Consider the following 72,089-nt stretch of genomic DNA (forward strand, 5'->3'; position numbering starts at 1 on the left):
CATATAAAATCTGTTAAAGGTTGAGCTACAATGGCAGCTATGGATTAAATTTTGATTATTGCTGACCAATTCCTAGAAAACTAAGTAAAGCTGTAGTATTTGTTGCTCTTGGAAAAATTTTTATTGCTTCAACTTTTTTGGTCAAAGGTTTTATTCCTCAGCTGAAATTTTATGACGAAATTTTTACTTCAACTTGATTGAATAAACATTTTTCTTAACTCGCACTTTGTCACAATGGTTTAACTAACTAATTGAACAGTTAATTAAAAAATGTTAGGCATGTATAAAGTTTCACACAAAGCCAAAAGAACTTTTGTTATCTCCTGTTGTTCCAACGTGACCATGACAAAAACTTGGAGCCGATTTGTTCCTATAGGCTAATAAAAACTATTTAATTACTGTTGATTACTCTAGCTTGTGAACTGCAGTATTTCTGCTTTCAAGTACAAGGTTAACATGTCAAATGAGGACATTTATAAAGGAATCGTAATACTCCAAAAAAATGTGGCTTCTCTCCAGCAGAATTGTTACATGGACGTCAACTGAGATAACAATTTACTCAGATTTCAAACTCAAAATATGGAACAATTGATAGAGTCAAGAGAAACGATCAAAGATAAAATTCAATCTAAAAAGTACCATAATAAATATTTTGTTCCTTTTGTACCACATGTCTTTAGAGAAGGTCAAATGTTGCAAATGTTGCAATTCAAACGATAGTAACTCGCGAATGGAGTCTAAAAGGTTAAAAAACTAAATACGTTGCATCTAGATTGTATTAAGTAAAACTGAATCACGATGGACCTATCCTTCATTGAAATCAGATTCATCTTAGAGAAAGTATGCTATACTTGCTCCATGTTTGACTTGGGATAATACGTTAATAATGCGCAGAAGACATGCTAATCTTTCAGCTGAAGAATACTATAGTGACTCAACGGTTTCACCTGAATTTGAGAGTGAGAATATGATAACTCTAAAAGAAAACAAACTAGTTGAAGATACAAATGAAGAATAAATGCAAGTATAAAGTCGTTGACGAATAATAAAGAATAAAAGGCCACTCGACTATGAGGTTTTGAATTATAAGTTTGACTGTAAATTTGCGATTACTAGGCTTCCAACAAATGTGTTATCTTTAATCTTTGCCTGAGATACCTTTGGAAACATCAGACAAGTTTCTTTAAAAAGGTTTTTCTTAAAAATCTGATGTCTATACAATCTGTAATACCAATCTTATCTTAACTTGAAATGGGGGTAAAAATTCTTTGAGGGAGTCTAGTCAAGGCTGTCTGGGACCAGTTTGCATTACTTTCTACAGTCTCACTAAAAGAAATTGAGTAAGCTTTGTATTGAGTATCTACTTGTATTGACTGAGCTTATGTATCAAGAAGCCTTTCTTGGAACGTAAGTTTTCTCACTATTGGCTGTCGTAACTTGCAGACTCTTTAAATGATATATCAAGAGCATCTTCCATCTGAAGAGAGAGAAATACCTAGACAACTTTAACCAAAGCATAATTAATAATGGTAATCAAAACATCCTTAGGAAAATAATTTCGAATTACATACTTAATGGTAAATTTAACTAAAATGAGAATTTTTACTTCTTCTAGTAGCTATCGTAAAAATAGTGGAACTGCATTTATTTAGTATTGGAATACATAATAGTTCTGAATATATCATGACGCATGATAATAAACATTTTTATATAATAAATCTCCTTTTAGAGTTTAACTATTATGATGTACGCGACATACCCTTAAAGTGGTTTAAACTATATCTTTTCAATCTTCGACAGTTCGTAGCTTAAAACGGCACCTACTCAGACATTAAAGGCATTTTTTTTGGTCTTCGTCTCATTCTTACCTATATCACATATCTTAATCTTTCCATCAAACATCCAACAGTGTATCATTTTGCTGATGATAATCTTCAATTATTAACAAACTTTCTAAAAAGAATAAATAAACATGTAAATCAGGGTTGGGTCTGTTTAATTCAAGCAAATAAAATCTCAATTAATTCTTAAAAAAACAGAAGTAGTAATATTTAAGACAGTGCACACTGACTTTATTTAGATAAGTAACAAGTTTCTTCCTGATAATATAGCTTATCTATGTGTTGTAATAGACGAGAAAAGTTCTTAAAAAACACAGATAAATGATCTTCCAGTCATATAAAGCGTTACATTAGCAAGTTAGTAAAAATAAGACATTAGTTTAACTTTAAAACGTTACTTTTAATATCACTCTTAATCTATTAAACTATCTCTATTACTCACTGTATTAAATCTTTTACATCACTCTGTTACATCTTTATTACTTACTCAATTTATATAGAATACACTCAATTTTAGGTTCACACTTACGCATGTCAACTTTTGGTACAATTTAAAATCGTCTGTTTTTCTAAAATCGATTCTTTTTAAAATAGAGCAATACGAATGACTCTTTTCTGCTTAAGAAAATTTCTTTCTTAAATCCTGCATCTCGCATTTAAAACTTTTAACATAAGTTAATCCAGTTTTTAAATTACTCATTTTATCTGGGTTAGCAAAAGAATCTCTTTCCAACTATTTTTTATGACTACTTTAGTAAAAGGGCAACGTATGGGCATAACTAAAAATCTGTCACATAACAAATTAACTCCCTCGCTAAAACAGACAACTAAACATGGAATTGATTCTATTATATAATTGTTTACCCTATTTTTGAGCACCTTACTAAACCCTCTAAATATAGTTTTATCCTTATGTCTGAGAATCTATTTTTAAAGTCAATCCTTCGATTCTCCCTATATTGCTACGTTCAGCTTTATTCATAACCTCTAAAACGTTTTTCTTTGTTTTATGTTTGTCTTACAACTTTGTTAGTGTATGGATGTATATTTAAATAAAAATATATGATTTATTTTACCTATATATATCTCTATTCTTTGTATTTTCTTTGTCTTTACTAGGTCGATGTGTTTTACTAAGTGACTGACTTTTTACAGTAATTTGTTTTTTTGTAATTACTTAAATAAGAAAAGTTAGTCTAAGACATGTACCAGAAAAAATCTGCGCGTGTTCTGATGTAGTGTTTACGGAAACCGTACATCATTTAAAATAGTTAATTGTTTTAAAATGCGATTTTACTAATTTTGATCAAAATTTAAACAACTCTGTTATTAAAACAATAAGCTTTAATTGAATTGTCATCAAATCAAGATAAGAAGCAAGAAAAAATTTTGCATTTTCTCGTTAAAAATCCTGGTGCATCAAACAAAACAATTTCTAAAGAGCTGCAGATTGTTTTGAGAACAGTGCAGAGCGTTGTGAAACGATTTAAGGACACTGGTACAATCATAAGAAAACCAAGAAGTGGAAGAAAAAAATGTTTCGTTAGACGAGATCTTGGTAAAAAGGTAAAAGATGCCTTAGAAAACCGGAGATTTCTGTTCGAACATTAGCGAATAAATATAAGACAAGTGCTTCCACTATACAAAGAGTAAAGAGAAATTGTGGTATAAATCTTATAAAAAGAAAAAAGTTTCTCGTCGTGAAGAAAAGCAAGAAAATGTCGCAATTCGATGTTCAAAGCTGCTCTATAAAAAATAATGTGCTAAAAAATTTTGTTTGATTATTGACGATGAAACTTATTGTGCTGCATATTTCCGATCTCTTCCAAGACACCAATATTATTCAGTGATTAATCGCAAGAAACTGAATTCCAAATATAAATGGATTGGAATGCAAAAATTTGCAAAAAAATTCTTAGTTTGGCAAGCAATTTGTGAATGTGGTGAAAGAAGCTCTTGTTTTGTGACTGCGGGAACAATTAACACCAAAATATACATAAAAGAATGCCTCAATAAACGTCTTTTGCCGTTTTTAAGAACACACACGGGTAACCCACTATTTTGGCCCGATTTAGCATCATGTCACTACTCTGGGACAACTTTAAACTGGCTTAGAGAACATAAAGTAAATTTCGTTGAAAAACACTGCAATCCACCAAATTGTCCCGAACTACGTCCTATCGAAAGATATTGGGCTCTTGTCAAAAGAAAACTAAGGTTCAATATAAAAGAAGCCAAAAACATTAAAGACTTCAAAAATAAATGGATGAGAGCTACCAAGAAAGTCCAGCCGAAGACTGTGCAAAAGCTGATGTCGAGTGTAAAATGCAAAGTGCGTGCGTTCTCAGGTACTAAACTTCACAAACTTTCTTAAGTGAAATTTAAAAATATTAATATATGTACTTTCAAAATATACATAACATTCAGTATCGAAATACAATAGTTAGATAAATATCCTTTTAAATGTCCGCGCAGATATTTTCTGATACATGTCTTACCAGTATTCTTATCGTTAGCTTTTGTCTCTGCTCTCGACTTGTTTGTTAAAATCATAAAATAGTTACACAACTGCCGAGTACCTTATTAATAAAACAGCCATCATTTTATCACTATAGCTACAATTGAATTTCTGGTCCTTGTCAGAATTCTAAATAAAACCATTATCTGAAGATCCCGTCTCTAAAAAGCAGTTTCTTAATGAAATTACAGTAAACAACCGCATTTAAAAGTATTTTTTTGTTAGGTAAAGTTTTCAATGAATGGAAGTGGTAACAAGTTTTGTTGGTTGGATCTAATACGAAAATCTTCTGATGTGAGTTTATAACTTATCGGTAAGGCGGTTGCCCCCTGATATAGTTTCCATCTGCAAGATTTTTTCCTTTAAAACTTAACTGTTCAAAACTGTTAGGGTATCGACTAAATTTTTCAATAACACCTTTACAGATTAGTATTTAAAAAAGCACAACATTCCATATCTTGATTGCAATTAATGTCTGATTCAGTTGAATAAAAATCATATACTTGAGCACGTTAGTTTTCTTTTTTGTTCATTTCTTTTGTTGTAGTTTTTAGTAATCCAGGTTTGACTTTATTGTAAATCTGTTACCTTTCAACTTTAAAACTTTTGTACTAACTCCATGGCTTAAGTTGTTAAAGCATCTTATTCATGGAGGGTAAAAAAATAATCCGTGTTTTAAAAGAAACAAACAATGTTTTTCGTTTCTTTTATTAACATGAAGTTGTATTGTTGATTTATCTCAATAAACTAATCCAAACTTATACTCGAGTGAAGCAATATTAGTGTAATTATAGATTTCATTTCAATTTCCTCGAAATATTGTTTGAGTGGTTTTTTTAAGAGCGTTTTGAGGTGACCTGTAGAGTATAAATTAAATGCAAAATTTTTGTAAAGGGAGGTTTTTAATGAGTAATGATCTAAAATTCCAACATTGCGTTCTCTACAAGCTAACCGGGCGCGTGATGGAGTCACTCCTGAAGTTTTCGGATATCTTCGAAAAATACGACGGTATGTCCGATGCCGTAACTTGGTTGCAGCAAACCAAAGTTATTGCGAAGATGCAAGACGTTGAGTTGACAGTGCTCTTTCCTGCTCTGTTGCAAAGTGATGCTTATGCAGTCTGCGACGACTTGGGAGTAGAAGACAAGAAAGATGCAAGCAAAATCGAGGATGTCTTGTTGAAAACTTTTTCTTTGGATGCTTACGCAACATACGAGCTGTTTACGAAGCGGAAAATGAGTGATGAGGAACGAGTGGATGTTCTTTTGGCGGATTTGAAACGCTTGGCGTGTCTGGCCAGGTTGCCAGACGAGGCGGTGCGACAGGCATTTGTTGCTGAATTGCCGGAAGCGGTTTCTTCGAGATTTAGAGCTGCAAAAGAGACAATTGACGTAATGTTGCCAAAATTGCCGCCTTGAATTGGAAGAGTGCAAATGATTTAAATATAACCGCTGCTCCCACCGGCCGGAACGTTGTGAGAACAAAGTCACCTGAGCCTGTAGTATGTTATAACTGTCGAGGGTTAAATTACGTCGCAAGTAATTGCGCAGCCCCCAAAAAATAATGTCCGGCGTTTCAAATACGGAGAGATGGGACACGTGGCAGTAAAAGCAACCAGTAAAAAAAAGAGGAGGAGAGCGAGCGGTATGCGCAAGCTTGCTCTTAAACACCTATGGGTTAAGCGCACTTGAGGTCATTCAAATAAAGGTGGATAGAAGAAACGCGAGAGCTTTTGTCGATACTGGATGTTCAACGGCGATTACTTTTCAAAAACTGGTTTCGACATATCTATTGGAACGATCGAGTGATGTAAAGGTTACAATATTCGAAGACGAAGTTCAAAAATGTGTTGCAACGGCAACGGTTTTCCTTGAGGTTGGCGATGCCTGCACGCGTGACCAGGTTTTAGTGTCGAGTTTTTGACCCTTAGGAGCAAATGTGATGCTTGGAATAAGTTCAATTCGGTTGCAAGGAGGGCTTACCATTCTTCCGTCAGGCAAAGCAAGCTATTGGGAAAATGAAGGTGCGATGGAAAAAAAAAATGAAGAAAAAATACAATTTGAAGAAAAGAAACGGGACCACGAAGCAGTGTTCGATGGAGTGGACTGGACAATTAAGTGGATATGCAAAAACGGAGATGATTTGAATTAGTAGCCGTGGTTTTGGCATACATGGCAGTGGTTTTACGCAATAAAAAAAAAGTACGCCTGGTGGTAGACTGGAGAGAAATCAATAGGTTCATCGAGACATTCACAGGAGACTCGGACATCTAAGCTAAGAAGTTGAGGCAGTGGAGACGATTGGGTAACTACCCAGCAATTATCGACTTGTGAAAAGCATATCTCCTGCTGAAAGTGGATGACACACTATGGCCATATCAAACGATGATGCTTAAGAGCAAACGGTATTGTTTGACGCGACTTGGCTTTGAACTTAATGTGGCACCGATGATCATGAAATCAGTAGTGAGCACCATCGTTGAACAAGATGACAAAGTGAAAAAAGGGACATCGACATACGTAGATGGTATTTTTGTTGATGAGAATTTGGTTAACATTGAATACGTTAGAAAACATATTTCTAAATATGGTTTAAAAAGTAAGAATGGCGAAAGGAACGATGGTAGTGGGGCAGGAGTGTTCATATAGGCCGTGAAGAAAGTTAGCGGTAAGCTAATGTGTTCAAGACGCAATCGGCTGGAGGAAGTCATCAAGAAGGTCGGTTTTCTCCATATATGGGCAGTTCTTTAGTCTTTTGCCGGAGTCCGGTTGGTTGTGTGTTGTTTGCAGCATTATTATGAGGAAGTTAGTTTCTTTGACAAATGAATGGGATGATAAGGTCCATGATATAGGGGTGATGTGTTTGAGGGAAGAAGTGTTAAAAGGAGTGGGAGAAAATGCTCGTGGAGAATGGGAAGTAAGTAGCGATGAGGGTAGAGTATGGGTTGATGCATTAGGAGCTCTTGTCCAATTCGGAAAAGTCACCGTTGAAGATGTAACATAGCTGCGTAAAGACAGATCTGAAGTTCACATAAACATGACAGAGCTGGACGCCATTCTACGCGGTATTAACATGGCTTTGGCATGGAAGCTCTACAAACTCCATTAGTTCACAGACTCCATAACGGTTTTTCACTAAATTTCTGATGCTGTAACCGGAAAATTCAGATTGTGATCAAAAACGTCAGCTGAGCGCTTATACGGTGAAGAGTGAACTTGTTCCGGGAGTTGGTTGATGACTATAACTGGGAGGTCAACGTAAATCTGAAATCGTCGAAGGACTACTCGGCCGACTAATTAACTAGAACACTCGGTCGGTGGATGAGAATGTTAAAGCTTTATGACATTGCGAATTGTGCCGGAACTACATTGAAGGATATAGAATCAACTTTGGTAATACACAAGCGGACTGGACATTTTGGACTCAAAAGAATTTTGCTCTTTGTTCGGAAGAAGTTCCCAACTTCAACAAAGGAAGATGTGCAAAAATTAATTCGGGAGTGCGAATTATCCCAATTGATAGATCCGGTACCCGTTGCAAGGACGTACGCGAAATTGGAAGTAAACGAAAATTGGAAAAGAAAAGGCATGGATATCAATCATTAAAAAGGGGAATATTATTTAAGTTTGATCGATTGTGGGCCTTCAAGATTCCCACTGTGGCGTCAGCTGCCACACTCGCAGGGTAGCATCGCAGTAAGTCGACACTTGCAGTCCATATTTTTCGTAAGAGGAGCACAAGGAGAAATATTGCAAAATGATGGCAAAAACACTGCATTTAAAAGTGAAGAGGCTAAAAAATGTCTTGAAAGCTGTGGGGTGCGTTTGAAGCTTAGAGCCGCTTACTGTCCTTCTGGGAATGGCATAATTGAGAGAAACCACCGAACTGTCAAGAGATTGGCGAAGCAATCAAACATTTCCAAATCGGAGGTTATTTATTGGTACAAAGTCTCAATTGACAAAGAAAGAGCGAGTCGGTTGAGTAAATTGCATAACTGTGCCTAAAGGGTCAAAGTATTGAACGGAAAGGCTGAGTTGTCAATGAATATTCCTGAAAACTGACGACTTAGCAAGAGTGTGTGGCTAAAGCCACCCAAGGCACAGTGTGTGACGAAATGGCGTCCATGCATCATTACTCGAGACTTATCGGAGAAAGTGGTCGAAAAGGGCGAGATGCCGCACCACGTAAAGCACATTAGACCGAGAAGCGGAAAGCAGGAAACTCGAAGAAACAATACGACAGATATGAAAACAGAGGCTGGCAATAATGGTTCAAGTTGCGGCGAAAACATAGAAACCACGCCGGCAAGCGAGGACGCAAATCATCTGGAGACTAACGATGAGGTTCAGGAAAATGAAGTGCCCCTGCGTAGAAGCAACTGAGAACAATGGATACTCCTTAGATAAGCGAGAACAATGGATACTCCTTAGATACTGAAGGTTGTTGCTCTTGATTGTGATCTCTACGGACCAAGAAGGAGTGTAATTGAATTGCGTGGAGGAAACTACGTAAAGCGGGTTTTATTGACGTAGTTTCCTTGAAATATTGTAAATATAGTTTGAGCGTTTTTTTAATGAGAATTTTTGAGGTGAACTGTGAAGTATAAGTTCAATGAGAAATTTTTGTAAAGGGAGTTTTTTTATGAGTAAAGAAGATCTCAAATTTCAACGTTATGTTCTCTGCGAGAAAACTACAATAAGCAATAGGAAAAAGTTTTTTCACTAGGATGAGGTTCTTAAAAGTAAAGCTCTTGTTAGCGTAAAAAATGCTGTGGGTCATGAGGTTAGTGTTGTCCTAATCAAATGGTGTTAAACGTATCGTGCTTTGATTGGTTAATATTACATAAACAATTAATGTTCCCAGTGGGAATATGTATAAATGTTATGCTTATGGGAGCATCTCTCTCTCTGTTGCAGTCAACAATCAAACAAAAACAGACTCGAGCACTTCATCTACTGTTAGCTGTGATCTACTATATCGTCTTTGTGTCTAACAATATTGTATATTAACATTTATGATAAATAATTAAACTCGTTTTACAAGTCCAGTGATATGTAAAACAATAGTTGAACTTCATGCAAATTATGTTACGTTTTTTTAAACATTTTTGCAATTTAAAGATCTTAGATTTTTGCAATTTAAATATTTTTAAATAAAAATAATGTAAGAAGGCATTAAAAGAAGCATAAAAAGGAATTCTTTCAGCAGAGGGCCATTAATTGAATAGAGAATAATTGATAAAACAAATATCTTTAGTTTAAAGCTCTTGTTAACCTAGTGAATGGTCAGTACTGATTATAGGTTCATTCAATCTGTTGGTCCGCAAGTTTTTTTTAAAGTTAACGCCTTCAGTATTAGGAGAGATAGTTTAGCTGCAATCGCTGCATATCTTTTCGCAAGTTCTCATAAAACTGCGGAAGTTTAAATCTGTAAAATGTTTACAGTGTTAATACTCAAATTTAAGAGATATTTGATAATTTACACCGACATTTATTGCACTAGTTTAATTTGATTGTAAAAAAAAAATGTTGCCAAGATAAAGTGGTGGCAGATTTGGTAATTATTAAACGGTAGATCTTTGCCTCCAAGAACTTCTTGAAGTCCAAGATTTCTGCAAAACGGAAGGAAAGGTTTCCGTTGTCATCAGAGTTGTGAAACTCATATCAAACTTGAGCTGAAATTTTTTAAATAATTTTACAGTGGTCCTATGTTATTTCTTTTGACTGCGCTGATTGTAACCATAGATGCTCATAGTAACCATGAAACTAGTAACCATAGATGTGAAAAGACTTAACTAATACCATTCATCTCAATTATTTAAAAATTTTAAGTCAGATGTCTTGTAATTTGAGTGATTTGTTATTTTGTTTGGAAAGTAGCAAGCTGGCCAACCAACTTCCATTTTAGAAATTATTTTTTCAAGATGGGAAACTCTTGGTCATCCACTCTTTCTTCATACTTTTCATTTTAGTCTCGAATGTCCTGTATCATCTGCCTCGTCTTTATCATGTTTCTGTTCTTGCTGGTCTAAGAGCACTACAGCTTCAGTTTGACGTTCAATATTGACATAGAAAGTGAGCTGAGAGGTGGACGATCGATTGCATGTTTTTTCATTTTGTTGAGCTTAGCAATAGCTCTAATAAAATTTACTTAAAGAGACCTGAAATTGTCTTTCCATCCTGGGTTTTTACCCGTTGTTATCGTTTCTTTGCCAAAATAACATTGTTGTACCTCCAAATTGCCTATAATAAACTGGTAGCTGATGTTAGGATCCAATAAGTACTGAATAACTTAGTAGAGAATGTTGACAGCCAATAACTAATTAAAGAATGTTGACAGCCGAAAAACTGAGGCTCGTTGATAATTCTTTTAAATCAAATTTAAAGTGGAATTCCTTTTCAGTGATAAGTGAAGAGGAATTCCGATTTTCAGTTGCTGCTTCGACTATGTCTGCATCCTTGATCATTCGACGCTAAATTCCCGATTGTGAGGGCGTGGGTACAAATAACCCTTTTTCAAAAAGTTTTGAACAGCAGTTGATATTTTCCTTGTTGACAAGGACACTTTTGATAATCTTTTTAACACCAAAATAATCAATTTTTTTTTTTTTTTTTTTTTTCCATTATTTTAAAGCTATTAATGTTTTTCGTCACTTATTATAAAATGTCATGACTAATTACAAGAAAAGATATTAAAGAGGTTATTCATAACTTTTAATAATGATAAGATAGTTAAACACATTTAATATTGTTTTATAATATACATTTTTATTTAAAAGTTGGTAATAAAGATAATAGCTGAATATTATTATCACTAGTGAGCTTTTTATTTTAGTTCTTTTTATTTCAAATTTTATTTGTAACCTTGTCGTATTTGTAATTAAAAGGTTAATCTTTTCGCATCTAAGCATTTTATTAATTTTTTTTTTTTGTTGTTGTGTTTTTATTTCGTTTTATTATTCATGCAGAATATTGACATTTGCTGTCAGATTATTGGTAGAATTTATCAGATTGCCTTCTTTTAGCCAATAAGATTTACAGTTTTAAATTTAACACAATGAGATTGCAGAAAACCTGGCTTCTTTTATGCCCTCCTTGAAAACTAACTGGTTATTTCTGCATATATTTTTTTTACCATTAATCTACCTTATATCAAAAAAACCTGGCAACCCTGACTATTGAAGCACGAAACCTGTTATCGTCTGATTAACATTATGCTCCGGAGTAACCTCCAGGTTAAGTTTCTCCCCACATCAATTTTTATTTTATGTATATTCATCTACATAAATTCATTTACAAATGTAAAAAGAAATATTTATGAATTAAATCTCCAACGGAGTAGAGAAATCAAAAAAATAAAAGATGAATTTTTATTTAAAAATACTCATCATTTTTTCTAAAAATGCATCAACTTCTCATTAACGTAGGTTTAGCATAAGTCACACAAATTTATCATTATTAATCTGACTAGTGCCTAGACCCAAATGTGGAAAAAAAAATCAAATGATGGTGGGGAAACGTGTGGCTGTGGCTTATGTTTCGGACTCTCATGATGATGTTTCTGGTGCTAAATTTTTTAAAATTCCAACAGAGTATAGTGTAAAATGAGTTTAAACGTGGGCATGAGTATCGTAATCAAAAAAAGGTTGACAAAAGAATAACTTGCGTTGTAAACTTGTGGACGAAGGAAAATGGTGCAATACTATAGCTACATCTAAATTAAACAACCTCAAGGAAACAGCAAATACATCTTCAATCTCTCGTTTGCCCTTCAGTTTCTCTAGTTTTAGGATATTTTTTATAAAAAATGTTTCTAATGGGTAATTTATCTGGGTTACAAACCGTTTGTAAAGAAGAAGTAAAGGTGGGTAAACTTTCAAGCGTATATCTAGAAGATGAAATAGGACAACCAAAAAACAAAATGTCAGATCATGAAGCCAAATGAAACACTTTTGATGAACTTGATTATAAAATGCATAGTTTCCAACCTTAGCACTTTAGAAGAAAATTGTAACCTATTAAATAGTTTTAATATAGGCTTGCAAACTAGTGGAACAAAAACACCTTAAAAGAAACACGGCATTCATTGCTAAAGTAGTTACTCTAGTAGAGCATTCAACTTAATGTCAGAAAAAATTACCTCGTTACAATTTTTTACAAATTCAAAGGTTATAAAAAGAGGTTGCACCAGATAAAAAAGATTTTGTCAAGTACAAAGTCAAAGTATGTTGTTGGAAATTTTTAGAGGAGAAAAACTTTTAAAAGTGACTTTTTCGGATTTTTCAGCCGTTAGGCTACAAGGTGCTGCAGTACATGATCATCAGGTTCTTATTCCGTTTTGGAATCTACCCGCCATTTGAATTTAATTTTGTTAACAATTAATACTAAATGGCACGTGGTCTTACGCACTTAATTGTATAAATTAATCGTGATTCGCTGAATAAAGATTAAATTGCTCATCATTGTACAAAATTCCTTCAGGTCAGAGGATCAAAAATCTATTCAAAAGAAGAACAAAGCGATTTTGATGCATTTAAAGAGATACTGTTTAATTAACGGGAAAATAAAAAAAAATCATTTAAAATGAAAAAACGAACTTAATATTAAACTAAATCACCTACTTGGCAAAAGTATGAGAATTAGATTTTGATGATAAATGGCATTTTTAGTATTGAGCCTTTTTATTTCGTTTTACAGCATAATAAACAGGTTTTTGAGCGAACACGAATGAATGAATAATCGAGTTAAATACTGAAATTTCGATATCCTAATTGTATTACTGACAGCACATAATTTCTGAGTAATTTACCTTAGCAATATCTAACAACACCATTACTTTAATAGTTAAAATGCTCGTTGAAAAGAAGTGGTTACTTATGCCTTAACGCAATCTTTATTGTATTTAAATTAATCTTCCTCTGGCATTTGAACGGCAAACGGAAAAAAACTGTGGTTTATCGTTTTGATAGGAATGTTATAAACAATTAATATTTGATACAGGTTCATCGTGAGGATGAACAAGGTCCGGGGCATTTTACTCTTGTGAGCCCAGAGCCCAGAGATGGCTGCAAGGAAGGGGGTGATTACAGTGATCTGTTTAGCTGAAAAAAACGAAGCTAGGTTCAATATTATTACCGACCTTTTTGGTACAAAAAAGACACATGATAAAAGGTTGAAATACGTAAAATACAACTATTGTAACAGAATTTTTTAAGTATGCCTCTTTTTAACGATGTTTTTTTATTTTAGTAAAACATAGGCGTCTTTTTTTAACTTAGGAGTTAATTTTTATTTTAAAATTCTAGTTGCCCAATATTTAGATTTTCTGACCACTGATAAACTTGCCACTGTGGGGCAAGTTTATCACTCAATTTGAAAAATTCTTCGGGCCATTTATTTTTTTTATTTTGTTTTTTATTTTTTTTTGTTATCTTTGCGTGTGACTAAGAAAAAGTTTAATATTTCTTTCCTATTAAAAAAAAGTTCACATTTTATATTCACAATTTTCTCAATTTATAAAAAATGTTTATAAAAAAGGTATTGTGAAAACAAAAGCTTAAAAAAAGGTTGTTTTTTTTCATCACTTGAGCGAAATCCCCGCCAGCCGGTTATCCCCTCCGTGCCGGTTAAAGGTATGCTGTCCTCCGAAGCATAAGCAATTTTTTTATGAATTAAAGAAAATAGCATTTATTTATGTTATCATTTTGCATTTGAAATTGTATGAATTTCATTTTCATGTGAATTCTGTAAACAAAAATTTACTTCCAGATTTAAAACAAAAACTGATTTTCTCAACTCCAAAACATCAGCAACTTTTTTATAACTAATATAAAAAAATAATGGATTAGTTTTTGCTTTATAGGATTGCAGTATTTTCGGTTCAGGCTCAAAGAGTTTATCTTTTTTTTCGCGTGTTACGTGGTTTTAATAGTTTTAAATAGTTCCTCAGCGTTTTTGAAGGGCACTTCGTGTTTTAGACCAAGTTCAATTTTATACCATAAATGTTTATTAGGATTGAGAAATTTTTATTAGGATTGAGTTGATTGAGCCACTTCATTATTTCAATGTGATTCGTATCTTTTCCTCATGATTATCACGATAAACAAATCGAATCATATTGCCACTAATTCGACGGATGGGTCTAACTCCACTAAAACCAGAAAAGCAACCTATGAGGAAACTAATTCTAATTGGTAACAAGATGTTATCCATAGCAATGTAACTACCCAAAAACAACAATCAATATTTTACACCCTAACAAATAAAAATGAAAAGATGCCAATTCACAAAGCAGTATAACCAATCAAAAAAGAAATATGTAAAGTTAGGAAGTAGTGTAGAACTTTTAGTTTTACGCAAAAGAAGAATGGGTTTTCGGGTTTTACAAAATAGTTTTTTTCATTGACAAAACGATACTTGAAGGAAAAAGAATTTAAACGAGAAATATCGCGCGCAAAGAAAAGTACACGCGTAACATAAATAAGTCAGTGTGCTACCATTACACAGAACCAAGTGGCATCACCACACCCATATATACTTAATCCTCCTAACCTACGAACCACTAACGCCCCCTCCCATCACCGTCAATATAACTATACGCCGGAAACATAATAGTACAGCTGATAAGCCCCACCTCAAAAACCGTTAACCATTGCACAACCATGCTTGATCGTTCTCTTGTGTATTTAGGATCCAAACGTTTACCTTTAGGTCTACGTTCCTTAAATCGTCATCAGGGCCTTTCAAAGAGAATTAAGAGTAATAGATGTTGTTAATGATTTGAAGGACCACATTTTTGCATAAAAGTATCAATTCATCCAAAATAACTCGTTTATTTATTTTCAGGTAATTGTACAAATCTTCTCCATGTATGTAATATAGAAACTTCTTAATTCGATTAAAAGTTTTTTTTAGAATATTTGTTGAATTCATTGAAGTTAAAATTTTATTCTATTTTTTTCATTTTGTTTATTTTAACTTGCAAGATTGCAAAATGGAACCAAAAGCTCTCGGAACCATTTTGTCATGAGTTGCAAAGTGAAAAAGGGGTAAAATTACTTTGTTAAATGTAATCCACCACTATTAAATTTTGAAATTAACAGTAAAAATTTAAATATACATAACGAATTTCCTCCAAAAAAGATGTTAAAAGATTCTCTACTTTACCTGATACCATTTAACTTCTAATACCAATTACACATAATTTCTAATACCTATTACACTTCTGCATAATAGTTAAAACGATTTCTTTTTGTTATAAGATTTTCATTATATTCCTAGTGGTAAAATTCGTACGGTAGAACAAATATTACCACTTGGAATATAAGGGAATTACCACATAATTTACCAGAAAGTATGCAGTAATCTGGAGTGAGGTGGTTGCAGACAATTTAATTTTTTACCCAATGTGTGGTGAAGCTCATAGTTAATTTGGAAACAAAAATTTTCATCATCATATTCCTTAGAGTACAAGGCATGGCATTTATTTAATCTGTATACTAATTAACGTATATTATTTATTCTCCAATCACTTTTACGAAACCTGAAGTGCGTCTCATCACAGATATAGAATTTCATTTCGTGGTTCTAAACATCAGGGTGTAAAGAGAAAAGTTTTTTACGGTGATTCTGGTAAGTTTACCCTCATTTTCTGCTAATTGTTTGATTACTTTCCTTGCTTTTCGTGTTTTAATAGATGTTTGCAGAGAATCTACGCGTTAAGGACACATTTAATGACCGTGATATAGTGGTCGTGACAGTTATGAAAAATCGTTTTTCTTCGTTCCAGAAAATGGTTACCAATATTTTTGCATCAGCAAATCTTGATGAAATGCTCTTTTTTTAATGATTTCTTTAAATGAATTTTTAAATCTAAACTTACAGAAAAATCTCTTTCCATAGTCGGTGCAGTAAAAACGCCTTAATTTTTAAAAAAAATCGTTAAAAGTTAAATTATCTCTCATATCACTAACAATCATCTTCCTGAAATCTGAAAAGTTTTTTAAATCTTAGGGAAAAAATTGAATATCACTCACGCCTTCAAGATAACTCAAGAAGTGTCAAATTATTTTTTAATGCCTTAGCGTATCTATATTTTTCTGAAAATCAGTGCATATTCAAATTAAATTTTTCTATTAAAATGACTTTCTTTTATGGAATGATCCTTGTTGATTTGAAGTATTACTTAAATATAGAAAAAAAACTTTGGACACCAGTTAATACTGATGTTTCTGCTACACAACAAAGTTAGAATATTTACCTTAAAACGAGACGAACAACTATGTAAGCGATGACGTATTTTTCTATCTATATATTTTTATATCTATTTACAAAGAAGTTTACTGGATAAATAAAATCAAAATTGAGAAAGAGTGAAAACCAAATAATCAGAGCATGAAAACTGAAAGTTAAAAAAAAAAAACACAAAAAACGAAAATTTATGAAGACAAAACCTTTCAACGGTTAGAAACAAAAGAAGCACAACCTTCATTGAACATTAGGCATGCCATTCGTCCACCAACATTAGTATGCAAACAGTTTGCTAACTTACTTTATAGTTTACAGCGACTTAAATCCTTTGCGATTATTCTGCGCTCGATTCTTCCAAATTATTCTGCGCTCGATTCTATTGTATTGTATTGTAGAATGATGAATATAATGAACAAGATATTTTATAATTTTTTGCGAACCACTTATAGGTTGAACAGGCTGTATGAACCACCCTATAAACTAGCAGATTTTACTAGCACTCTTTGTATAAAATTTCGTATACTATTTCTGATAACTCTGGCTGCTTTGACTGCATGATGACGATCTTGCATTTTTACTATTATTTAAATAGAACAAAACAGGCTGTCTTTCCTTAGAAATTCCAGTTCGTTTAAAATATCGGAAGCGTATGGATGTGCATTTAAAACCGAAAGTTTTTCTTTAAAGATTTTGTCGAAGTTCTAAAATAATATACATGTTTTCGGTATAGAAAGACAATAAAGTAATCAAATCGAAACCACTCTCTTAATTAAGAATCGAGCAAATAATAATTGTGTTTAGTGCTTACTATTGAGATTCTTCGGATTCTCTGAAGAAGAGTTAATGCATTCCTTGCTGTATTTGCATCTGTGTAAGTTAAGACCTCAAATAGTGCCTCAAACGCATGGAATAGATTCTCAAGAAATCGATACACACCAAAACCACCCAACTCTTGAATTCTTATATCCATAGCTTGTAACCACGATTGAATACCTGATTGGTTTTGCCATTCAAACTCATTTGTACAACGTTTGGACCAAATATTTACACCTAAACGTTTGAATTAAATAAGTGAATAGATTTAAGCATTTAAATAGTAAAAATTAAAACTTTAAATCATAACAAAATTACCTTGTCGAACAACATTGAGAGTATTTCCAGCTTGCTTCATGATTTGTTGGTTTACACTCACACGTTTTCCTAAAACAAAGAATCATTACTCTATAAAAGAAGATTTTGTTAGTTCTGTTTTAAAAGTATGGTTACGATCAATAAAAATAGCAGCGGATAAAGCTGAGTAATTGATTATTACAAAGATAAGGAAAAGATAATAAAGAACACGATATGAAAAAAATAAGGTAAAAATATTACAAAAATAAACATCATGAGCTTAGTGCAAACCAATAATTTCTTGCTTTCTGTGAAAAATTACCTGCATGGACTAGGAATTCTTCTGCTTCAAACAATTCTGCATAAATATTTTTGTCTTCCTCGTGAAAGTTACGTTTTGCAGATGTCAGTGACTTGTATAGCATTTGTACTGTTTCTGCCATATCTTTGCATATAGCAATAAGCTGGTGGAAAATGTGACAACGGCCAGTTGGGTTTTCTAAATTTTACAAAAGACGCATAAATCTTTTAAGCTGAAAAATTCTTGCATTTACTAAGCCTAACAATAAATCATCAACTTAACATTTAGACATCAATTGTAAATAAAAGTAATTAAATAGAATTTCACATTGCTTATATTAAATCAAACAGAAGGAAAATTTTAATTGAGCTTAATTTATGAATCCTGAAGTAGTCCCTGAAACAAAAACAATTGCTTCCTAAGATTTCCTGATCTTTTTAAAAAAAAAAACCTACACAAATTAAGTTACCTGGTATTTTCCATCTTTTTCTAATCATATTTGTCATTATTTGATGTTGGGGTATCAAAGGGAAAAAAGATCTGGCAGCAGCACCCCTATCTGACTTAACATTCCAAAATGGACTTGAAAACAGAGCAATATTATTGGGTTCAGTAAATGGAGTTTTTGTGATTATAGAGGAAGAGTCACTTTCAATGTCTCTCTTAGAACGAATTTTCTTTGTTTTATTTTTTGCTTTTATAGCTGCTTTTAATTTAGAAGCAGCAAAATTGCCAGAGTTATTTCTTTTATTATTGCTTTTCTCTGCTAAACTTGGAAAATGAACTTGGATATTTGTTTTTGTAATGTTTTTAGTTTTTACTTCTCTTTCTAAAATCTCTTTCATTTCTTCTTCTTCTTTAGTGAGCAGCTTTGGCAACATTTCAATCTTTTTAATTTTCTTTTTGGTTGATTTGTTTAAAGGTAAATCCTGGTCTAGTTCTTCCTCTGTAACAAGGTCATCTGCAAGATCTTCAGATGAACTATCATCGTGTCTTTCATCACCTGAACCGTTATCATCTTCACCTAAGTACTTTGCTTTTTTTATATTTTTCTCTTTATCAAGGATTAGCTTTAATTCATCACCAGCAGATGCAGAACCGCTAGCTGAAGTTTCACCACTTCCTGACCCAGAAAATGGGAGTAAACCATCAACTCGCATAGGAGCACTAATCTGAATTTGCCCATTTTCAACAGGGTAATCTGTTACAGAAGAAATATTGACTTGTGGCATTGTAAGGACAGTTTTATTAAGCTTTAAATTTTCACTTGAAACAGAATAAGACTGAGTACTACTTCCAGTACCATGAGAGTCAATGCTCACTGTAACAGGCTTTAAACTCAGATTATGGTTTTGAATAAAGAGTGGTTTTTGTAGAAAATGGGGATTGTTTAAAACTAAAGATTGTTCACTTGAATGTGGTTTGTTTGATTGATCATCAACTTCCGTATAATCATATTCAGCATCTTTAGATGGATTAATAAGAACTGTTGAATTAGATTCTTGGTCTTCATTTGTATCTGAGTAATAAGTATTGGAAGCAGGAATCCTAGTTCCAAAATCTCCATCTTCAATAGAGTCAGGTAAATTTATTTGATCTGTGATTGGGTTTGGCAGTGCTAAACCCATATTGTCTGTTTTTTCTTCAACCTCATCAACAATCTTTGGGACCTTAGAAGTATCATGATCTATGTTAGCACCTATATTTACTGTATCAGGAAACTCCTGAGCTTCATTAAGTTGTGTAGTGACTGCTGATACATCATCTAGAGCTGTATCAATAATATTAGGGAAAACATAATTTGCCAAGGATTCTGTGAGAACAGTTACTAGATCTTCTTTTAAACAACTCCATATGCTTATATTCTTCTCTGGTTTGTCAAAGAGTAAAACTAAAAAATGCAACAAAAATTTTAGTAAAATTATTCTTTACTAATGTACCTACACCTTTTAATGATCTATAACTAATTTACAAGCAATTTATTTACCTGCTACATGAAACTGCATGCATCCAGTAGAAGCTTGTTCTATGCTTGTATTGTAACAAACACTGTTTATTTTTGCCCAACCATATGGTGACCCAAAGCTTCTAATTGCATCTGCCCCATTCAAACCCGGAGATGAATCTTCTTCTACAATTTCTTTTGCATCCAATGCAGCCTCTAGTACAGCTTGATGTTTACCTTTGTTAATTTCACTCTTTGATAGAAGCTGCTCCAGATTGTCCAAATCTATACGATGCTGTATGATTGTAGCCTTAAAAATATTTAAAATATAAATTAAAATAAAACTTAAATTAAAATAATTAGATATTTGGCTTTCTGCAGTCATGCTAAAATTGCTTTTATCAATGTTACATCAATATTCTGTTGTTTTTTTTATAAGGGTTTTAATGATCTAAATGAACTTTTAATGATCTTTAATGATTGTTTAAGGCATCAATAATGATGATAATGTTGATGCAATTTCCTAATGTCAATCATAAATTTTGTTCTTTTTTGCAACACAGGTAAAAAAAAAAAATTTTAAAAAGTTTCTCTGTCACTGTCTAAATCATCATTAACAATATGAACATAATCATATGAACATAGTCATCATCAGATAAACATATCAATCATAATTATATGAACATAATCATCATAACAATATTGTCAACAATATGAATGGAGTTTCAAATGGCGGATGGATATTACTTATCTTAACTCTGACTTAAAAGAATTAAATTTAAATTATGGTAAACATCATTTGTTTTAAGTCATATGCAGTCAAAGTAGATTGTCAGATATGAAAATGAAGATTTGACTTGAGTGAAAAGTCAAATCTTCATTTTGATATCTCACTTTTTTAACACACTGTCTCTCACCAACATTAAGATCTATTAAAATATCAAACAAAAACTGTTTGTGGATAAAATAAGTACTATATTTGGAGATATCTTTTGAAATCCAAATCCAAGCTATTTGTCTAAGGTAATGTTTTTCTTTTACCTGGTGTCAACTTTATAGATTGTTTATTTTTTAATAATTCTGGTGATGAATCTATAATGTGATGACAACTACTTATCTAATAAATTCTAAGACTTAAATGGTAAGGAAGGAAAGATTTCTTAAGCTTTCTAACAATCCTTTTATATAAACCCTTCAACTTATAATAAAATTTTATTGGTCAGTCAAAATTAGAACACACTGTTTAATACTTGATAATTATTTTTAATCCCATACTAGTTAACTTGAAGATTAAAAGTTTGTGTTCCATGTGGGAAATAATTACACTAAATTAAATCTAGAAGTGTGCCATCAAACAAACAATAATCTAACAGGTAAAAGCTTATACAAATTCAACTTTTAACATACCAAACAAGGGTCTATGTGCTATTTGACATTTATTTTTGTTTAAAGACAGCGTGATGACTGCATAAAGTAAATTTTAAGAAAAGTATACTACTTTGTTGTGATATGTCCACCTACTTCTCTTTCAGAAAGTTCCTTTTCAGCAGCTGTTCTGATAACATGGCATCCATCATGTTTTGAAATACAAAGAGGATTTATATTTTTCCAACAACATTTTTTCCAGCTTGAGCAAGAAATACAATGTCCAAAAATATCTAGCCTGCAACATTTGTTAAGTTTTGGGCAGCCAAAACAACCTAACATCAATTTTGAAATTATGAACTTTATAACAAACATTACTAAATTAATAAAACTTTAAGAAAATTAAAAAATTTAAGAAAATTCAAAAACAAAACAAAAAATTGTTAAAGTTAAGCTCTTAAAACTGTTCTTGTGTTATAATAAGTGTTTGATAATTTTATTTCTTAGCTAAAGAACATATACTTAATCTTACATCTATAATACCAATTTAAATGCCTTTATTCATAATCATAAACATAGCATTAACATAACTCACAAACACCACAAGTGTAAACACACTAAAACCAAATAAATGCACACCGCAAACCATTGTATCATACCATGGCCTACTATAGTGACAGGCCGAGTAAACGCACGGCTTTTAAAAAAACTGTAGGCGAGTTTTTCTTTTAATAATTTGTAATATGGCGCGATCAAGGAAAAAGACGTGTTCTTTCAATTTGATATTCAATTAATTTCAATTATATTGTATGTGTATTAAATTTGCATTCTTTTTAGATCTAAATAATTAGATTCATAAAATATGGTTTTTAAGTGTTGTGTCTCAGGATGCAGAGGTAACTACGATGTTACAAAGTCTGTGAAAGTTTTTCGCCTTCCAAATAAAAAAAATCTGGATGAACGAAAAAGATGGATAAGTGCTATACCTCGAGATAACATTCCAGATGGCCCAAATACTTTTATTTGTGAAGATCATTGGCCTAAAAACTATGAAAAAGTTTTAGTTTACGGAAAGTTAAGACCAAAATATCCACCATCTGTATTTTCTTCTGTAAACTCAAGTCAAATTCCAACTCCACAGGCACCACCAAGACCAACAAGTAAAGCATTACCATCTTTTAGAAGTATTGTGCCTGATGAAATTGAGGATTTTGTAAAAGCTGACAATATTTCATCCTTTGATGATTTGTGTGAAAAAATAATGTCTAAATCTATAACTTTTTCTTTTTCAATAATATCAAATATCTATGAAAACTGTTTACATCTTCAATCTGCTGATATATTAGACAACTTGGGTGTTCCAAAGTTTATTTTAAAGATAAAAAATGATTTATCCTTTGATAGCTACCACTGTGGTATTAAGTGCACCATAAAACCTCTTTCTTACAACCATATAAATACTATTAACTGTATTAGTTGTCTCCATGCTGCAATACACTATCTGAATTCATTACCAATTGATCACAAAAAAAGTATTATTATTGAACAGATGTTAAGTATGAACTCCTTAGTGTTTATTGGTGAAAAAAAATATTCTCCTGATATGGTTGCCAGGGCATTTGAGTATTTTTCACTGTCAAGAACACTTTATTCTCGATTACATGATGACTATGAACTACCAAGTATATCACTGATGACAAAATTGACATCAAAAGTTAGAAATGTTGGAGATGATGATTTTTTAAAGTTGTATTTTGACAAATGTTCTATTTCTCAAAGACTGGTCATTCTACTAATTGATGAAATTTATGTTAAACCACAGTTAACATATCAAGGAGGGAACATTTTTGGTAAATCTGTTAACTCCCCAAATGAATTGGCAAAAACAGTTTTGGGTTTAATGATTTGTTCTTTGTTTGGTGGAAAACAGTTTTTGTATAAAGCATTACCAGTAACAGGTTTAGATGCTAAATTTCAGTATGATCAAACAATGCAAACGATTGAAACAATAAAAAATTGTGGTGGCTCTGTTGTTGCTATTCTTTGCGACAATAATAAAGTAAATAAAAAGTTTTTTGGAATATTTAATCTCCGTAATACTTGGTGTACTAATGATAATATTTTTCTTCTTTATGATTTCGTTCATTTAATAAAATCTATTCGTAATAATTGGCTCACAGAAAAATGCCAAGAACTATGTTTTACTTATGAAGGTGTTTCAAGAACTGCAAAATGGTCAGATCTTAAAAAACTTTTTCAACATGAAAAAGATGCTATTGTAAAACTGTCTAAACTAAATGAAACTGCAATTTTTCCTAAACCAATCGAACGTCAAAATGTGTCAACTTGTTTAAGAGTATTTTGTGATGAGACTGTAGCTGCTTTAAAAACTCATTCATCCATAAAAAATGTTGATGACACTACAGTTTTTTTATCTATTTTTATTAAATTTTTTTAAATTGTTAACGTTAAAGGACTTTATGAAAACATTTGTACTAGAGATGAAAATCGTGCTGTTTTTTCATCAAACAATGATGAACGATTGAACTTTCTTTTAAATTTGGCTGATATGGTCGAAAAAATGGCACCTGAAATACATGGTCAAAGAATAAAAAATTTAACCAAAGATACTTCTCGTGCTTTTTCCCATACGTGTCGTGGAATGGTTGAACTAGTGAAACATTTACTAATTACAAGTCATAAGTATGTTTGTCTTGGACATTTTACTAGTGACCCTATTGAGAAAGCATTTGGAAAACTTCGCCAAGGATCAGGTGGTACCTATTTTATAAATGTTCAGCAAATATTGCAAAAAGTTGACATAAAAAAAACAAAACTTTGCTTAAATATTGGTATCATAGCTAATGATTTAGAAGTTTCATCAAGTCATTTGTGTGACAAATGTAATTATGTAATGCAAGATGATACTTTGTTAAATGTTTTTCATAATCTTCCTGTTATTGAAAGCGATTTGTCTAAAGAAATTAAAATGTCTTTGGTTTATATTGCTGGCTATGTCAGTAGAGAAGATCCTCCAGTTGAAGATACATCATTTTGTTTTGACCAATTTGGAGAATATATCAGAGAGATTAATCATGGTGGGTTAACTTTGCCTGGTGATAACATCTGCCATTGGATATTTTATTCGTACATTTTATTTCACCATCTTTACAAATGTGTCTGTCGTGTTAGCTTATCTAACAGTTTCTTGATGGTATCTGACTTTTATGGATTTACCAATGTTTCAAAAAAACATTGTAGAATCCTTGCCAATATATTTTTTAACAATTATTGCCATCTTTACTCCCCGCGATCTTCAAAGGAACCCAAAATGAAAATATTGAAACTATCTTAAACGTGATATATATAATATTGTTTTTTTTAACTAATTGTAGTTTTATTTTGAAAAGTTATGTTGTTGTTTTTTTTCATAAAGATGTTTGAGGTTTTAGTACTATAAAAAGTGAGTCTTTACTATGTTATAATGAAATGCGGTTTGCATTTAATAAACGATTTTTTTCATTTAAGAGGTTTTATTTGTTACAAAAACCTTTATTTATGATAAATTAATTACTATCTAATGAACTAATGAATCTATTTATTAAATAACCTAAAAAACGAATGCTTCCGTTAAAAAAAAAAAACTCGCCTACAGTTTTTTTAAAAGCCGTACGTTTACTCGGCCTGTCACTATAGTAGGCCATGTATCATACACAAATAAATTCAAACTTACGCATTTGGCATTTATCAGTTATGCATGTGTCATTTGCCAATACTTCAAATCTTCCATACTCTAGCAGCTGTTGCTCATAGAAAATTCGAGCATGGTCTCGCTGATTACGAACAGTTGATTCCTCTAAGTCAGCTTTCTCATAATACTTTTGAGCATTTATGAGATTGTTGTCTGCTTTCTCCATATTTGCTATGCTTTGATTAGCAGATTTTGATATTGTCTCTATTAGCAAATCCTGAACTTGTCTTGCAATATCAGCTAAACAGCCAAACACCTAAATAAAAGTTTTTAAAGCACTAAGATAAATATTTATTTACACTAATTTATAAGCAAGATACATTGTGAAACTTTATTTTTGCATTAACATCTGAAAACTTTAAGATCATCGAAGAAATAATAAAAAAAAAAAACAGAAAGTGGAAATTTGTTTTGCTTTTAAATGTTTTCCTTACAAAAAAAAAAAAAACTTTCACAATCAAAAAATTTTTTTCAATGTAAAAATAGTGAAACTTTTGTTTACTATTTTTACATTGAAAAAAAAATTTAATTTTCAAATTGTTTCCAGGTCAAAACAAGAGGCCATACATGAACAAACTTGATTTTTGAAACATGATATACCTAAAAAAGCTGCAATATCCACATTATATAATACAATTTAAAGCAATGTCCCAGCCTTAATTAAAAACTTTTAAGAACACCTCTAATCTTCACAAATAACTAAGTTTACCTGAAATTATTATATCTTGTATGCATTTTAATCATTAGCCAAAAATGGCTCTTATATATAATATTTACAGCTGTCAAAATAAATTCTTTAAGTATTTTATATGCATAGTGTTATCAATTATAAAATTGTTTCTGAAATCAGTTCTAAGAATAAATATACATACCTGAAATGTGTCAGCTGACCCAGTTGAATATGCAGTAAGGGTTGTTTCTTTATACTCCATTAACTTACCAGTAACAGAAAATGCAATCTTATTATCATCTAATGTGACCTCAACATCATCTTCTATTCCTAAAATTTTAATAAAGCCTTTTGCTACAACTTTTGCTTTATTACTGGTTATATCTGCAATCAACTTTGGACCACGAATCTTTATTTTCACATCTTGCTGAATAATAATTTGGCCTTTGGCAAAAATTAAAGGAGCTGGACTGTTTTCTGTTACAATTCTAATAAAGTTTTCTCCAATGATGGAAATTTCAGACTTCAAGCGCCTCTCAAATATGTAAATATCACCCTTCAACTTTATAGTTGGTTCAAGATTAAGTCTTCCATTATATATAAGTACGAGACCAGATGGTAAACTTGCTTGCTTTAAAATATTAGGTAATATTGCCTGAATATTAAAAGCATTCATGAGGTCAGGAAGATTTACATTAGAAAAATTAACATAAAAACTGCTTAAGTAGAGGTCAGAGGGGTTAAGTTCAAGATTTAATGGTTCACTAATTTCATAAGCTTTATTAACCCCAAGTTTTGCTTGACCTGTCACATGAATTAAATGCAAATCTGATTTTGAACGGTACTTCATTGCAACATTAAGGTTTTTAAATGATAAACTCTGCAATCCAAATGGCTCATCCCAAAATTTAAATCGATCAGAAAGTTCCAGTTTCACTTCTCCATTTTTAAATATATGAATATTCCCATCTAGTACTAAATCTATTGTTGGGAACACGATAGCAGTTGTGATATCTAAACGGGACTTCTTTCCTATTGTAAACTGTAACGTATTATTTACCCCATGAATTTGTGATGAAAGATTCAATGTGTATGGGATCTTTGCACTAAGACGAAAATCTTTTAAATCCAATGTTCCTTTTAGGGTAAACAATTTTTTGATATCTAAAAGATGAGATGCTGCCACGCACATTTTATCATCACCACAGTTGTCAGGGAAACGAAGTAATGCAATAATTGTCAATGCTTTTTTTACCGGTAATCTTAACAATGGTGTGGTTATTATATGTGGAGGGAGTAAGCTATATGTAGCAAGAGGAGAGCTAATGATTGTTGTCATAATTTTACTGTTATGGAGTAAATTTAAGCCAAGACTTTTAAAACCAGTTAAAGCTTGAATAATATTACTTAGTGGTGTGTGCTTGAAAGATGCTACCCATTTACAATGCCATGATGATGATTTATAAATCAACAGCAGTGCTATTTGCACATCTTTCTCAAATGCTGGAAGATTTGTAAGACCAGTAATTAGTATGTGTGGTGTACCATTTAACCTGGGTACCCTAGAGAACAACCGAACTTTACTAACAACTAAGTTACTAATTTCTGTATTTTCTATCATATCTTTAACATTTTCGTTTGGATAGAAGTCTGGATCAAATTCCTCAATAATATCTTCTAATGGTAACTCTTTTATTGAGCCTGTCAAACCATATGGTTTTCCAGCTTCATCAGATATTTCTGCATATTGCACTTGAATTTCAGATTTTCCTATTTTTAAAATACCCTTTGCTGAAACTGTCCATTCTGTTATTTTGTTATCTAATGCTACAGCTCGTTGCAATACAAGATTACTTACACTAATTCTAATAAGATCTGGTACAAGTTCTATAACTTCCTGTAACCTTACAAAAATACTGAAAAGACTTGTTGAAGAGTCAAAACTCACATGAGTTGTAAAAGCATTTTCAAGATCAGAAATAAATTCAGGAATAATGTTGGATGGAACACTTGTGAATTCTTTTGATACAGTTCCAATTACTGATTTAACTGACATTTTATCACTCTGGGCAATCAATAAATCAAAGTTTGGCTGGTTTATTACAAAAGCTGTATTAACTGAATCTTTAGATCCACTTAATTGACCTGACTGATTATTAAACTGTAGAGGAAATAATAATGTTACTCCTAGAGGAATATGGGATTGCAAAACTTTTTCGATGATGATCCCTGATAATGAACTGTCTTTAAAGCTATATACTTCATCATATGAAAGGGCAACTCCAAAGAACTTCTTTTTTGTTGAAAATAAATTACTTCCTGCCAACATGTGAGCAAAGAATGGAATATTTAGAGTCTTTTGATTCATTATTTCTTTAAGTATTTTTTCTGGTTTTTCATTTTTAAATTCAAACACTGAATATATATTTACAGGTTGCCCAGCTTGCTTCAATATGGTGAGTTTCATGTCAAATGGATGAACACCATCAAGGACAACAACCCCTTTAACATTAATGTTAAAGCCACTGTGTTTATTGTTAACTTTTCCTTCAAGCGTAGCATTTTTTAATACAATTGAGTTTGTATCAACACCAATTTCTTTATAAGATTTATTTCTAAGAAACTCTGACACAATGTCTTTTAAACTTATTGATTTAACATTTCCTATAAAATCTCCAGAAGGTTTTACAGCTACTTCTAGCAATGAAGGTCCAATCACCAGCTCACCTTAAATAATGAAACAATATGTTAAGAAAAAATTAACTTAATCAGTGTACCAAAAAACCATAAATCTAGTCATAAAATTGTAAAATATACTTAAACTAATTCATGAATGTAATAATTGGTACTTAATATTAAAATAATTAATAACTAATTTTAAAATAACTAAAATTTTTACAACTTATTAGTTAATAATACTTAATACTATAGCAATTAACACTTTCCATCATACCTCTATACTTTTTTATTCAACTTTCAGAAGGACATTTTAGTGAGAAACTAAGAAACTTTTTGTCAATTGTGTTATCATTTAAAACAAATCATTCAACTTATTGAATTAAGTCAAGGTTTATACACAACACTTTTTTCTTTAACATTAAGTTTGTTCAATAAGTTATCTTTTAATTGTGTTAAAAAGAGCACGGGGTTAATGTTATACTTCTTTAATTTTGAACATTCTGTCTGCATCAATATAAAAATAAAAAGTTTTACTTTTTGCTTTCTTTAATTATCAAGTTTTATTCAATAGAACTGATCAATCAATAAAATAACAAATGGCACGTTAAAGCACCGTTTGCTGTTTCAATATGACGTCATTATGCGTAGCTCTCATTAATAGGCAATTGATGAAGTTGTTTTAATTATTAGAAAGTTGTTGTGCTTAGCTGACGGGGAAGCAAACCTGATCAACATGGGGCTCGCCCTCCTATACAAGGTCATCAGGAATGCTAACACGGACGAAGGAATTCTTCGGCTACTTCCCTCAAAGAGAGGAAAACATTAGGACGACAGTCCATAGTGTCTTATTTGGAAGGAGTAGGCGTGCTGTCCACAATACAATTAGCCGGAGGTTAAAATTTTTCAATATATGAAGTTGTTATAAGTAGTCTGGGAAATTTATTGGAAATTAAATGGAATATTTTGGTCACTTAAAAACTGTAAGAAAGATAAAGAACGTTCAGCCCCCATTTCAAACGGTCGTGATAATTGTCTTAACATCAGTCTGGACACCGCAGTTTTGGCAGTAATATTTGTGTTTAGTCGCAGATTTAAAATTGGGATAATTTTTTTTTTATAATTATAGTTATAGATAATTCTGGATCTTTTATAGGATTTCTTATTTTTCTACACAAAGTCGCAGAGAAGTTAAAAGAGGTACAGACTAACTAATAAAATCAACCATATAAAAACCCATTTAAAAACTTAGCCAATTAAAAATATGTCAAAGGTTGCAGTTTATATTACTAATTGTTTGAACCTTTTAGATCGATAGCTTATGTAACTGGTTAAAACAAGTTTACTCACCTTTTACAACCACTCCCCAAGAGTTGTTTGGTTTGCTTTTATCATAAGTGAAGTTCATTTTTATTTGAGTTATTTTTATAAAATTCTTTACCATCATAACAGGTTTATCAAAATTTGCTGAAACTCGTATTAGGTTTCCGGTTGTTTTATAATTGAACTTGTCTGTATTAATACTTTCTAGCGGCGGAAAACCAGGCGGAAGTTTTACCAGCTCATGAGACGGGGCAATCGATTCCAAAAGATCTCGAGCAGTGAGGATATTATCTAAAGAAATTTGTTGCTCTTTAAAACTCAAGGTCTTCATTATTAGTACTTTTAGCAAATACCGTTTTTTCTTCAAGATTTACGAGGTTATTTATTAATAATTAGATGGGGAACAATTAACAAAGAACAATAATACAACTTTGCCTCTGCTGTAAGATTACCTTTTTCGCCATAGGATATATTAATGAATGTAGTTCCAATTAAAACAACAAGAATTAGTGCTACGTTGTGCATGTTTGCGAAAAATCTAAAACATAAATGTTAATGTAAAAAGAGTTCGGGACAGGTTTGAGGATTTTTCTTTTTAAAAACAATCCTCAAAAAATTGTTCGACTAAAATAAGTTTTTTTTAAAGACATTAAATAAAATTTCTGCAAAGATATTTTGCAAAATGATGCAGATATTGAGCAGCGCCATTTTATAAAATCAAAAATGGTGATGTTATTCTCAAAATATCTCAATCAAAAATTTGAAAAAACTCTAAAAGATGGCACCGATTTCTATGATTTTATAGGTTTTCATGAGATGGTTTTACTGGCATGACTTTTTTTTGCAAACGTCTAATTATATTTTTACATAGTTCCAGTTCTCTACTCTAAAACTCTCCGAAACATCTTTAAAAGATATTTTTTAATCGAGGCTTGTTTTAATCGAGGCGAGTTTAATTAAAAAATTTTTTTTGATAATCGAATCTTTTTAAAAGATGCTTTTAATTTACTTTATTTTTTTTTTTTTTATTAATTTTTCAGCTTTAGGAGATTTTTAATACTATAATTACCGAAAACATCTATAAATTTTAAAATGAATCAAATAACGGAGAGTTCTTTGCTTAAGTTACCAAAAACATTTATAAATTTATAAATTTTAATTTAATCAAGTTATGGAGACTTCTTTGCTTAAATTACCAAAATCTATTAAAAGTTACAAAATAAATCAACTATCGCAGAGTTCTTTGTTTAAATTACCAAAAACATTTATAAATTATAAATTGATAAAATACAAGAGGGTTCTTTGCTTAAACTTTGATTGACGGGTGTTAAAATGCAAGCAGCTACTTTTTATTAACTAATACAAATGAATTTGCATAAACAATATATTGATGCAAATGTTATTGTAGCCATAATGCGAAAGTAATGGAGATAATGGTATTAAATGGTGTCGTTTGTCCTGTAACAAATAATCTCTGATAAAAACAGAAACAGTGTAACAATTTTATAACGTTAACCGAGTTGTTCCTACCGGTAACCAAGTCAATAAATAAATCCTTTACAACTTTTTTTTTCTCAACGAACTCCAGAATCCGGATCTTTATTTTTTTAATGCTGCTTTCAAGTTGAAGAATAATGCTCTGCAAGATTTTCCTATCAAATTACGCTACCCATTTTAACATTAGGATAGAAGTAATTTTAGAAAACAAACGTTATCCCAGCATGCGGCTTTTAAACATTCCAAGATATTTTTATTAATAATAATTGTAACCAATGGTGTGTTATATGTGCAGATTATTTTGCGATAAATTTCTTCATTAAAACTCTTAATAACCACTCGACCCTAACAAAACTCATTGAGCATTATCGTACTCTACGAGTTTTCCACGAGTTAATACCGAATATTTTACGAACATGTAAAACGTTTTCAAGGCAAAGATTCATATAAGTTTTCTTCGTACGATTTAGTTTTTGCTGCATATGTTTCATTGACTTTTTTTTTTTTTTTCTTTTTTTCGTTGTTCTGACATATCCTTTCGCTCCTTCCCAAATTTCTTCTGTTTTACAAATCTTTTCCTTTTTTTTTTATTTTTTATCTTCTTGGCATGTGACTTTTAAGAAGTTCACCAATCAAAGAAGAGTTTTGGAGGAGTATTCCAAGATTACAATGGAGAAAAGTTTTTAAAAATAAAGAAAAGTTTTTAAGCGAATGTCACAACATTCAAAAAAGTGTTACAATATGCTACTTAGTGCTTAGTTCCCTCAGTTCCACACCGTTTTAAATGTTTTCCACACCGTGTATAATTGTTTTAAGAATTCTACATAATGTTAGTGTAAAATGTAGTGTTATTATTTAATTCTGCTTATTCAACATATGCTTATTTTTAAATATAAAGTTTTATTATATAAAGTCAATTTAACAAGTTTCTGTTTCAGTTTTAATCGTGCACTTTATTTTATTGTGCATTTTAATTTACCGTGTGCTTTATTCTGTTAAGCACAAAATAATAACCAACTAAAAAAAACGCACAATTTCGGGTTAAATCAGAGCATCAGATTTTAAATTTGTCGTGAAAGTTTGGGGAAGAAGGAGAGACCTAGAAAACAAGATATGCTTATGTATGTAATAAGAAAAATAAAATACTCTTAGGTCGATGGATATATGAAATAATAGGATTAATGGTAGTAATATAAAACAAACTTTAATTTACAAAACAATATAAAACAAATTTCTTTTTCCTTCGACCACCGAAATGAAGCATAAAATAAACTTCTTTAAAGTGACTTCTTTAGACTTAATAAATATAAATTAAAAGATCTTTAAAAAAATCTGGAAGTGTTCAAATTTTAGCAAAGTTTTTTTTTCTTTAATTTCTTTTTATATTTTAAGATATAACAAATAAATTAATAAATAATAGCCTCTTTTTAGCATTTACACAGAATCTGATTCTTAATGCATAAAGTTTGAGTTCTATTGCTTCACTTTTGGATGGGAAAACTGCGAAATGATGATTCGACCCTTGAGTAGGTTGAAATAAAATCTCGAAAACTAGTTCCTCTCGAAAAACAGTGTGATCACCTCTATCAGTTGTTTAGCCTTTTTCTACAAAAACTTTTTTTAAGATATTTTTTTACGAATTTCGTTAAAAATCAATAAAATGGTTGTAAATGAAAGTGGTTCTGTTTTACATTGTTTATTTAAATATGCAAAATATGATAAAATATGATGGTCAGGTGGTCATATTTTAAATTTTGTTTCGTGCACATTTCAAATGAAAAGCAGTTTAGGTTGATTAAAAATATAATTTGTTTGATTTGTTTTGAAAAGTTCATTTTTAATTAAACTCTCATTACGAAGAAAATATTCTTCGTAATGAGATTTTATTTAAAAATGAACTTTTTAAAACAATATTTATTAGATATTATCTTTTTAAAACAATATTTATAGATATTATCTTTTTAAAACAATATTTATTAGATATTATCTTTTAAATATTTTTGAAATTTTTTGGTTTTTGAGCATAAAACATCTATAATTATTTAGTATTAATATAATTATTTAGTATTAATATAATTATTTAGTATTAATATAATTATTTAGTATTAGTAATTCTTTATATGATGTTTTGTTATCATTTTACACTTCTATTTCTTTAAAGATGTGAAACGCTCGTGAAGAAAAGCTTAACAGACATTTCATCTTTTTACTTTGGATTCTTAGGATGAATTTTATGTTGTTTTTTCTAAACAACATAAAATTCAGTTTCTAAACAACAAAATTCTAAACAACATAAAATCTTTATCAGTAATTAGTAGTTGTGCCCTAAAATACCTACAAAAGAACAATACCTGTAAAATACCAAAAGCCCACTAAGGTACCACACATTGAAACGCGTAGCGCTTTACTGGTATTTTGAGATTATTGTTGGAACACAATAAAGTTGTTTATCGTTAAATTAAAAATATTAAATGGATATACCTTTTGATATATGTGTATATCCTTGCTATATGTTATCATATGTTGTTGTTTTGATATACCTGCATATCCTTGTTTGGGGTGATGCTTCTTTTAGGAGTACATCCTCAGTGTGCCACAACAAATGATTCATCTTCATACAAAAATTAAGCAATGTAGGTTTTTTGATGCTTTAAAAAAATCGCTCAATGCAGTAAATCGTGCCATAAACTTTTTAGGCCAAAAATTACACTTTTCAAAAGCAAGACGAAATTCAAGCCGCACATTTGAATCAGTGACGAGTGTCAATTTTTACTGGCAGCTGCTGGATGAAGAACAATATTGTTCCATCGACAGTACTCCCGATAATTTGACAAAGAAACCTTATTAGCTGTTCTCGACCGCTGAAAGCCTTTGTGTTTTTCCCGATGAAAATACATCATTTCTAGTTCCATAAATATTTAGCGATGGTCCAGCAAATCAGTTTAAAATTGTTTTTTATTCCCTCAGTTTTTCCTCATTTTGGCATCCAGCTGAAGCTTTTTTTGCATTACTAAAAGATACAGTTATGTTAAAATATACTATTATATTTAGAAACTTTATCAAAAACCAAGTAGTAAAAAGTTATTAAAAATGCTGGGATCAATTAACATTAGCGTACCGAGAATGAACTTCAAGCTAAGCTTTGGAACTGCAAGCTGTTGGCAGGAGCTATATTTTGATCGAACTGCTACTATTCTTTTTGATCAATCATAATGTCTGCTGATGGAATTATGCAGCTCTATAGAGCCTCTACTCAAACCTACTCTATTAAAATTAAAGTAGGGGAACATGGGACAAGATGACGAACGTTTTGAAAAGCGCTTATACCTTATTCAATAACTGTTTCAATAAGTAAAACTTTATCAAAAAGTGGAAAAAAAAAAATTATGTGTCACATATGTATAAAAAAAACCTATTTGCCTGGAAAAAACTAATTAACCAAAGTTACCTCATCTTGCCCCGTATGCGGGACAAGATGGCGACTTTAGATAAAGTAAATTCCATTATACCATTACCTTCTCAAATAACACGATATCATAAATTCTAGTTAATAAGATATGTAATACAAACGGTTATGTAATTTTTTAAACAATTAAACTATATATTTATATAGGGCTATGCAAAAAAAGTCTACTAATCAGTTCATAGCAAATTCCAACACAGCAAAATAAAGCAAATGTCAAACAAAATATTTTAATGCATAATAAAGCAATGTCATAATGACTAAGCTACACAAAGTTATTACAGTACAGGTTTATGGTAAAACATGTACTTTGGCGAAACGACGAACGAGTCATCTTGCCCCATTCATCTTGCCCCTAGGCTAATTAATTTTCAAAATGACTCAGAACTCTACATAAATAAGTTATCATATCAATGCTACTTGTATGGCTTCCAAATTGAACAAACTGAATGAGAAATTCTTGCTTACCTTTGGCTGGTGATGTAATTATGAAATAAATCAAATACAAGTGGATAAATTTTTTTTTTCCTTATTATAGGAAAAACCTCTTTAATAATTATCTTTGATTCCGAAAATAATATTTATAAAGAAAGCATAAATAAATCTAGTAGATATAATCTACTTCTCTTTCAGCTACAGTCAGTTTTCATATTTAGTTGAGTTTTGAAGATAACAATATGTTTTCATCTTGCCCCATTCGTCATCTTACCCCATGTTCCCCTACCTCAAATATACTCCCTGCATCATCTAGCACCTTTTGTATGAAGTGCAATTGCTGTACTTTTCAGATCAAAATTTTTAACAAGAACTTATGCTTTTGCTGATTATTGTTCAATTGTATCTTTCGTCACTGAAGTAACTTGCTCCTTCTTTCACTGGCTCCATCTTTTATATGCACTTTATTGAAGGTTTTGGTAAGCTGACGATGACAAGCCTTTAATTGGCTCTTTCTTGACAAAATATTAGACTGTTGTCGTATTGTGTTGTTGTTGGTTTTTTAAATTGATCCTGGATAAATTTAGATACCAGTCCTTTTGAATGTTTTCAGAGTACAATATCTGTTGCTGATCTTGGAACTATCCTTCATATCCATTTAGCGACTGATCAAGTATTCAGAAATGGCATAAAAACCAATAAATGTGGTAACAAGGTGGCTTATTTACTAGTTTATGAACCATTTCTATGTATTTTATGTCAGATATGACTAAATTGGACATCATGTGTGACTTAACTGGATATCATTAGAAATTTTGTGCAACCTTTTATAGTGATTAAACGAAAACTAATTTATGAAATAATTTTGAATGATAGTGTGATAGTTGATACGATAGTTAGTTGGAGAGGAAATTTGAACGCAAATCAATTAAAAGTTTTGTGTGTCTTCTTTTTTCAACATGTGTTCCCCTGTAATTTTTTTCGCTTGATAAAACTAAATTGATAAAAGTATGAATTGCTGAACAAGTTTGTGACATTAATTGTAGTTAAATATTTTTCCTTTCATAAAAAAAAGTTTGCAAAATGTGGGTTTTTTTTTATAATGAAGAGTAAGCAAACAATCATTAAGCATTTTTTTTAAAAAAAAAAATGCTTTTAAATAAGTTAACATAGTTCAGTCAGCTATTTTTAGTTATCTTTGGAAAACTGGCAAGATTCGATTAATGGCGTTATTTTTGATTTGATTGTACTGGTAAGTCTTTAAAATTTAGTGGTCGACGTTTTATAATAACTTTAGGAGTCAGTAAACTCGATTAATGGCCGAATATTATGTTAAAACTGCTAATGATAACCGAATTATGTTCACCCAACTTAAATTTAATTTATGTAAGGCACTATGAATATGATATTTAATCTTTAGACACACAAAGGAATGTCATCTAATTATGTAGTTTCGCATCTTCACGTTAAAAATTTTGAGAAAAAAAACTTTTGAAAAATTGGAATATCTTGCTTGTTGTTGTATGATCGCGTTTAAGACATATAAACGAGTACTTCAAATTTTAATTTTCATCAAATTAGCTCTCCTTTTCAAATTTTCATTTGTTCAATTGCTTAATTTTTAAAAAAATCTTCACTTCAAACCACATTTGTTTACGAACAACGAACATGCTTCATTATCCAAGGTAACTTAATAACAGTAAGAATATAAATATACAGAGTTCACTATAAATGTTTTTCTAATAATGTTTCTAGCATGTAATAAATATATTTTTATTAAATAAATATATAACTTTTATTTACAGTATAAAAATATTTGCAAAAGTTTCAGAATATTAACAGCTTAAAAAAGTCTCCGAAATAACTTGATGTAACTTTTTCTTTCCTCGTTGTGACGTCATAATATAATCTATCAGCCAATGAAATTGCTCGGCACCATCCTCGGATAACGAAAATGCTTTTTTTATTTTTTGTAAATATTTCGTAAAATCCACGTAGTTTTTTCTAGTAATACTATGCAACTTAACGTCAACATCTTGAACAAATAACTTAAGAGCGTACGCTATAAGTCTGTTTAAAGGTTCTTGTTGGCAGGAGTACCTTATCTCATTATGTGGGTTCATTGCTTCGCAGCGTTGTGCAATTTCAGTCAGTAGCAATGGATTATGAATGCAATTTTCAATTACAGGAACTAGTTGAGTCAATTCATCCATTCCAAGATTGCAAGCTAAGCTTCCTAACCATAAAACGTCACAAATTGCTGGGTGTTGGTTTTCTAATGGACCAATATCCAACTTTTTTAGAGCTTGGATAGCAATTTTAAATGCTTTTTGCAAATACTTTTTGCTCTCAAGATATCGAGCTACACTAAACAGTTGGGCTGTATTAAACCGCTGGCTAGACTCATAGACAATTTGACAAACGAGTTCCAAACTTTCGCATTCGTTTTCACATAATGTCAATGCGAATAATGTGCATGGAACAGGATCTTTAATGCAAGCTTCAATCACCATAGTACGTATATCGCATAAAAGCTTTTCTTTATCGTTTAATGAGGTAAGATTTAAATGAAAAAATACTGGCTGTGACGTTAACATCGGACCAACATCGTTACATATCTCCTTTGGTTCAAACAAATCGCTCCAGTTTCTGATGATAAACTCGATTGCGCGACGCCCTGTCTCAACGGCGCAAGAGACCAGCCACCGAATGCAAATTTTCCTTTCATCTATATCTGTAACAAGTCGAACACTACGAACGCTAAGTTCGAATGCTGCTCCGAGGAGCTCGTCATTTTTGGCATTATTCATTTCACCGTTGATTTTCTGCTCCGAAAATGCAGTGCCCCTGCATATTTTAGCTAAACGCACCAATTGAGAAGGGTTTCTTACGTCTTCGAGAATCGAAGTTAGCGTTAATTTTAGGTAAGACGGGTTTTTCAGGCAGTTTTTGAGTAAACTTGCCGCTAATTCCCCTTGCTGATGTTCGACGTGAGAAAGAACATGGCATGATGTGCCGTTAAAAGTCAGATTCTCTGCTAAAATGTCATCATCGTCATTTTCTGTAGAATGTTTGTTTAAGTCTAAAGGTAGAAAATAAAGGCCTAGCTGAAATGCTTGATTAAGATCGCTATTTGATAAACTTTCGAAAATATATCTTGCAAAACAGTGGTTTGGAAGAATATTTGACCCTGTGCAATTGGCTTCGGGAAGACGAGAGAAGCGTTTATAAAATTCGTTTGAATATTTTTTTAAGATCACTTTAAATGTGTTATTTTTTAGGTCGTGCTTTTCAAGCAGCGATATGAGTTTTTCACATCGATGTGTGAGACGACTTTGAGCATATTCGCCTTTAGGAAGATCGAACGAGGTGAACAGCGAAATAATGGCTAACTCGTATGCTTCACTCTCAAGCTGGTTCTCAATTAAGCAATTATAAAAAGTTTGTATCGGGTTTGTGTTTGATGCAAAAAAGTTTGTGCCTGCCAATCGCCTTTGTATTTGAACGGCTTTTTTGCTAAGGTTTAAGGCTCGTTCTTCGCATCCACACAATCTGAGACTCTCGACCATGGATGCCAAAACAAAAAGGTCATCTATAAAATGAAACAATAAGATTTTAGTTAATAAAATTTAAAAACGAACGAGTTTTTAGCATCAGCAGCTGTCATTTAAAAAAATCATAGCGACGAAACACATAACGATTTTGAAAACAAATAGAAAAATTTTCTTTAGATTAATCAGTAGGTTTTAATATTGCTTCTTAAATCCTATAAGATTGTGAACAAAAAATCATACCTGTAAACAGATCGCAGTTTATTACAGCCTGAAGCAATTTCTTTGATTGTTTATCGTCGTAGTTTTCAGTCGGACAAGATTTCGACTCAAAGTATTTATTTAAATAAACTTTTAGTTTGTTTTTTGTAGAACTCAATAGATTAGGATTTAAAAATACGCAGAACCAGAGTGACTGCAGTTCATCGTATATTCTTTGTACCCGGTGGCAAACTTGAATTTGAGGTTTGCTTATGCTTTCTGCCAATATGGCATCAGTGACTGCGGTAAGCAAATTTAAATAATTGCTATCTTTAGCTGCAAGCATTTCGCGGACCTAAAAAGATTTCAAATTTAAAAATATTCATACTTTTATATGAAGTACCTCGCAAATTTACCTTAAAATACTTGCACAATAAATAACTTTTGTCGAAAGAAAAATTAGTAAATAATTTTTGACAAGAAAATTTTGGAAACCTTATTCAAGTGAGCGACTACATTTCTTCCAGCGGTACCTTCAACCATATCTACCTTGATTTGTTCTTTAATATTGTCATGATCCATAAACCAAATGATGTCTTCTCCACAGCTACCACCTGCTGTTGGGTCTGGGAGACCTTGCAGTAAGCTAAATTCTGAATCAGGAATTTTTAATTCATCCAACAAACTCTGTACAGAAGGTAAGATATCGTTTTTATGAGAGGAGATCAGCATTAACAAGAGTTTCTGCAAGTCCTTCTTTTTTAGTTGTACGACAGAGTCAGATACAGGGGGGTTTATTGGTATAGAATCTGCGTTACGTATTCGATAGATTGCGAGCGCCACGATGTGCGCACACCATAATAGGTTCTTTTTGCTACAAGTACACTGAGTGCTCGTGATGCAGTTGCGGTCAAAGTTTATAGAACATTTAAAAGTGTAAGTCTTTTGTTTACTGCAGATTCCGACCCTCTCGTGAACAGTTCCATTTAAATGAAAACCTGAAAAATAAATCCTCATGAGAGAAACTCTTTTCTAACCGATAATTTGCAATTCTTTTGAGATAAACACCAATAGTCGTTTACATTGAAATAAAAAATAAAATATTTTGTAAAAAGTATTAAATAAAGTTTTGGGGCGTTGATTCTTTGTTAAATATTTTAAAAAAGGGCGTTTTATCGACAAACAGACGCCTCGCAGCTTGACTGCATAGAGGAACTCCTGTAGCGAGGGGTTATTGAAAATCTCAAAACAAGCAAGATCTTCAAATAGAGAGCTTCAAATTAGAGAGCTTCAAATAGAAATTGTGTTTCGCACCAAGTTATTTCTGTATTCCGTTATTTAAGAACTATTTTAGAACTTATGTTTTTGATTTTTGCATCACTAAAAAAAAACCACCCTCAAATAAGTTGTATTTATTTCTGCAAGAAACTTGTTCTTCGGTTCTAAATACATCTGTATTTTGTTAAACAAACAATGATTATAAAATAGAGATTTTAAAAAGTGTATATCTACATGACTTAACGAAAATGCTTTTTTTAACAAAATTAATACAATACAATAGAAAAAACAAAAATTCATTCACCCAAAAGAAGTTCGCACTATGTTGTAGTCACTTTAAATAAGACAAACACATTGTTAAATATTTATGAGGAAAAAAATAAGATAAGCACTCAAAAGTTCCCTCCCTTAAAAAAAACCGCTAAAAAACGAATCTAAAAAAGGCGTCCACTACAATACTCTCATCTCAAGTTGTAGGTTTTCATTTATTGAGTACAGATCCTCCTAAAGTTTAGGAGACTTTTTTTATTAAATAATGTAAATCTAATAAATTATTAAACTCCTCATAAAACTTAATCTCCCTATGCTCATAATGGCCAACACGCTGCTTAAGTCATTGCTCATCGCATCTAAGTTTCTGATTAGATAAAACTATAAAAGAAATAGAGCGCCGCAAATAGCTGAAAATGATTTGTTTAAACAAACAAAAAAACGCGTGCATCACGATAAATACTTCGTATCGTCATTTAATTCTATGCTTGTTTTTTTTAAATAGAAACAAAGGATGCAAAGAATAGCCTTAAAAATTAAAGTTTGTCGGCTTTTGTATTTCGAGGCGCTATTCTGTATCCATACTAATCAGTAAAAAAAAAAATAATAAAAAAATAGAAAAAAACAAACAAACAAAGAGCCATTGACTTTTCTTATACTCATCGCGCCGGCTTTCCAGGCGATCAACAAAGAAACAACCCATAAAGAATTACTTCGTCGGAATGCCGTCATTCACAACAAGGGTAAACCGCATACTCTGAACAATGTGTGACGTAATTATTTCAACACTATCGCGCCTGTTTTAAATATTTGCATCTAACTCAGACGCGTAGCTATTTACTTTCTGAATATTTTTATGTTCCAAATTTCAATCGATTAACGCAGTGGGGATCACTAAGGGATCTAGATACTTTCAAACATTAAGGAGAACCTTCGAAAAATGTTTTTTATTTAAAAATCTCAAAATTTGTGAAAAAAACTAGCGACAACAAAAAAAATAAAATCGTTGCAAAATTTCACTACCAAATTACGGCAACCGTTTTCGAGTTGTACCGCATAGACAGAAACTGTGCATTGATCACCAAAGAAAAAGTTACGCAGTATTAAAAACTCTAATCTACGCAGAGCGTTCTTCCTCGCGCAGTTGACTCCAAATAAAAATCTCAGCTTCTTACAAAACTGAGAAATGGTATCCAGCTGAAAAAACGTCGCCTTTAAGACAAGACGCATGCAAGAACTCAACGTCAATAAATATGATGCTGGCGACGCTGTATTCGAATAAACAATTACTTTTAGGTGTTATCTTAATCTCGATAATCACTAATTATACAACCTCGATAATCACTAATTATATCTCGCCAATATAACTAATATCGCACTGAAAATCGGAATATAAAAAACTTACCGTTTGATTGATTGATGAACTGATTTTAAATAAAAACGTTTAATAAACATTTTATTTATATTTCATTGCAACAATTGAAAAAAATATATATGAAAAATTATCTTGAAAATTTAAAACAAGTGCGTCTTTTTTTGGACATTGGGGTAATCGGAGCACGTACATGAATTGATAGGCAAAAATGACCTAAATTCTATCTTTATTGAAATAAAATCCTAAATATAAATATCAGTAAATGGTCTTACCTATTTGCACGACATCCTCGACTGCACCCGTCTCTAGCAACTTGAGACCAGTGTGAAACGGCTGTTTTAATAGGTCTGTAGTGTTTGCATGAAGCTTGTTTGAAGAATACAGTTCAACACTAGCCTCCTTTAGGGGGAAAGCGTAGAAGAGTATACGCTTTAAAACTGGGTTGGGGATACAACCTATTTTGAGTTCAACTTCTTCATACGGAAAGTTAGCAGCGATGCACTGAGCCGCAATATCGAGTAAGGAACGTACTGGATTCAAAATTCTTGGTTTTTTTGAGCCACAGCATTCTGTAAGACAAGGACGTTTTCTTCGAGTTGCCATGTTCAAAAACTATATTATTCTGTTTATGCCTCAAACACTCTGAAACCTCTTTTAAAACTTTGCGATTATTGTGTTCAGTCCTATGCAAGCAATGTTGTTATTTCGTTATATATGGTAACACAAGACACGTCGGTTTTTATATTCACGACAAGTTATAAATAAATTAGTTTTCGGTTTTCTGTAACATGTTACAAGAAAATAAATTTTCATCAGATAAACTATATACAATTCTAGCTTTAATAATCTCGTATAAAGTAAATTCTCCTAACACCTAAATGTTCATTATTGATCTAAATCCTTTATTAAAACACGTTTCAAAGCAGACGACCGCTGGCGTCTTCTACCTTCAAGGTTTCGTGAAAGTAATTAATAGGCGATTTGTAATATTGATTAACAAGACCGTAAGCAATATTTAAATACTGCCACTTTTTATAAGAGACTATAAATCTTTCCAAGATAAGAGAATGTATCTAAACATTTATGGGGTTTTATAAAAATGACGTATGTGAGGCGTCCTATGGCTTTGATTACATGAACATGTCTGGCGATAACTTCTCCACCTCCTGCAGTGTAATTACTTTGACGAAACCAATAGATTAGACCAAGACAAGAATTATGAGTATCAGCATTCCATGGTTATTTATTGGAAAAGAGGTCGAATTGGAAAAGAGGTCGAATTTATCCGTAGCACTTTTCTCCAGCCAATTAATTTTAACAATTGAAAAAAGAAAATGGTTTAATATTAAATTTTAAAAGCAATAGGTATTTACATGAAAAGTTATAATTTAATATTTTATTTCATAGCACTTTTTTTATTTTTTATCCAAATCAAAAATATATGCTCAGAAGTAAAGGAATTAACATCGAGCTTGAATTATTTTTTTTAAGTTTCGTGTAAGAAAATTTCAAATATAGAAAAGTAATGATATTTATGTTCATGCAGAATATGCAGCTTGTAGATGTGTTAGCTACTAACTCCTGTTTACTTATGTAAACCGCTCATTGTTACCTATATTAAATTTATTCGGTAAAATGTCTTTGAAAGTTTGAATTATACTTAAGGCCCGTGTATTATATTTTATGTAAACCGCCAAACATAAACGGTTTCTTTTTATCTATGCTTTATCCATTATTTTTATTGATTTTGCGCATAGCATTATTTAGGAAAAACTCGGAAATATTTATTGTGGAACGCTTATCATATTTATTGCTAAGATATGAACCGATCGTAGCTGGATGTACGCGTTTATTATTTCGTTAAAAACACAAGACTCTCACCGCAATACTTAGATGAAAAGAATCTCACAAATCTCTCGTTTACGTAGAATATAATTTCTTTGGTGCAAAATAGACTTTCTTTGGTGCAAAATTAGTTGCTAGCCTACTGTTACAAAATAAAAGCTTCGGATTTATCTTCAATTGATAGAATTTTAAACGATCGTTTTATTGTTAAAATACATACAAAAGAATAGTAACTTTAATCAGTAATGGATATATGTAAATGGGTTCTTGTTGGAGAGCTAAGAGAAGTTTTCTTCATTATCAATACAATTAGCTTGAAATTCTGTCAAATGATTCTAAAAACTGATATGCAAGCTGCTTTCGAAACGTTTGACGCGCATTCCACCTGTTTTGATTTATTTGATATAAGATGATAAGAGGTTGTACGATGAATTTTTAAAAAAGCTAAAAATTAAAAAAAAAAGATAGAATTGCTAGTGGATTGGACCCGAATGCTTTGTTTAAATAAAAGAATTGATGATTTGGCTCATCTACTTAAAACACCTGAGCTTTGAAGGATGTTAAAAAGGTCTCAAAAGTCACTTCACACTCTTCCATTCAAATACTTTAATACATGCGCCTCAGTTTTTGTCTATTATTAACTCAAGGACGCCAGCATGCACTACTTTGAACATGATTTTCGCTTCACAACCTAGGTTTTATTATGTGTAATCCTGTTAATAATAATGTGGAGAAAAAATAATTTAACACAACAAAATTCTTCCAAAAAAGGAACGTCAAATAATAACGCACAATTCTTTTATAAAATGATCACCAAATAATTACGTTTTCTAAATTAATATAAGGCAGCACATATAATAAGAAAGTATAGCACTCGTCAAGATCTTAAAAACGAGAATAATTTTATAACAGCCGCTAAATATGATTTTTAAATAATAATAAAATAACGGATTATTAAAACCATTGCGGTTACGTAATGATGAAAACAAATGATGTCATAGAAATGCTCTTACTTATTAGCAACTGATAATTCTGATTGTTCCTAAAACTATTTTTGATATGTAAGCTTTTGAGATTCAAATCTAGTGCAACTCCCAGCTGTTTACGTTCTATATGCCGACAATATTTTTAAATTTCATAGAAGAATATGCTAATTTACTTTGATTTATATTTAGTTTTTTGTTAATTATTGAGATAATACTTTATATTTTTAGATATAAACAAAAAGTTAAATCTTAAAGCTAAATATAACTTTAAATATTCACTCAAGAATGTTAGTTACTAAAATGAATTCACCCAAGAATGTTAGTTATTAAAATGAATTCACCCAAGAATGTTTGCTATTAAAATGAATGTAAGAATCAAAGTGAAATTCCAAATGCTTATCTAAAAAATATTTGTTTAGTTAGTTCGAACTTATAACTTTGTACTACTTTTTACAATCAAAGACAAATCATTCAATTTATCGACGCTAAATATGACGTTAAGCGATTAATCTTTGCATTAACAGAAAGCAGTAATGTCCCCTAAAAAATTGTTCCGCGTGACGATACAAAACAATTATTCGTATCCTTTCTTTAGTCATTAAACCGCATTTAATAACCTGATGAGTTGACGATTACTCGTTATTCGCCGGACTTATGCGGGCGCTTCCCTTTTAAATAATTTAGTTGAATTGACCGACAATAAAAGTCAAAAATCGAAGCCGATATATTTGACAAGTGCGTCAAGTTATCTAAAATGAAATTTGTTGAATGTTTCTAGTCAAAGTCCACAGAGTAAATTTCATATAGTAAAAGTTTCGTTTCTCAAATGCTTTTTTACATTTCATCAAAGACTTCAAGTTTTAATCAGTCTAATCAATTATTTTTCTATGATGCATTTTTTGAAATCATAACAAAGGAAAATTTTACGTCATAAAACAACTTTGGACTCAATGTTTCCAGTTCTGCAAAAGTAGATTTTAAAAGTTATGAAAGTTGTAGCAAAATTCTCCAGACGCTTCCAAATTAATTTTGACAAACCAAGTTATATTTTAATAAACTAGCAAAATAACTAATCATTTATGTAAGTTCCGTATCGAAACTAAGACGATACGACATTTCAATACGTTAAGTTATAGTTTTAGTTACGATAAGTTATCGTAACTATATTTAAGATATTATATAGTTTCGATAAGCAGAAATAATTTCGATATTCAGGATTTTACAAATATTTCGGAAAAAGTATATTTTGAGAAAAAAAGGTGACCAGTTAAGATTTATGCCCGACCTGTAAACCTCTAAAGTCTGAAGTTTGAACAAAACTCTAAAGCAAAGATAATATACTGTTAATAGTTCAACAGTTTAGTATTGGCTTACAAGATGTTTGAAGCAAATTGAAATATTTCTCTGATATACACACAAATAAGAAAATTATTTCGAAAGAAAAGACTTTTAAAACAAAGATTTCTTTAGAGAAAACCAAGTAGCTATTGGGTAGCAGAGGGGGATGACTGATTTATGATGAGAAAAGAGGATTGGGTTAGACATTTCGGAAATTCCCTGAAAAAGAAACTTTTAAAGGACAAAAAAGTGCTTCTTTAAACTTGCATACTAACATTATTGTTGGTCCAAAATTAACATTATTGCTGGTCCAGGATTAACATTATTGTTGGTCCAAAATTAACATTTTTGTTGGTCCAAAATATTTGTACTAGCCCAAAAATGAGCTCAAGTTGAATTTTTGCATAGTACAAGCAGTTGAATGTGTTAATCGGACTCAAACTCAACTAAAGCAACCTATTGAAAATTTTCAAGATTACTTGTGTCATAATCTATTTTCCTTGTATAATGTACAAGTAGTTTGTGATAGTAAAAGCTATTTTATAGAAGTTGAATGCTTAATCTAAAGGTCAATTCATTTTGCAAAAGTGTTAGTAAATTCAACTATTGATAAAAAACAGTACTGTTATGAACCATCAAATCTATACAGTTGGCTGGTTATGAATTAATATCTAATTATTTGATTGCAGACCCAGCTTACACCTGTATTAACTTTTGCATGAAAAAGCTGTTCTAACCATCAGGAAGTTATAATAAAAAACAACATCCTACACTGTAAAAAACCAAATAGGATGTGGTTTTTGCAAGTTACAAGCAAGGTGGAGATTTTTAAAACAAATAGTAGATGTAAAAATAGAAACAGTTCCAATTATTGTTTGTGGCTGTTTTGTCAATCATAACTTTTGTTAAAAAAAACAACGATGACGAGGAGGCAGAGAGACAATTTAAAGATAGCTAACTAATAAATGGAAGGGAACAAATTATCCAGGTACTGTTTATTCTTTAAAAAATCCTAAAGAACTTACATATTAGATAATCCCAAAGTTTATTGCAGAAATGTTTCTCCAAAACTCAAGATAATTCTCATACACATTCATCACTAAAACTTTCTTTTAAAAACTCTTATTAAAATATATAAAACTTTGTTTATTGCAAATAACTTTGACATAATTCTAGTGTGGATTGAGCTAGCACAATTTTAACACATACTTTAGTTGTGTTAAAATTTTAAAAAATATTACAAGCAAAACAAAAGAATCTTAGTTACACTAGGAATTCATCATAGAATTTGATAATACAATTTAAAATATTCTTTCACTGAAATGATACATCAATAAAAGTAATTGTATAATAAATTACCTTTTATAAAATGAAAACAAAATCTTCATAAATATTTAGCTAAAATGAAAACAGGTAGACATAGAAAATACAAAACTAGAATTATTATACATCTATTAAATTACTTGCAAATAATAAAAAAAAAAAATATAAGTACAACATTTATTACTTTTTAAATACCTATATTGTTTATTGATAATTTTTCATTCCCTGCACCATTACTTTGAATAATTTAGTAAGACCCTGGGCGTCCTGTAAAAATATTCTGACATCCATTCCATAGATGGAAAAAATGCTTTTTAGACTGTGTATCTTTTTGAGCTTCATTCATCAACATATGATCTTATTGAGGTGCACTCAACCGGCTCTCCATATGTTGTAGCTTTTTTGTCAATTTTGAAAACAGATTTAATTATTATTATTTTTATGTTTCAAATTTTGAAGTTTTTGAAGTTTTTAACATAGAAGAAACATTAGCCTCATGATTACTATAAGCAATACTTGAACTTAAACTTATATTTTCATGATTTTATCTAATATATCACCTTCCATTCTAACTGTAAAATATACATCTTTCTCAACAAACATTTCATAACTGATAATATAAATTAAATTTTCAAAGGTTGTAAGTTCTGTTGATGTAGATCTTCTCCAAATCTGAACAAGCTGGTCATAAAACTCCAGAAGTATTTACCACTGTCATCCTTAGATTTGATGCATTATCTGATAAAAAAAATTCAAACGCACTTCTTTAATTTTTATTGGGTATTAAGAGTTAGATCTATTTCGTTTTGTTCGGATAATGCATTTTTTAAAATCTTTAACAGGACCAAAACAAATTGGTTGATGTGAGCAAATGCTAGCTAAAGCCTTCCTCACAACCTCATACTGCTTTCGTTTATCAGCATTAAAATCTTTTTTGTTATGCATTTAGGATTTATAACTTAATGAATTTAGTATCAAAATTGTCATCGTTTTACCTCACATACTTCCTTTTCGTTTTATCAACTAGCCGAGATGCCATCTTGGTTTTTGTTTTTAAATCGAGTTGAAAACCCGGCTTCAGTTAAAATCAAACGGGCAAGGATATGTACCCCGGGAGAAACTCAGTTCGTTTATAACATACATATTACATACATATTATATACATATTATATACATATCATATACATGTATTGCAATTTTCTAAACATGTTTGAATGCCGGGGTGGTGCAAAATTCCAACTCGGATAACCAAGCTGAAGTTCGGTTCGGGCTGAAAATTTTTAATGCAATTGGCCCCTTAAAAAATTGGTTGTCAATGTCAATTTTGATACCAAAGAAATTCCTAAGCAAGATCAGGATCAAGTTTGGTAGGAAATGTTAAATAAAGTTTCATTTTTATATTGCTGCATGGAGTGAAAACATGCACGAAATTCGAAATTAGATTTTATTAGTTAACAACTAGCATGTTACAGTTACTATCATAGGCGCCGAGTCCACGGGGCAACAGGGGCAGTGGCCCCCCTGGAAATTTATACTGATAATATATTATCACGAATTATCATGAGGGCGAGAGTATCTATTTGCCCCCGTAATAATCCATGATTATATTTTATAAGTATAAATTTCTGGGGGGGGGGGGGGCATTGCCCCTGTTACCCCAGTGAACTCGGCGCCTATGGTTACTATAACGTTACATGTATAGCAGTTACCAGTAGTTAACAACAGAGATATCATAGTTACTGTAATGTTACATATATAGTAGTTACCAGTAGCTAATAACTAAATTTTATAAACTTTTAAAAGTTAATAGTAGTTAACAACTAAAATGTTATTGTTAATATGTTATATATATATATAAATATAAAGAATGTTATAGTTACTATAATGTAAAATCAATTTTTAAATCAAGTTTTTCTTTTAGTATTTTTAGAAAATATTTTCATCCAAGACAAGTTTTACTAGATTGCTGACGTGCCTTCAGAAATCAACGTTCCATTCAGAGCTCACACAAATTTGTAACTTATAAACTCAACACAAGTCAGCTAAAAAGAATTGATCAAAGAAGTCCCTCTACCCTTTTTGAATGAAAGTCCAAACGTATTTTCACAGAAACTTTCAAAAAAACTCCTTTATCATTCTCTGAAATTGCTTTTTGAATTAACTAAATATTGCTCGTGTTAGTAAATACCCTTCTGATATTTTAATAGCTCAGATAACGTTTAATCAACTATTCCTGTCAATCATTCTTCACTCCTTAAAAAATATCTGTTAAGTCAACAATTACACGTTATACTATCATATAAATATTTACCAGTGGTAAAAAAGATGAGAATAAACCAATGAGATTAATTAAAGACATAACTCTTGCCTCGCATTACAAGAATTAATTTGAGTATCAACATCGTGAGTAATAAGGTTTTAAATTTTTTTCCTTCTGGAGACAAAAATTTAAATTTAAAAAAAGTTCTTTATAAATATGAGAGATTTACAAATTTACAACTCTGTCCTAAATACAATTTTAAAAATTTGCCTTCATGACAACGCAAATAATATATTCAAGTTACTATTTATCGAAAAAAGTAAAAAGTTTTTTTTTTATTTATAAAAACACTATTAGAGTGTTTTTTAACAAAATCGTAGTTTAAAATATTTTCAGAATTCCACCACTATCATTTCCAGGATTGCACATCGTTTTAGGTTGTTGTATTTCTTCAACAACAATTTTTTTCGTAATCAACTATAAAGCGGATATATAAACATCAGTTTTATTCCCAGTTTTAGAATGCATGAGCTTAGAACGAGCTTTAACTTGGCATTTGTGATTGGTGAGAACTTGCTGGAGATCTTCCATTTCTTTTTGTAACTCGCTAATCTCATTTTCTAGGTTGTTCCCGTCACTTTCAAGACGTTGACATACCTAAAAAAATCTATAATTTGTCCAAGAAAATGACAGCAATTATACCTACAGAACAATTTTAACACTTAAAAAAGAAAAAAAAAACCTTCTCAAGTTTTTCAATTCTATCTCTTCTTCTTTGCCGACATCTTTGGGCAGCGAGACGGTTTCTTTCTCTCCGTGCCGCCATTGTTTCTTCGTCTTCTAAAGCGTTTTTCTAGAAAAGGTAAATTGATTTTTTCCGCCATTAAAAGAAAACTGATTCCTTGTACCTTTAATAATTTTAACCATTTACTTTGCTAAGCCTTCTCGGAATCGCTTTATCAGAGTCTTCTGGATCATCTAATTCTGAGTCTTCTTTTTCTGCTAATCCGTCTGAACTGAAGGAGTGTTTGTTTTTTATTGTGCACCGAATGGCTTCTTTTACATCAATATCGTCCTCATAACTGTCCATGAAATCAGAGTTGTCAGTTTCTGAGATCTTCAAGTAAAAATGAGATAAGGAATTAAAACCCTAATTTTGTAGAACTTGTCAAATAGCCTATTAAAGAAACTAACTTTAGCATTATATCATGAAGAATGCCGCTACTAAACAAGAAATCACAACATAAGCTTTGGACCAGAAATAACAACAAAATTTTGACGTCACAACCAAAAAACAGAGAACAAACAGCGCGAAATGCAAATTTCCTTGATGATTTATATGAAATGGTTTTTGGTTTTATTATTGGTTTTATTTTTTACATTACTAGAGGATTAGAAAAGTTGCATAAACATTAGTTTAAAATACCAAATTCCTTTATTGCTCTATTTTCTATTGTCGTTGCATCAAATTTTCCTACATCCTTTTTCCTTTGTTCACTGAGGTTCATATCCATTTGTTAATTCTATTATATTTAACTTGCTGAACTATATATATATATATTTTGAATTTATTATTTTATATCCAGCTGCTTTGCAATAAATGATCTGGAGCAATTTTTAATTTTTATGAGAACTTTAAACAAACAAACAAAAAACCTACAGAATCATTTATTCAAAAAACAAAACCTAATTGGTTTAAGTATTCTGCCAATAATAAAAATTTTAAATATTTAAAAACAGTCAGCAACCATCCGTGCGTATTGCACGATTATCGTATGCAAAACGACTGTCTCCTTAAAGTGTTATTTAATTTTATGAAACAATTGTTGACGGGAGTAAAGTTGTAAAAAAAAAAAAAAGAAAGAAGCCATTTTGAAACGTGTCAAAAAAACAAGCAGCGTCATTCAGTTGTGTATATGAAGATGCTTTTGAATGTGAAACAAACAAAAAAGGTCAGGAAAATGATTCATGTTAAATCAAATTATCAACTTACATTTACTATTTCATAAAAAGTTCTCACCATATTAGATTTCAAATTTTCCGTGTTAAAAACATGCAATCAAAACATTTTTTCGTTTTTTAAAAATATTCGATCATTACAATTTTCCATCTTTTTGAAAGACGCGTTTAAACACTTTTCCTGCTAAGAAATTTTAATTAATAATGCCGTTTTTAGCGATCATTGAAGAAACATCTGTTTACCAAACTCTCTGTCGTTTTTCTTTAAATCAAAAAAATGAAATGATGAGTAATAAAAAAACTAAAATTTGAAAACGAATTTCTCTTTGCATTTGAACTGATAAAAAAGGAAGAAAGAAAAGTATAAAATAGAGAATAGGAATACCTGTGAAAGACATTGTTCGTAATATTATCAGAAAAGATCTTCTACATCATTGACAGATGCTTCTATGTATCTCAGGAGAAGAGCTCTCAGAGAGGCAGATTTCTTATCTTTATCTTGATATTTGTAATGAAAAAGAATTAGCGATTCGCGTTACAACGCAATTGAATTACCAATTATATTTGTACTTTGTATAAACTAATTCCTATTAAAACATCAGGAATAAAACGGTGGAGCTTGAAAAATTAAAACCTTTTTAAGTGAAATACTGAAGTTTTAAAAATAAAATATCAGTCTTAGTTAAATAAAGCCAACTTCTTTCAGGTTTATAACTTTAACTTTTCGGGAAATTTAATTTTTTTTGAGAGAGGCTTATTAAATATTTCTTTTGTTTTGTTCTGATTGTGTTAACTTATTTTCGATAAGGAGGAGAGCAGGGGGTTGTGTACGAAGAGCGGATCAAAGGATTTATTTTGTTGAGTAAAAAAAGTTGTATGCTTTGACTTAAATAAAACATCATTTTTAAGTTAAATATTTAAAAAGTAATTATAATTGACTTCTCTCTTCCTATGTTAGACAAAATCTATAAAATGTTATCGACTTTCATTGTCATCCAATCCGATCTGGGTGAAAATATCCATGATAGATTTCTGGATGATTTTCAGTTGTCGCAGAAATATTAATCATCATGACCATGGAGGTATAAGAGATGGGCATCCAACGAAATTGCTTTTTTTTGCGAACCATGCTCGTCGCGCATTGTTTAAAATCTTTTGTTTTAAACAATACAAATTAAATTATACTAAAGTCTGCCGGATTCGTCGAAAATATTTGGTCTCGTCTAACCAGTCGCATCAACTTCCTTTTAGTTATTAAAGATAACAGCAATAGAACCAAGTTCCTACCTTAATTTTATATAGATTTCTTTGATGTAAAACAATGAGTTGCACGTCCTTGGATTGACTCATTAAAACCAAATAGTTCTCTCGGCATTCGAAAACCCGACGTAGCAACTCATCACTGTCATTTTGTTTTATTTTCTACTAATCGATATTATGAACTCATAAAATGGAGTTATGCATATAAACAATGAACGCTTTAACATATATTCACAACAAAAAAAATCTTAAGTGAGACACTAACAAAGAATGTATTGAACTAATAGGATAAAAAAACACAAAACATGTCGTAGATGTTAATAAAAAAAATTTAAATGAGACTTCAAAGCGATTTAAATAAGACTTCAAACCTATCAATAAAACTCATGAGATCATAAGTTTCTCAGATCCTTTAGACGCATCATGAAAATAACTTAATATGCAATTAATGATTCACTAAATTCTATTTTATAATGTTTAAACAGAATTCGCAGGCGACATCGCTGCCAAAGCTAATTATAACACATTCAATTTGAACAATTTTGTTCTTGTTGACGGTTTTTCTGAGAACGCTCCATTATGCACAAACCAATATCCAACACATCAGATCTTAATCCTTTCCTTTCAACAACTTGCACTTTAAATTCAGGTAATCATTTCTCATTTCAGAAAAAACTTCTTTTTTTTCTTCATGAAATAAGAATTTATCGAACTTTAAGCTTGATTTAGCTATTCAAAGACAGTTTTCCTGATCCCAAAAAATTTTTAATGGGATATCATTGTCTTTTTAACAGCATTTGATTATTCAAATTTTGAAAAATTTCATTCTGGAAGTTTTTAATTATTTAATTCTTTCCAAAAAATGGAACTTAGATTTTTAACTCATAATCAGAGTTGGAGAATGCAATTAACTAAAAGGGTTCAATCGAATATTTTAGAAAACTTTTCTACTTTTCCGTTTACAATCATGAGGTAATTTTCAGAAATTTAAATACGTTGCAACCTAAAAAAAATGTCAGTTTGAATCTTTCTTTTAAACCATCTTTAACAAAAATTACATAAAAAAAAGCAACCAAATTGAACGATAATCACAGAATTGAACTATAATCTCAGAATTGAACAGTAATCGCAGAATTGAACAATAATACCAGAATTGGTCGATTGACTGCTTTTTTTATCCTCTTATCTATTATCACGGAAGCAAAACTTCAAAATCATCGGAAGCAGACATTGTTCCTTCTGATTATCATTTGTTCGATCCATCATACAGTTTTTCTTAACTGCACGCCCAATCTCCTAAAGATAAGTTATTCAAAAAATTAACTTTTCACGTTATCAGAAAAATGGGGAAAATTACTAACTAGCTCCATTGGCAACGCGTTGAACAAAATGTATCTTAATAAAGTGTTTTTTCAAATCCAATAAAAACAGAAAGCGTTTTTATACCGCCCATTTTAGTTTAATTTTTTTTACCTAACCCTAGATATTGCTTTTAATCTAAAAGCCGATTGTTATATGAATCATTATAGTACTTATTTAGTTAACTTCAGATGGCCAAACTGTAAAATCTACTTGTACCTCAAAAATCGCGAAATTAACAAGGAGCACCAAACTTCAGCTGTGATGTAAAAAAGATATTTTTGAAAAACTTTTCATTCTTTTAGCATTTTAAAAATAATTGCTCAATATTTTTAAAACTTTTATTCTGTTTCCAAATTCTAATTTTAACTAGGGTACCACAAATCCTTGTCACGATTGACATACTATGTTGTTTAGATGAAATATTGCTTAAAATGTTCTTGTGAAAATTTTAGAATTGGTTTATGATAAGATAAAAAACTTACATGTAGGGGTCCATATAACGCAAGATTAATCTAAGTCTTTTTTTATTTACTGATCATTCTTTTCTTCTTTAATAATTTTTAATGACTACTAATATCCCTTTCTCAAATATGTCCTATAATACTCTTAAAGTGGTATTAGTAACACTAATTTCTTCTGCTAAGCAAACGCCAACAAAAAATCTTTTTCGACCGACTCTTTCATCTTATTTCCTTTTCTAAGTGTTTGCCGAAACTTATTGACTTAGTTATTCATCCGGTATAAATAACTAATTCTTTTATACAAAGCTTTATATTTGACTTCTTCTTTTTGCAATTTAGTATCAATAAACAGTCTTTATACAAAGTTTTATATTTGATTTCTTCTTTTTGCATTTTATCAATAAACAGTCTTCAGAGATCCTACAAGAAGAGACAGCAATGAAGGGGTAGATATCAGAATTACTAAGACAAGGCCATTAGGGGCATATAATTCATCAGGGGCTCAAAATTGAACGCCATGTTTTATTTAGAATTAGAGATTTAAAAGGGGTTCTAACTCAAACTTTAGAAGGTTCGAACCCCAAATAAGAAACGTTGAAAAAGAAAAAAAAAAAATAGAAAAAAAAACAGTTAATAAGAATTAATAATTTTGCAATTTGATACTTCAATATCTGTCCCAATGTTTTTACTTGATCCCTGTTCATTTTTAGTATATCAAAGAACATAATGATTTTATTTTTCGCGAAAATATTTCATGCTTTATATATTATTGACTTCAGTAGGCCCGGAGCAAATGCCCAATCTGACTGTGGATAATCAATGATGCTTAATCGAAATATTAGTCGAAAAGTATTTTTAAATAAAATAAATGACAAACAGTTGGTGAATTATAAATGATGCAATAAAATTGCAAAATGAAAATCGGACTAAGCTAAAACAATAACTTCAATTTTTGCAGATTTTAGAATAGAAATTTTTTAAAATTAAGTCAATCAAAAGAATTTTCCCAAAAGAATTCAACCTGCCCAAAGTTATGGCCAACCAAAAATGTACAAAACATTTGATTACTCCAAAATTTAGATCAGGTTTTTTCTGTAAATTTATACAATAAAAGGATTAGTAAATTTTTTAACTTAAAGCGTATTCAAACCTAATAATGCTTCTTTGGCTCAGCATTAAGAGGTTCTTTAGTTGTCCGAGCAATTCAAGTCACTTCTGTACTCCAAAGAACCCTATCAACAAGCGTTAATGTCAAAGCAATATAAAATTGGGAAATGCAGTTTCGTTTTCAGGTTGCAAAAACTTAGCGGCAAGACAAGTTAAGCTTTCTACTTGAAAATTTCTTTCTAAAAAACATTCTTTCGAAGAAAGTTTTAAAAAGATTTTTGGATAAAAGTAAATAAAAAAGCTTGGCAAGGTAATTCGTTTTTAGATAAACTTTACAAAAAACTGCCGGTGAAAGATTTTCTACTTTGCTGGTTTCTTCTCTGGTTCATTGCTTTATTACTTAAAATGTTTTAATAATGAAATATTTTTTCAATTGCTTTATAATAAATTTATATCGAGAGCTATAATCAGACGCAAATGTAAAACTTGTACATCTTTTGAAGTAGTATTGGTAGTTATGACACCAATCAATTTTTTCATCAACATTCAATTTTTACAAGTATTAGAGAATAATAACAGAAACAGGACGGAAACAAACTATGTAAAAAATGCAACTAAAGTTGTTTGGTGTTTTAATGAAACTTTACTTTTGTTTATGCATGTTACTCAAGGCAACAGTAGAAGGTATGCAGTGATTTTACAAATTTTCTGTGACTGAAATTATGTAAACGTAAATGAAGTTTATGCTTTTACTTTTTAAAAACAAAGATTAAGTCCTATGTATTGTTTAGCGAAAAACACGAGTTTTTAGTGATGTACAAGATATAGTTTTTTTCATTTAATTTTCGGTTATCTAGCTAGATAATAAATATAAAATACCATTACCATTGAGAGGGGAGATCTAAAAGGAATTTTTAAACGCTGGGTCGGGACCCACCAATTTTACTAATGAAAAAAAAAAAAAAGACACTATAACATTTTTTGAATAAGAAAGAAAACTTTTTCTTACCAACACCAAGACCAAAAAAAAAATGTTTTTAGTAAAAAGAAAGTAATAAGCCCAAATCATTTTTATAGGTGGTGTGGCAACCGAAGGATATCCCTTCATTTGCAGCAATCCCTAAATTCCAGAAAGTATAGTGGAAGGTAACCCGGGCCTCAATTAAATTGATATTCGGTTCATCATTATTGTTAGCTTACAAAAAATACAAAAAATACAAGAACAGAAATTTATCCATTACTTAATCAATATAATTTTCATAAAGCTTGTTGACTAATTTTCTTTATCTTCTCCCTCGTTCCGCCACCAAAGTGACGATATCCTTCGGGCATATGACGGAAAACAATCAAGAGAGAACATTTCGAAGCGAGAGAAGTTACGCTTTGAACATTTCTTTTTCTTTATTAATAAAACCTGCCAGAAAATATTTTTTTTGTTCAAAATTATGTTATGCACTTTTTATTCCATCATTTAGCGCATAAATAGGATATTTGATAAGGCTCAATCTCCTTCTTGTCTGCCATCCAATTTTATAGCAATAAACTGAATCGTACTCAATTGAAATTTTAGATTATAATTTTGGTAAGTCCTCTATTAATAATCAGAAAAGTGATTTTTTACAACATGCGATGCTTAAATTTATTGTGCTGGGGATTCAATCTGGATTGTGTTATATTTGTATTTAAGAACTAGGGAAAATATCTAACCAATCTGCTTAATAAGAGTACTTTACATTTAAGGTATATAGTTATGAGTTTTGAACAACAAGTATTATTGATCAAAATGCCTCAAACAAGAAGCCATGAAGAAAACTGAAAAGTTGTCTGCTTTATTTGTTTTAAAAAGGTTCAACGAGAATTAGTTCAAATGAATTTGTTAAGAAAAGGGCATTGAAAGTTTTGAAAAAGAATATTGATTTTGAAGATGCTCATGTCCCAAAAGGTGTTTGTGAAGGTTGCAAATCATCCATCAGCAGGCTGTCAATTTATGTTTTAATGATTCAATTGAAACGAATCGCATGTTTTGAGTGAGCATATCATATTTTTATACTCTATATTAAGTTTAAGTTGTTAATTGGACTTCAACAAGAAATTCAACTTAGCAATACACCTCAATATTCAATAAACTCCTTGAATTTATTCTTATGTCCCACATTTCTTTTGTTATCTTTTTCCACTTAGATATGGTGTTGCAAATATCATTTTCTCTAATTAATTTTCTTATGGTTATTCCTAATAAATGTTAATTCTAGCAATAAGCTAACTAAAAAAACAAATGTTATAAATATATTTTCAAAGATTTCATTACTAAGAATAATTAAAGCATTTGTCTTCGCAATTTCTTCGCAAATGGCGGACGTATTTTTTTAACGGTAAAGAAAAATGAAAAAACTAGATAGAAGCTTGTTAAGTTTTAATTGAAAAGTAGAAGATTGTTTAAGCCAAAAAGATTGTAAAAAAAAAGGTCGAAGGTAAATAAACGAAAAAGTAAAGAAAGTAAATAAGGTATTTCAAAAAGAATTTTTGGTTAAAAAAAGGGTTAAAAATTTAAAAAAATCTGAAAAAGGACCAGTAAAAATATTTATATTGAAAATTAAAAGATAAAGTTGACCTGTAAAATTAAAAAAGTAGAATGGGAAGAAAAATTAAATATCAATACCATTTTCACATTAAAAATAAGACAAAACAAGAAAGTAAAACAAGAAAACACACAAAAAAAAAAAACTGTTAAAAATAAAGAAAAAGTTCAGTTGCTGTGAATGAAAAAGATGTATGAAAAGCTTTTATCTAAAGATTTTATATTAGTTAAGATTATGTTTTCTTATATAGACTTAAATAATAAGAAACCAATAATTAGTAAAGTTAACATACTATTTTCATTCTTAGATAATATACTTATATACATATTATACATGTACTTTTTTCTTCGTTTTCTTTTTTATGCAACTCACATTTATTTTTTCACTTCTTAGACTCTTTTTTTTTCTTCTTTTTTTACCATCTTTTTATTGTAACCTTTTAATGATGATAGTGAAACAACCTTGTGGCATATGGCTTAAAGCGGTAGCTAAAAACCACTCAGTTATCCAATGTGATCTATGTGACAAGTGGATACACATAAAATGTAATCGAGTTGACAAACTAACATATGAAAAAATTAAAACTTTAAATACCAGTTACTGCCTAATATTTGCAAAAAAATTTCTTCGTTTCTCTAATATTTCTGATCTTGAGTTATCTACCACACTTGCAGAAAAGTCACTAAAATTTAATTGTGAAAAATCTATCTGATAACCCAAATTTGAAAAACCTTTTTGGGGACCTCAATGACATCTTCTTACACTTCAATCAGCTGCAAGTATGTAGATGTTCCTAGGTACAATCAGTTCATATAAACATATCTTCACTACCATATCATATTGTCAATGTAAAAATACTACTCGCATCTTTTAATAGTATGCCTGATATTATTGGGATAATTGAATCTAACCTGCATGGTAAAGATGTGTCTATAACTAATGTTAATTTAGACGGATATATCTGTTCACACGCTAACTAAATCTAAAAAAGGATGTGCTTTGATATATGAAGAATCCACGGGAAGAAACGGCAGGGTCACATTTTTTCATTTTGAGATAAACCATTATTAAACTTTTAAACCTTTATAAATTTCGAAGTTTTAGGAAAATTTAGAAAAACTTTAAATATGCATCAAATCATTTATTTGATTTGAATTCAAATATAAAATATGCTATTATGGTTAGTAAAGCTAGAAAGTGTAAAAAGTCGAAACTTTCAAAATGTGACCCTGCCGTTTCTTCCCGTGGAGTCTTCATATGTTAAGTCTCATTTTAACTTTAAAATTAGAACTGACTTGGTCCTAGTTAAAAGTAAAGATCTCGATTCTATATTCATTGAATTAATAAATGTTAAAAACTTATTAAAACAAATTCAGATGGACACATTGTTGGATAGCGATATAAACAATTAAACGGTTATTGGAACTGAAACCTTTTCGAATTTCCGGCTTATTCAAAGCAATTTTCCTTCCCCGTAAATTTTTCTTAACAAACTCACACAAATATCCATCAGTTATTCGAACCTGCAGTTATTCAAAATTTTTTTTTACTCGAAGTGATTTTTTGCTCCCCTTGTAAAAACCCTCTCAGTTATTCGAAGTTTTTCTTCGATTGAAAATACCATTACATTGCATTTCAAAATATAACTTTATCGAACGTTATCAAAATGCTGAAAAAGTAACCAAAACATTATAAAAATAAAATAATGTATAACAAAAAAAATAATATTATATAACAAAACTATATAACAAAAACTATATAACAAAAAATCGAATATATTTCAACGTGGTGCAGTAGAAATTTCAACATAGCGTCTACACGAAAGAAGTCTTGACAATCAAAGAAAAATATCTTGCTCGTAAAAATTTGGAAAAAGGTCTTACTAAAAAAAATGTTGCCGAAAAGTTTAGTGAAACAGTTTAACCTTCTGGATTAACCATAAAGAAGAATAATTTGGAGCAAAGAGGCAATAATAAAGTGTTGGAGAGCATGATTCCGTTGATAAAGCTGTATATAAACGGTTTATGAACGCACGTGAACGAAATGCACCAATTGGTGGGCAAATCATTAGGGATAAAGCTTAAGATTTTGTAAAAGAACTCAACATATTAGATTTTTAGGCTTCAGAAGGATGGCTAGATCGGCGGAAAAATAGACAATGTTGTTTTTCAAACTATTTATGGCAAAGAAAGATCGTGCACAAAGGAAATGAAAACAAGTTGGGAGCAGACCCATTTCCCCACGGTCCTGTCAAGGTATGAATTGAGGGATATTTACAACGCAGAGGAGTTTGGTTTTTTTATCAACAGCTTCCGCCGAAAACCTTTCATCTAAAAGATTAACAATGTGCAGGAGGAAAATTTAGTAAAGGCTTAGGAGCAGGAAATGGAGTTGGTAAATTGCTGCCTGTGTTGATAATTGGAAAAGCAGAAAAACCACGATGTTTCAAAGGTGTCAAAAGCCTACCTTGTCAGTACAAGTCCCAAAATAAATCCTGGATGGACTCTATAATCTTTACTGATTATGTAAGAAGACTTGACGCAAAGTTCAATGCTGAAGATAGGAAAATTGCTCTAGTCATAGATAGCTGTACAGCTCATCCTAATGTTGACAACCTCAAAGCAATTGAATTAGTATTTTTACCACCCAACACAACCTCCAAAACTCAACAAATTGACCAGAAAATCATACGGGCATTGAAGGCTTTTTATCACACGGATATTGGGAGGCGTCAGATCAAATACATCGATGCTGGTAAAACGACCCCAAAAAACAACGTTCTTAAAGCTATGAGCATGTTGGTCAGGTCATGGGACGCTGAATCAACAAACACTATAAAGAACTGTTTTAAAAAAGCAGGCATCTCTCAGGAAATACAGGTTGCAACTATAAATGCTCAACATGATCCTTACAATTTGCTTGAAGAGAACTTCAACGAGCTTAGATCACATGGTTTAGTAAATGAAGACTTTGCTGTTGACGATTACGTAAACATAGATTTTGAGATTTGTTCAAGTGAAACAATTGCTATCACTGTTTGAAAACTTCTTACATTTTAATCAATGATTGTGCTGAGGTAGAAGAGGAGATAGATGAAGAGTTGAACGATTTGCCTCCCGAAAAGCCAAAATAATCAGAGATTGCATGTACAATCGAGTTACTTGAATACTTGCCTTTTTTTGACAATAATGGCGTCCAAATCCGACTATTACTTAGCCTCGTATTAAAGGTGTCTGGCAAACACTCTTTAGAAACAAAAAATCGGCGCTACTGCAGTTTCTCCCCCCCCCCCCCCTTCTTTTATGATTGATTCTGATAGAGAATTTTATGTTGATTCGGAAAAATATAAAAACATAGACCTGAAAATCAACGGAAAGTGCTCAAATTCATAGTCAATGTTGTAAAAAATCCAACTAAAAACCCTAATATTCGCCATTTTGAAAATAATAAGTTAATGATCTTTTTGCTGACAAAAGCAATACTGTATGGTTTTTACATTAAAAAAGTCGAGAATAAACTATAATGCACGTAATGTACTTTTGTAATAATATTTTAAAAAGAATTCAACAGTTTTTTTTCTTAAAAGAAGAACTTTTTAAACTTAGATCATTGTTGTTTTATCACATGTAAAATTTAGAAATAGTAACCTTCAAACCGTTTTTTTTAATAAAAAAAAACCAGCATACGACACAACGATAATTATTCATCAGTTTATCTACATTCTCAAATTCTACGTTCAACCTTTATTTGAAATCTTCCATTAATTTCATTTCGTTATAACACTTTCGTTATAATACTTTAAAACCATAATGCAAAGGCTGATGGAAACCAGGTCTGTTTATTGCGCAATGTAACGGTAATTAATGTTCGTTAAAAATGAAAGTGTTTTGAAAAAAATGGCGAATATTAGGGTTTTTAGTGAGATTTTTTACAACTTTGACTTCGAATTAGAGCACTTTCCCTTGATTTTCAGGTCTATGTTTTTATATTTTTCTGAATCAGCATAAAATTCTCTATCAGAATCAATCATTCTTACTCCCCTAGGAGTTTTGAATAACCGGGAGTTTATTGTACTTCTTTATGATTTAGGATGTCAATGGGAAGAAAATTTTCAAGCAGATTATTTAGGTTCCATAAAATCTGTTTCGCAAAGTACAATTGAGCAATGTTGTAAATTCTGTTTGAGCAGTTTTAATGATGCTTTTGCAGCTCAGTATCAGAATGGTATCTGCACTTGTCTTAATGCAATGCACAACAAAATCGTTGGCTATAATACTTTTTACACATATATGCCAAGTAGGATTATTTTGATATAGACTCTAAGTTTATTTCTTAATTCCTTTTTTTTTTTTTTTTTTTTTTATATTTATTATAGCTATATGAATATTTATGTTATTATATTTTTTAAAACTGTAATTACAAAATCTGTTATAATTATAGTTGTTAAATAAAGATACAAACTTTTTTTTTCTAGGAGTTCCCTTTTCATTAAACCAATCAGAATATGAATGTGGAAGTTATGGCACCAACACTTTACTAACTTTTAACTTTGTTAAATCTGAGGATGAGATGTTTGTCATGCAAACCATAAACATGGATCTCAATTCTAACCTGTCAACTGCAATATTAATGATAGCTCCAGACAACACTTTGTTAAAATATGATGGAGCTTATGTTGGGGTTTCACAAGATTCCAGAGGCTATTTTGAGTCAAATTTTCTTTTTAACAAGAGTTATTTATTTAGGGTAATTTGCCAGATTTCTTTTCTTTAAATAAAAATATTTGTAAATAGACGTGAGCATGTATGTTGTAACAACTGTTATTACTAGATTGGTAGTGTCAATGAAACCACTCAGTTTGCAATATCATATACTCGCACTGTTCCTCTTGATTCAAAATTGACTGTATATCTTAAACCATTCAAAGTTTCACGAAATGAAAGGATTAGTTATGCTGACATTTATTATGCTCTTTATGGAGATTGGTAAAAAAAAAATATTTCTATGGAGATTTAAATATTTTTTTAGAAATTCTTATTAAATATATATTTTAATTGGTAAGAAATAAATATTTTTAAGAGTTGGAAAAAAGTAGTGTTTTTGTTAACTTCTTTTTGTTTGATTTCTGTATTTATATTATCAGATTGTAGTTTCTGAAATATTTCTGATGCAATATAACATAATGTGATGAAACTAAAGCAACCTCAATATACCATGAATATAATAGTTTTGTAAATTAAACAAGCAAGTTTTTTCTTACTAAAGTTATTGCTAAGTTTTAGTTATTATAATTATTTCTTTGATTTATTCATTTTCATTTTCACAACTAAAATAGCAAAATTTTATAATTTATTGTTAACATGTTATTTTTTACTTAACAAATCCTCTGTTAGATTTGTTAAACTAGTGGGCAATTTAAGTATTATGCTGGTACAATAAAAACTGATAGTAAACTATGAAAAATTCTATGAAAATCATTGGAATGGGAATACTAATATGGAGGAATACTTATATGGAGGAAGGATTTGTTTTCTCTTATTGAGTAGTAGTATGTGAACGATGGTGAAGTAGTCCAGTTATTGTTGTTTGTTATTTGTCTCAGCACTTTTAAAGTATGTTTTATATTCTAAGCATGTCAAATTATGGTCAATAAATTTATCGGAAGTTTTAGAACTTCAAGAAAATACAAAGTTTTTAAACTTTTTAATATAACATAAACTTCTTAACATAACACCTAATATTTTTCTTACTTTATATTTTTTTTCTTACAATTTGTTCTCTATAACTCTCCGCATAATTTTCTTCTAAAATTTTCCTTAACATTTATACTGCAAGTCTCCATATGATTTTCTTTTGTATTTTCGTGAATTCTGTTTCCTTCTTTTTCTAAAATGGTATTCATTCTAGTATCTAGAATAGTGTTAAAACATCTAATGCTTTGCAGTTGAAAAACTTAAAACAATTCTGCAAAGACTTAATCTATATATTAGACCTAATGCTTTGCAGAATTGTTGTAAGTTTTTCAATTAAGCTAAGAGAATTTTTTATAAGAATGGTAGATGAAGAAATATTAAATCAGAATGGTAGATAAATTTAAAATGGTTGTGAAAGATTGTTTTAAGGTTTTTTATGTTAACACAACTATTTCATATTGTTATGAAAAAAATTTTTGTATTATATTAATATAGGAGTAGAGATGTTGTAATAACATTAATGAATGACCAATGGGATGCAACAGCAGACTCAGAAGACTTGTGGTACAAATTGTATTTTGATGACAGATTGATGACATTTTTCGAAACGGATGTTTTGTTTGAAGGATTAGTGAGTAGTATGAGTTATGAAATCATTGTGGAGCAGAAACTAATCAAACTTTATGTAAGATTTTTAACAATTTTTTTCATGTTTGAAATCATTTTATGGAAACAAGTAGATGAAATACTTAAAAAGTATTTTTCTTATAGACATGTTTTGTTTTCTCTTTCCTCTCTCCCTCATTGTTTCATGAGTGCTTATATATTTAACTTTTATGGATGTATTTTATTTTGGTTTTAACTAGTTTAGTAGTATGTAAAAAAAAAAAATAGCTTTAAAAATTGTTTGAATTAGTGTATTTTGAAAATATAATGCTAATATCAAATTCAGGTGATTAATTGAATTTAATCATAAAAATAAAATTTAAGATAAAGTGTTAGATTAAGAACAATAACAAACAAAACTTATAACTATTTCAATAATGGTTTATAATTCAAGAATACAAACAGTTCAAACAGTTCAAACAGTTTTAGTTGTCATTTGTCTGTGTTGCTTTTTTTTTTTTTTTTTTTGATTATGTCTTAAATTCTTTTATTGTCTCATATTTCACACAATTTTTTTTTTATTCCAACATTAAAAAAACATTTAAAAAAGATGTTTTAATAATTGTTTTAGTTTTAAATACTTAATGTTCGAGGGATAGTTGTTAATTGGATATACATTCTTAAAATATGTAATATGCTGTAATGTATACTTAATGTATATTCTTGTTTGAATTGAACATTTTATATAACTTAAATAAAGTTATATTTTTGTTGACATTAAATTACTTAAATAAGATAAATTAACATCAATAGTTTTTAAGTTAAAGTTTCTTGATGATTATCATTTAAAATTTAATTGTCAGCTAAATAGCATTATAGATAATATTAAACTAATAATCATTTTGCTAACTACAATATTTTTCAATATTGATACAGCAGGCTTTTGAAGTAATATGTAGCACTCCAAAGATATTTCTCACACCTGCTAAATATAAGTGTACAGATATAGTAAAATAACAAAAGCAGCACAACTAAATGGTCCCCTAAAAATTTATTAGAAAAATGTTAATCTGTTTATTGTTTTCCTGTTTATTGTTATGAATTGGATATTAGGTTTATTTTGGGACACCCTAAGATATATGTATAAACCACAAATAATGACTCCCTTTTAGTTTTGATTTTATAAAGTTTTATTTAAAAATTTTGAATTTAATATATAAGTTAACTCATTGTGCAAATTGAGACCACTCTTTTGAACCCTTCTAATTTACTTCTAGTTTATGTGGTTTATTGGAGTATTATATTCAAAATATTGGTATTATTTTCATATTGATATATATTTATCTATAAACCAATTGAAAAGATATTTACAAAAGTTAAAGTTAAGTTTCTCTATTTTTGTTGGTGAAGTTAAAGAAGCAATAATATGGTTTTTACAGGTGCCAAAGTTAGGTTGTGGTACAATTATCAAGTTCGTTGTCTCATTTGTATCTCAGTTTACAAATTATCAAAAGTTTGATTCGTTTTATGAAGAGTTCTCTGCTACTATCTATCAAAAAGACAGCTCACAACTCTCCAAAATACAAAACAACTTTGTTCGTACAAGAGATTATTTAACAACTCAACAGCGAGGTATATTCTAATATAAAAGATTTCATTTATATATAGATTGTCCCAAAAAGATGCATGCATACTTTAAAAAATTGAAAATCAGGTGTTTATTATTATTTAAAACAAATTTATTCATAGCATTATGAAATGCTGTAAATAGAAAAGTTACATTCCAAGATTAGTGTATGCTGTAAATAACAATGATCCAGATAGAAGGATACATTTTGTGAGTAGTTTTCGGATTGATGTAACAAAAATGCATGCTTTCCCACAAGGATTGTGTGGAGTGACAAGGCCAAATTTGATTTAAATAGTTCAATTTTGCCATAATATGTGGATTAGACAGGGGTTTTGTTGAAAACCTTTCATGCTCACCAGATCTCACACTAGACTTCCTTTTGTAGAGATATCTAAAAGACAAAGTGTATACAAGAAAACCTACAACAATTCACTAATTAAGAGCAGCCATTGATCATGAATACACACAAATACTATGGGAATTGTTTCATGATGTGTGCTATTCTATTGCTTACCAGTGGTTTCTGCAACAGAATGTACATCAGTTTGAGATAGTGACAAAATGATAGAGTAATGTCTGTAAATTATTTTACATGTTAAAAGATAAACACCTTATTTTCAATTATTAAAAGTATGCATACATCTTTTGGCTATACCCTGTATATATATTTACATATATGTATATATATATATAAGCATATGCAAATTAGATAATGCTTAGCAGTGGTCATCAAAACTAGAAGTGTAATGCGAAAACAAAACAAAAGCAGATGTTATTTTTTACATCATTTTCTTCTATTTAAATTTTCTTTAGATGAAGTGTATTATGTGTATTTTATTTTTTATTGTCAGTACTCAAAATTTTGTGATGGTAGATTACATTTAACAAAGTGATATTGCCTCTTTTTCACTAAGAAAAGTCAAGGCTATAACTCACAAAGCAAATAAGTCAAATTTATTGAAAAATTCAACAATCTATTTGAGGCAACATGTGGACCTGAAGTTTTCCCTCTAAACAATTTTGGGAGTACTAGTAGTACATTAAATGCAAGTACTTTCAACCAATTTTAACAGAAGCTAGTTGAAAATTAAATGGAAGCCTTGGTATCATCTCAAGACAATATCATTTAGTTTGTTCAAGTCTACTTAGAAGTAAAGCAACCAAATGAAGATCATAAGCTTCTATAATTATCTGTTATGTTTCTTGTGGAAAATTCTATATGAGATGTCTGTTTCCAAGTGCCAGATATGGTATCTGCCATATATGGATTGCAATAGAGACTAAACTATTCTGTGACCAAGTGACAATGACTAAATCAGAAAAGAAAAGGAATTTGTGATCTGAGAACTTTTGCTCTTCTCATCCACCTGAAGGCCTGGATTAGTACCCCCAATTGCAGTTGAAGCACTTCTAAGTAACTTCAGGCTTATGACTGAACTCATGAGATACTCACAAGCAATCATTTCCACAGCAGCAAAAAGCTTGTTACAGTCGACTCTCGATATCTCGAATACTTGGTATCTCGAACTTTTTTAGCGGTCCCATGGACATAATGTACTAGTTTAGGCTAAAATCCTCTCGATATCTCGAACCTTATTATCTCGAACTTTTTGGTATCTCGAACAATATTTTCGGTCCACAGGGCAATTTTCTCTCGTTATCTCGAACTTTTCAACATTTTTTTTTTCAAAAATGTTTTAATAAAATTTAATTTTTTTAAATTCCAATTTTCGAAAAAAAAAATTTTTTAATTTGATTTTTAAATTCGATTTTTTTTAAGAATCAAATTTCTGAAAAGTTTTCCTTTAATATATAATTTATTCTTTTTGTCAAACGCAGCAACATGCCGCTCGTTAAATGAAAACTCACAAACAAATCTATAATAGAAAAATGCAAGGCATTAAAAGACCTAGAGACTGGGATGTCTAACAAAGAGGTTGCCAAAAAGTATGGAGTCCCAAAGAACACATTATCAACCTGGATTAAAAATAAAACCAAGTTATTAACCTCACTGGAAAAAAATGGCACAAAATCTAAATGGAAGAAACTTCGTAGTAGTAATTTCAAAAATGTAGACAAGGCCATATACACGTGGTTCGTTGCAAAAAGAAGTCAACAAGTACCAATTGATGGTACCATACTAAAAGAAAAGGCACTAAAATTTGCAGAAGCATTAGGAGAGTTGGATTTTAAAGCATCTGATTGTTGGTTTCATAATTGGAAAGAAAGGTCAGTTAAATTTTGTCAAATCTTGTTCAATTTTAATATAAACAAATAACATGTATCTGTTTATATTTAATTTATTTAGTTTTTTAAACGTGTAATTAAAATTCAATTATTCTGTTCCTATTTTTAGGAATGGCATCAGCTTTAAAATAATCTCAGGCGAAAGTGCCGCCGTGACGAATAATATGACTGCTTCGTGGAATGAAACTACACTTCCAACATTGCTTTTGAATTACAAGCTTGAAAACATTTTCAATGCTGATGAGTTTGGACTATTTTACCAGTGCCTACCAAACAAAACATACCATTTATCATGAGAAAAATGTTTTGGGGGAAAAAATAGTAAAGTCAGACTAACAGGCATAGCAGCAGGGAGTGCAACGGGAGAAAAATTACCTATGTTTGTTATTGGAAAATCTAAAAACCCACGGTGTTTTAAGCACATTAAACAACTTCCTTGCACATATAAAAATCAGCTAAAAAGTTGGATGACCGGAGACCTTTTTACAGAATGGGTAATGAAACTTGACTCATTTTTTCGTGCTCAAGACAGGAAAGTAGCACTCCTGGTGGATAACTGTTCTGCCCACCCACACATTGAAGGGCTAAGCAACATCAACCTAATATTTTTCCCCCCTAACACCACATCTGTCCTTCAGCCCATGGATCAAGGCGTAATACGAAGTCTTAAAGCTCATTATCGTCACAAAATTGTGCGTTTGTGTATCAAGGCTGTCGATAATAACGAACCCATGCCAAAAATTTCTATACTTCAAGCAATGAAAGATCTTGTTTCATCGTGGAATGCTGTGTCAAAGGAGACTGTCATCAACTGCTTTAAAAAAGCTGGTATCAGCAAAACAAACAAGAGTATTGAAGAAGCTGATGATGATCATTCTTTTAAATTTTTGACAGAAGAACTTAACCGTTTGCGAGAGTTAGATCCTCGTGCCGTCCAAGAAGATCTCTCAGCGGAATCTTACATTGGTTTAGATTGCGATGTAGTAACCACTGGCTCACTTGCTACAGATGCTGAAATCATTGCTCAGATTTTAGACCTTAATTTTGAAAACGATGATAATGAAGTTGAAGATAGCGTTGACAAAGCTATTGACGTCGAAGCCCCGCCACGCCCATCTGATATTCAATTAGAAATTGCTTTTGAAACAATTCAAAATGCTTCGCTATACAGCTCAAAATACGGAAATGAAATACAATCCCTAGCACTAAAACTTGAGGATTTAATGAAGATGGAAAAGATGGATAATTTAAAGCAATATCAGATAACAGATTTTTTCCAAAAGTTGTAGTTTTTGTTGTTAATGATTTTTGTCAGAAAAATAACTTGTTTTAATGAAAGTCTGGCAATTTTATTTATTTTCAACCCTTTTCTTGATATCTCGAACTCTCAATATCTCAAACTTTTTTTCCGGTCCCCTTACTGTTCGAGATATCGAGAGTCGACTGTATCTGTTTATGGTAGATTTCTGAGAAACTTCCAAAGTGACCCAAAGAAGTTTAACAAAAAGTTAACAACCAAAGAGGAGCAATGGCAGTTTCTCCATCAAGTTGTCTTTATCCAATGATGACAATTTCTTGACTATAATAAATAGACTGTTATCAAAATGAGATAAAATTAAGGTAGATTAACAATTAACATTATCAGACATGTCTTAATCTTCTAACTTGAACATTTACAATTTGATATTCTATTATATAAGTATTAAACAACATATTCAAATAATAAGTTGTTATGAAACCTTTAAATTATTTTCTAATGTATGATGTACCAAAGTTTTATCAAACTTTAGAGTTCAAGAGTCACCCCTAAGTATCATCTGATTTGAATGACTTTTTTTATTTAATTAATTTGCCACTAATACCAAAATTATGTTCTTTTAAAATTTCTCTGTCTCTGTCTCTCTTCCTATATATATATATATATATATATATATATATATATATATATATATATATATATATATATATATATATATATATATATATATATATATATATATTTATTTATTTATATATTTATATATATATTTATTTATATATTTATATATTTATATATTTATATATACATATTTATATATTTATATATTTATTTAAACACATACATACATGCATACATACATACATACATACATACATACATACATACATACATACATACATACATACATACATATATACATGCATGCATGCATGCATACATAATATTGATAGAGAATTTAAAATAGATTTTTTTTAATATTTAGGCAGAAATAGAAGGTTTGCTGCAGATAAAATATCTTTGCTTCCTCTCAACAATACAATTTTGATATGCCATTGGGCAGAGGATAGGTTTTTATCTTACGTTATTATTGCTTTATAATTTTTCTTCTCATTAATAATTTTTGTTGAAATTCAAAACACACATCATATGCAAACAAAAGAGTTAACTTAATTTTCTTTATTATGCTAAATGTGACAATTAAAAAAATTAATTTAATTTTCTACAATTGTAAATGTATAATACTTAAACTTTGCAAACCAAATCAAACAAATTGCTCTTGTGGATAGAGATTGCCAGAAAACCTCTTAGTTAAATAAATTCTAAAAGGAAGACTTTTCCTTTAGAGGAAAAAGAACATTTTCTTGATGCAGTATGATGATTACCATCTATTCGTTTTAATCACATTTGATTTTTATCTAGAAGAATTACTGTTAATTTTTTTTGTGTACCACTTATTTATTTTTATAGCATTCTTTTTTTCGTATTGTGTTTCATAAAATTTTAAAAATACTTAATGGAAACTGCAAGGATCAAAATGACAAAATATGGAATTGCCAAAACCTGGGGTTTCTAATGTTACTGATTTTTACAAAGATGGTGTATGTATTCATCAAATTAAGTACAAACTACATCATAAAGCCTCCCAAAAGTCACTCAGAGTAAACTGTCTACTAAATGGATTAAGAAGTTGCATGAGATGTACAGAATTAATTGCGGAAATGAAAAATACTTAACATCTGCAGAATTTTTTGGAAGGTGCATTGCCAAAAACCATTTCTTTCTTATTTTTATTGTATTGTCTAAAAACAATTTAACAAGCATCATCTTTAAAGGACATCAAAAGATTTGCCAATATTCTTTGAATTAATTAGTAATAGGTTTTATTCAAAATTTTAGTTACTACCATGGTTTAATTGAACAATATATGCATAACGGACCTGTTATTAAAAATAGTTAATATAGCAGGAATGATTATGTGCAGTTGGATTTGATATGCAAAAGATACAAGTCTTATTGAGACACATCAAGTTAACCTGCGATTGGTTTTTCCAAACCAGGACCTATTTGTAATGCACTATGGAATTCAAGAGTAATCTGTTGTATACTTTTGACCCAGTCAAAAAATGAATCAGTATTAGAGCTGTGCAATTTTATAATAGATTACTGGGCCAAACCATGGTTTTCTTGTAGAAGAAACACTGACAATATAATAAAGTTAAAATTGTGATTAACTGATAACTACCTCAAGTGTTTGGAAAGATACTAATATTTGGAATGATTGTCCTTTAGACATCAATTTCACAAATGAAGTGTGTGAAAGGTCACTTGGGAAAGTTGAAAATTTTCTTCAAAGG

General features: G+C 30.5%; 4 protein-coding genes and 1 long non-coding RNA gene across 15 annotated transcripts in view; 1 reads left to right on the forward strand and 4 right to left on the reverse strand.

The window, feature by feature from the left end:
* Window positions 1–16,641: 16,641 nt before the first annotated feature.
* Window positions 16,642–31,586, reverse strand: LOC145187195 (uncharacterized). 3 transcript variants are annotated; one of them, XM_080063515.2, is made up of 12 exons: window positions 31,279–31,586; window positions 30,201–30,286; window positions 29,776–30,039; window positions 25,952–28,476; window positions 25,062–25,335; window positions 21,485–21,663; window positions 20,006–20,273; window positions 18,488–19,909; window positions 18,040–18,216; window positions 17,739–17,807; window positions 17,416–17,657; window positions 16,642–17,308 (listed from the first exon to the last, which is right to left on the reverse strand). In XM_080063515.2, exons 2-12 carry the CDS (start codon window positions 30,271–30,273, stop codon window positions 17,192–17,194), a joined length of 5,610 nt encoding a protein of 1,869 aa, XP_079919641.2. In that variant the 5' UTR covers window positions 30,274–30,286; window positions 31,279–31,586; the 3' UTR covers window positions 16,642–17,191. The 3 variants fall into 3 exon arrangements, with proteins under 3 accessions (XP_079919641.2, XP_089951277.1, XP_089951275.1); XM_090095151.1 differs by lacking the exons at window positions 29,776–30,039; window positions 30,201–30,286; window positions 31,279–31,586 and adding an exon at window positions 28,963–29,059; XM_090095149.1 differs by lacking the exons at window positions 29,776–30,039; window positions 30,201–30,286; window positions 31,279–31,586 and adding an exon at window positions 28,703–29,059.
* Window positions 31,587–36,864: 5,278 nt separating this feature from the next.
* On the reverse strand, window positions 36,865–42,606 carry LOC145186272 (zinc finger SWIM domain-containing protein 4-like). Its single transcript, XM_080062381.2, has 4 exons — window positions 42,091–42,606; window positions 39,391–39,893; window positions 38,938–39,250; window positions 36,865–38,735 (listed from the first exon to the last, which is right to left on the reverse strand). The coding sequence occupies exons 1-4, from the start codon at window positions 42,419–42,421 to the stop codon at window positions 36,979–36,981; spliced, it is 2,904 nt and encodes a 967-aa protein (XP_079918507.2). The 5' UTR covers window positions 42,422–42,606; the 3' UTR covers window positions 36,865–36,978.
* Window positions 42,607–46,967: 4,361 nt separating this feature from the next.
* Window positions 46,968–48,452, reverse strand: LOC149884402 (uncharacterized). The gene is made up of 2 exons (XR_016454886.1): window positions 47,506–48,452; window positions 46,968–47,385 (listed from the first exon to the last, which is right to left on the reverse strand). It is a non-coding gene; the product is annotated as an uncharacterized LOC149884402 (long non-coding RNA).
* Window positions 48,453–49,757: 1,305 nt separating this feature from the next.
* On the reverse strand, window positions 49,758–54,825 carry LOC145186705 (uncharacterized). Of its 6 annotated transcripts, none has more exons than XM_090095567.1 (5): window positions 54,634–54,825; window positions 52,817–54,085; window positions 50,502–50,687; window positions 50,313–50,423; window positions 49,758–50,227 (listed from the first exon to the last, which is right to left on the reverse strand). In XM_090095567.1, the coding sequence occupies exons 2-5, from the start codon at window positions 52,877–52,879 to the stop codon at window positions 50,048–50,050; spliced, it is 540 nt and encodes a 179-aa protein (XP_089951693.1). In that variant the 5' UTR covers window positions 52,880–54,085; window positions 54,634–54,825; the 3' UTR covers window positions 49,758–50,047. The 6 variants fall into 6 exon arrangements, with proteins under 6 accessions (XP_089951693.1, XP_089951697.1, XP_089951695.1 ...); XM_090095571.1 differs by lacking the exons at window positions 52,817–54,085; window positions 54,634–54,825 and adding exons at window positions 51,591–51,791; window positions 51,915–52,351; XM_090095569.1 differs by lacking the exons at window positions 52,817–54,085; window positions 54,634–54,825 and adding exons at window positions 51,564–51,791; window positions 51,915–52,228.
* Window positions 54,826–56,207: 1,382 nt separating this feature from the next.
* Window positions 56,208–72,089, forward strand: part of LOC149884403 (uncharacterized) — a 19,662-nt gene continuing 3,780 nt past the window's right edge. For 2 of the 4 annotated variants that reach the window (XM_090095893.1, XM_090095892.1), the window contains exons 1-7: window positions 56,208–56,403; window positions 62,388–62,594; window positions 62,773–63,044; window positions 63,129–63,283; window positions 64,487–64,676; window positions 66,037–66,229; window positions 70,718–70,802. In XM_090095893.1, coding sequence (XP_089952019.1) covers window positions 56,328–56,403; window positions 62,388–62,594; window positions 62,773–63,044; window positions 63,129–63,283; window positions 64,487–64,676; window positions 66,037–66,229; window positions 70,718–70,802 — 1,178 coding nt within the window. In that variant the 5' untranslated portion in view covers window positions 56,208–56,327. Of the gene's footprint in view, window positions 56,404–62,167; window positions 62,272–62,387; window positions 62,595–62,772; window positions 63,045–63,128; window positions 63,284–64,486; window positions 64,677–66,036; window positions 66,230–70,717; window positions 70,803–72,089 lie in introns of those variants that run through there. The other 2 variants (XM_090095895.1, XM_090095894.1) reach the window with 1 other exon arrangement.

Source organism: Hydra viridissima, unplaced genomic scaffold (assembly GCF_058129835.1).
Source record: "Hydra viridissima isolate aposymbiotic clone 2 unplaced genomic scaffold, HvirCarnegie_v1 scaffold_8, whole genome shotgun sequence".
In the NCBI taxonomy this organism is placed as follows: domain Eukaryota; kingdom Metazoa; phylum Cnidaria; class Hydrozoa; order Anthoathecata; family Hydridae; genus Hydra; species Hydra viridissima.

What these genes read in the sequence shown, in the direction of transcription:
- LOC145186705 (XM_090095567.1), bottom strand. Translation starts at nt 52,879, where the DNA reads ATGAGTCAATCCAAGGACGTGCAACTCATTGTTTTACATCAAAGAAAT. An exon ending in GAAATCTATATAAAATTAAG is followed by an intron (nt 50,688 to 52,816) that starts GTAGGAACTTGG and finishes TTTTACTTGAAG; the next exon opens with ATCTCAGAAACTGACAACTC. An exon ending in TTCCGAGAAGGCTTAGCAAA is followed by an intron (nt 50,424 to 50,501) that starts GTAAATGGTTAA and finishes TACCTTTTCTAG; the next exon opens with AAAAACGCTTTAGAAGACGA.
- LOC145186272 (XM_080062381.2), bottom strand. Translation starts at nt 42,421, where the DNA reads ATGGCAACTCGAAGAAAACGTCCTTGTCTTACAGAATGCTGTGGCTCA. An exon ending in CGAGGATGTCGTGCAAATAG is followed by an intron (nt 39,894 to 42,090) that starts GTAAGACCATTT and finishes TTTATTTTTCAG; the next exon opens with GTTTTCATTTAAATGGAACT. An exon ending in TAGTCGCTCACTTGAATAAG is followed by an intron (nt 39,251 to 39,390) that starts GTTTCCAAAATT and finishes AAATCTTTTTAG; the next exon opens with GTCCGCGAAATGCTTGCAGC.
- LOC145187195 (XM_080063515.2), bottom strand. Translation starts at nt 30,273, where the DNA reads ATGCACAACGTAGCACTAATTCTTGTTGTTTTAATTGGAACTACATTC. An exon ending in AGGAACTTTCTGAAAGAGAA is followed by an intron (nt 20,274 to 21,484) that starts GTAGGTGGACAT and finishes AATATTTTTAAG; the next exon opens with GCTACAATCATACAGCATCG. An exon ending in GAATCCGAAGAATCTCAATA is followed by an intron (nt 17,309 to 17,415) that starts GTAAGCACTAAA and finishes ATATTATTTTAG; the next exon opens with AACTTCGACAAAATCTTTAA.